This window comes from Cupressus sempervirens, chromosome 4 (assembly GCF_028749045.1).
Source record: "Cupressus sempervirens isolate cs-2001-9-10 chromosome 4, ASM2874904v1, whole genome shotgun sequence".
Taxonomy (NCBI): domain Eukaryota; kingdom Viridiplantae; phylum Streptophyta; class Pinopsida; order Cupressales; family Cupressaceae; genus Cupressus; species Cupressus sempervirens.
The window spans coordinates 623,415,241-623,487,329 of record NC_143121.1 but is presented as its reverse complement, the minus strand read 5'-3'; the positions used below and the strand labels follow the sequence as shown (position 1 = coordinate 623,487,329).

The 72,089-nt window shown below is 37.4% G+C and overlaps 2 protein-coding genes across 2 annotated transcripts; one reads left to right on the top strand and one right to left on the bottom strand.

Annotated features, from left to right (window-relative positions):
* Positions 1–30,857: 30,857 nt before the first annotated feature.
* Positions 30,858–32,890, bottom strand: LOC149562767 (uncharacterized). Its single transcript, XM_089826184.1, has 4 exons — positions 32,406–32,890; positions 31,898–32,088; positions 31,734–31,774; positions 30,858–31,525 (listed from the first exon to the last, which is right to left on the bottom strand). Exons 2-4 carry the CDS (start codon positions 32,078–32,080, stop codon positions 31,399–31,401), a joined length of 351 nt encoding a protein of 116 aa, XP_089682310.1. The 5' UTR covers positions 32,081–32,088; positions 32,406–32,890; the 3' UTR covers positions 30,858–31,398.
* Positions 32,891–35,950: 3,060 nt separating this feature from the next.
* Positions 35,951–46,599, top strand: LOC149562766 (uncharacterized). Its single transcript, XM_089828024.1, has 3 exons — positions 35,951–36,331; positions 36,428–36,561; positions 46,527–46,599. The coding sequence occupies exons 1-3, from the start codon at positions 35,951–35,953 to the stop codon at positions 46,597–46,599; spliced, it is 588 nt and encodes a 195-aa protein (XP_089684150.1).
* The last annotated feature ends 25,490 nt before the right edge of the window (positions 46,600–72,089 follow it).

Genomic DNA, 72,089 nt, shown 5'->3' with positions numbered 1-72,089 from the left:
CCCTGTAGTATCTGCCAAACCACCAGCATTGCCAGCTGTAGAACTATCCACTCCTTTGAAACTTTAGTTATGGGGGCACTGACGCTGTAAATGACCATACTCATGACAAATCTGGCAACGAAAAGGGAGGGATTCATAATCTAACTGCTGCACCCAAGAAGAATCCCCCATACAAATTTCCAAAGAATCTAGTAATGGGTTATTCAAATTAATTTCAACATAAATTCTAGCATAAGAAATAACCTTTTTATCGAGGGATTGATGTGCGATCGCAGCCGGCTTCCCCAACAAAGCAGCAATTTGTCGAAGAATGTCTTCACGCCAAAATTCCAAGGGAAGATGAGGCAAGCGAACCCAAACTGGCACTATTGAAGGGAGATCCTCAGCAGAATTAAAACCTAAATGCCAAGGTTTGACAAATAACCCCACATGGTTGTAGAAATAAGGGCCTCCTTCAAAAACATGATCCTGATCAGACATGCAAGAGAATACAACAAAAAAATAACTATTCCCTGCCAACATAATCTCCATATCGCCTTCCACTTGCCATGAGCGGCGGATCAATGCCTCAAGAGCGGATAGGGAAATCCAGATTCCAAGAAATTTGCATATCAAAGCATGCTTGATCCAATAATCAATGTCCTCCATTACATCCGTTGGAGGAATAACCAGAATAGGGCGATCATGGCTACACGAAAAACAACCATTAACTTTTTTCAGCTTGGAGCTCTCCCCTGAATAAAATGATTCAGATCGCATTGCATGCATTATTGGAGAAGAACCATTTGTTCTCACCAACAGAGAAGAAATCCCAGGCCCTGCCATGCAAACAATAAAACCCCAATCCAAAATTGACTACAGAAGATTTCCAAAAACACCGACGCAAATAATGTCCAGTAGCTAGCAATCCAAACAAAACAGAAAAATAGTCATAAGTTTTTTTCTATTTGAAATTTGAGTTTTGATCATCTTAATTTGACAAAGACCAAGCCTACTTTAAATTATGGTGATATCTTTATTTAATTACTTCCTATATAATCATTTCCCTTGCTCCACCTTACCGAGCATACTTTCAACATTTGTATCTACATGGATAATATAAATATTTCATTATAGATGTGATAATATTTACAACTTAGTCATGGTTCACTTATAGTTCTATTTATACTTCAATGGTTTTATTTGGTTTCTTATTTTCTAAAGTTCCTAGTATCTTATTTATCATTATCAACCTTAATAATTGTCACAAGTTTGTTTCTATTTGAAATTTGAGTTTTGATCATCTTAATTTGACAAAGACCAAGCCTACTTTAAATTATAGTGATATCTTTATTTAATTACTTCCTATATAATCATTTCCCTTGCTCCACCTTACCGAGCATACTATTTTTACATAAGGCGAGACTCTAGCTGTAACACAACTCTTGTTAAATTAATCTACACTTGGTCCAAGATTTTATAAACACGTGCCTATCTACACGAGTTAAATAACATATAAAAAGAATTGTGGCTTCTCTTAGGGTCTGTTTGGTTCATGGAAGATGACAAGAATTGGCTTTTTTATAATCTGGATTTGAAATTTTTTGTGTTTGTTTCAAAATTGGCAAAAATCAATTAAAATACTAGACTTCTAATTTTGTCTCAAAACCAAGTTATTAGACTTCCCACTAGCACCTAGGAATTGAAAATCAAAACTTGGTTATGTTTTTTGAGGAATGTAAAAAAACTAGATTGGACTATATTTTGGAGTTTGCCTTCAAATCCAAGCTTATGCATAAAAATGTATCTTTCCACTCATCTTCTGAGTGAAACAAAATTCCAGAAATAGGAATGAAGATTTACAAAACCTTGACTTGGCTGAGTTGAGATTTGTAGAAATCTCGATTTCTACAATTCCACAAACCAAACAGACCCTTAGATATCTAAATAAAGTGATGAGAACAAAAACTAGTAACAAGAGTATTCAATATAAATATCTCATCTAGTTAAATTGAGTGAAAATAAGTACAATTTAAGAGAAATGATGGTATTGATTTTCTTTACAATAATGTCACTTGTCAAAAAAAGTAAATATTGAATAAATTTAATATGAAATAAATCCATCTTTGCAATGCTTGGAAAAGAATTTTCCAACTAGAAGTCAATCAGTTACCCTCTCACAATGCTCCCATTCATTTGTGGTGGGATATAAAAGGAGAAAGCTCTCTCTTATTAGGGGCATCTAAAGGGTAAATGATATCTACTTATTACATATTCTATGATTGGGTGGTGATATGGATGTGAAAGTTTCGAATTTAACAGATGGGCTATCACTTAATGAAGATGGAGACGATGATAATGCAAAGCTAGAATGATTAGTATTATTCTTTGAAAGTTGCTTAATTAATGTTGATAGGTGTATGTTTGTATATTCTTGAACCTAGTCTAGACTAATTTAATTAATTAGATAGGTGTTTGTAATAAATTGGACATCCTCTGGTCTACTAAGTCATAAATGAAACCTTCATAGTGATTTATGGAAGATCTTAAATGTATTGGAAATAATCATGTTGTTATAATTACGATGTTAGGCACTTTAATGGCTTATATCTTACGCACAAATCGTCCATGACACTATATTGTTCCTTTTCTCTAGAGATTTGGTGATGCAGATAAAGTTGTTTATTAATTGTTTCATCTGAAATAGTATGCATCTATTATCTCCTCAAAAGTTCCATCTAAAACTTCTTGTCACCCCTCTAACATATATGTGTGTATGCCTTACACACATGCACATACATATTATAGTATCACAAATTGCACCCCATGTAGTTCCTCATTCCATGATGCCTCTACCTTATCCAAATAATAAAAATTATGCATAAGCCTACATGTCCCTCCATCCACTTTTTCATTTTTTTGTCTAAAATTTTGACCATACAACTTGTTTAGCTAGGGAAACCAGTTGTTTAGCTAATTTTTTGAATTGTTGGACTACTGATTGCACCATAATAAGATTGGTATTAGACTCATCTTCAAAATTATCAAGGTACGTGGCGTTATAGTACATCTCTGCTACCAAAAATTTCTCTTGAGCTTTGTCTTTAATTAGCTGGATTTCCTCATGCAATCCCTCCATTACTTTATTTCCCATTGATATCTTTTCAATCCAATCATTGAGCTTATCAAGCTCCTTTGCAACGTATACCTCCATAAGCATTCAATACCTCTAACCCTTTATTGATCTTAATGATTGTAAGTCCCTAGCCCAGGTATGTACTTCATCCATTAACCCAAAATCTTGGTTCACTATAGAAACCAACTTGTCGACACTTGACTGGATGTGGTGCAAAAGGTTCAAATTGCCCTGTATTATTTGCACTCCCCTCTCCTCAAAACTATCAAGCCATTGCTAACATGCTTTCAAAAATAAGTCCATCTGCGGGAATGCCTTTTTTCTTCCCAATGCAGCTCCAAGAGCGACCTTTGAATTTTCCAGGTCAATAGGGCCCACTAATTAATTCAAGCAGCCTCTGAGTAGCTTGTTCTGCTTGTGCAGTGTTATCAATTTTGATTCATCCTAATCCATGTGTCACCTGTGGTAATCATTACTTTGGATGTGTCCACCGTGGGGTTTCCCAACATAACCTCCTTGATTTGGTAATATTTTGGAGTTAGTTCTTTAGTGTTGGTGTGAGGAGGAGGAATGGTGATATGTGCGAGAGGATCCTGGTCTTGGTTCTTCATTATGAAGGTTAGTATTCTAGCATCACCCTTAGGTGGCTCAAGCCTCTTTACCACTTTAATTAATTCCTTCATTCCCTCCTCTACTACCAGCTCTAGATGTCTCTTTTGTCGAAACATAACCTCCCTCTTCCACCATGTTGGTGTGGTGCCCATGGGTGGCATATACTTAACTAAAGAGGTTGGTTGTGTAGTAGGTTCCTTTCCCTTATCAGTTCTTTCTGGAGTCTTCTCATGTTGAGGAAGATCTTCAGAAGGAGTCTCTGTACTTTGTTGGGAAAAGGACCAGCCATTGTATTTGGAGGATTTTGTTGAGTTTCTTCTAGTATTTGTCCCTCCTCATATACTTCATTGGTAGGACGCTATTGAAATTCTCTTTACTTGATTTGTTGTTCTTCTACTTCTATTTGAATGACTTGAGGAGGTGGAGTTATTGACCCTCTATCTAGAATAGCTGCATCCTGTGATGGTGGTGGTGGAATGCCTAGAGGTCCTTGAGGTAGAGGAAGTAATTGATTCCAATCCTCTCCTAAAATTTTGCTCGTGGAAGTATCTTTGATCTTCTCTCCCACCATTGCAGTACCCATTTGCATAAAATCAAAGTTTGAGAGGTCTAAGACATTAGTTCCTTCACTCTCCATCTGTGTTATCCACTTATGTTGTTCATCTTTTGAAGTTGATACTTGGATAGGCTCTCTTGGAGCAGATGGAGGTGTCTATGTAGAGCTTCCTCTCCTCTCTTCCTCAGTGACTTTGGTCGAGCGGGTTCTCTAGCTTAAGGGGATGGACTCTATTTGTTCCCCTTCTTCATCCTCAGCTTCTAGGATGGTTTATGGAACCTGTGGGGACAAAGTATATTTCTTCTTCAATCTCCTCCATGTACCCACCACAATCATTTCGGTCCTCACTTTCTTTGAAGATGAGGGGGAGGCTTCTTCCTGTGTAGTTGTTAGCAGCAGAACCCTTTGTTCCTCTATTTTTTCCTCCTCCTATTCTAGTTGTGCTTGCATTGAAGGTTGATCTATCGGCTCTTCTTGAGGCTCAACTTGCCCCTGCTCGGGTTGTTCCTATTATGGAGGTGCTTGGACCTCAACTGCTTGTTTCTTTGCCTTATAGGGTACCCTTTTCCTTTTCTTTCCTTTATCAACCTTGAAGTACTCAACCTCCCACTTGTGTTGATGTACCATTTTTGGCCTTACTAGGGATTGAGTCGGGTAGGTTGGTAAAGTGACCTTTGCATCTTTACCTTTAATAGGCTTGGTTGTGGATTGTAGGCATGCCATAGACTGGTGATATATAGAATCAGAACGGTTCTCTCCATCCCCCTATTCGAACTAGAACTATGAGGCAAGGCACTCTCCCTATGGACCACCCCAATGGTATGGCCTATGGAACTAGATCCATCCAAAATGGCTTTCGGATCCATTCCCTTGTCAGTTTAATGATATGTCTGGCCTGATGATCCATGTCATCATTTTCCTCTCGCCCTCTCTCGGCATTCATGATAGGCTTGTCGTAGATTTTGTCTCTATTGTACAAAGGATCCATGACTTTAGGTACATAATTTTCCACAACTTTGAGAAGAATCTTCATCTTCAACACATTTTTTGCTAGGTATAAACTCATCCTACAATAGTCCCTTATACAAACATCATAGTCCTCTATTGTGTTCATCCAGTGATCTTCTAGGGTATCAACATGTACAAAATGCTTCCTTGCCAGATGTTGAACTATTCTAATGTTGTTAAATAATGGGAAAATGGAGTTATATTCTTCCAAGGGATACTTATCCCATTCAGAGTCAAAGGTGGCAATATCTTGTTTTTTCTTCACCTTGAATGTGCCAATTGTAATTTGCTAGACCCATGTCTTCTTATGATGTTTTCTCACTCCCTCATAAGTAGAAGTGAGTTGCTAGGCTATCTCTAGGAGTATGAACTTGTCTGAAGGGTATCTCGGAAGCTTCTTGGGGCATAAGAGAGTACCAACTACCCAAAGATACATGAAGGTCTTGAATTGAATGTAATAGACACCTATCTTTATGATTTTTCCTGTCACCTCTACTGACATTCTCTTCATGTAATATCCTTCAATGAATCTTATGATGGCGAAGATGAATCTATAATTAACCACTATGTATTCCACACTCTGCAATGGGAATTTCTTTTTCACCAATTGTGGGTATATCACATGGGGCCAAGCATTTACATCTTGCATGCTTCCCTTTTTTTACAACCCTAGATAGTCAGTGGTTCTGGCCACTAGCAAGTTCACCATGTATGATGTCATGTAGAAACGAGGATCAGTTTTAATGACCACTAGCTGCTAATCCAAGTTATCACTTAGGATGGTGGCTCAATCAATGGGCATCTCCATGGTCCTTATGGTTTCAATGAAATGAACCATCCATGTTTGAAGGTAACCTGCTACAGGAAGACCCATAACTTTGCTAAGGAGGACAATCGAGGATCTGATGTCGTCTTTCATGTAACCTATGGTCATATCCACCTTGCCTACTGTTTGGCCTAGAGGTGCCTTGTTGATCAAGAATGAGGACTGCACTAGTTCCTTCACCTCTTTCTCATTATCCTTGTACCATCTCTTTGATCCATTGTATGATATCTAGAGGTACCGGTTCGCCCTTGGAATGTGAAACACTTTCTCTATGTTTTGGGGTTGGAGGTCCAAGACTATCTCTCCAGTTATGCTCTTTACAACCTTTTCCTCCATCACATAATGTTATGCTAATGTCATTATCAGTTGAAAAGATTGAACTAAATTGAGATGTAATGCTGCATTCACTAACCTAGACATGATCAACACGGATATCATTGCTGACCTCTCCCTTGGTTTATTGCATATTGTTAAGAAGGCATTCCAATCAATGTAACCTAGCTCAGTGCCTTGGATCTTTGTATGCCCATCTTGGAATCTTGATTTCTTTGGCGCTCCTTGATATTTGAAAGCAACAAATTTTGATGTCATTTTCTCTGCCATGGAAGATGATGATGATGTCAATGATTTGCATGAAAGAGGCAAACATTAGTCTTATGGATATCAGAAGGTAAAAATGAACTCTATAAGACTCTGACTGCCATCAAAATAGGTCAAAAAATAACCCAAAATAGATCAAAATGCATTCACCCCCATTAGAATAGCTTATTATGCCCTTTAGCACACCTAGCGCATGTTTGTAGGTGCGCTAGTGCACTTTTGGCCTTTGATATGACATTGTGCGCAATTGCAGATGCACACCTTGGAAAGGTGCACACGTGCGCAAGTGGTATGCAAGTGGGGGGGGGGGGGGGGGGGGGGAGGGGGAGGGGAGGTTTTCCTTGATCTCTTTAGTGAGCATGGAGATGTGGGTGCACATGTGCAGACCTTCATAAATTACCTTAGTTTATGTTGTTAAATTTTAAGTGAAGCTGCATACATACACACCTCTTAGGGGTGTGCATGTGCGCATCTCTTTAGGATGACAATTATTTTTTAGGGTTTTTTTAGTTTTGAATGTTATGTGAAGGTGCACACCTGTGCACCTCTTAAGGTTCTAACCTTAACTATTTTTCTATGTAGGGGACCGAACAAGCGAAGTTGCACACTAGGAGCAGGTGCAAAGGTGTTGTGTTGGGAGGAAGGCAAAAATAGAGTGATTGAGAGAGAGGGGGTTGGGGCCTTATATAGGCCCCTAGGAGATGTAGAGTGTGCATCCCCATAAGTGTGCACTTGCAAAGGTGCATATTGTGCTTGTGCACATCCTCCAAGCAGGGGTAAAGTATGCATGTGCACACTAATAAGCCCCAAAACTTGATTTCTTCTCTATCTTCGATTGCCCAAACTTTCTTGGTCATAGACATGGGTTTGACCTAGACCCCAGGGAGGGTCCAAAATGACCAGGGCTCTAAACTAGGAGCTTGGTGGTGGAATCTCACACTAGGGGGTCCTCATTTTCAGTAAGAATGGGGCATGCATTGTGAAACCACAACAAATAGCCCCAATAAAAGGGAATAAATGACAAACGTATTTCTTCATCAACAAGCATTCTTCTGACATGTATCAAGTGACAACTGGATTTCAAATATTTCAAGCAGCTTTCAAGTCCCTTGGGAGTTGAAATTTTAGAATCTTGAATCTTCAAGCTTAATGTGTGCTCAATGTGTCATTTTCCTTTGATGTTTCAAGGCATAGTCAATCATGAGTATCTAGCAACTTGGAAAATGTCTTTTTCTCCATCAGTCCATTCATCGGGGATCTTCATAAAACATGTTTGTCAATCTCTAGCTAACCAAATGAGAGTCAGTTCTGAGGACTCTTGGTGAGTTATCAATTCTTTTCTTTTAAATTTTTGGTAATCCCTTTTGATTTACTTTGCAGAGCTCGTGTGTTTCCATTTGATTCTTCCTCGAAGAGTTTTGTATGGAATAGGATAACCATTTTGGAGAGCATATCCCTTTATCTAATTACCTTTTAGAATCATTTGGAATCTTTGGTTTCAACACCTCTTTGAAATTCCTTTTCTTTCTTTTCTACCCTAACCACGCTTAAATTGTGTGGCCAAGGCATTGCTTTTGTTTTCCAAATTTTTTTTCTTTAGTTTGATAACTCTTGCATTCCTCTTTTAATGAACTTTTTGGGAAACTCCGACGCCAAATAGTGATCTTAGTAGTTCTTTGAAGAGACCCTTTGTCTGAACCAAGAAGTTTTGAATCACCCCTTGCTGTTATCAACCTAGATTCAAAAATCACCAAGATAATCAATTCTTAAATTCGTAAAGTGTTGAGAGCTATCAACTTGTGATTTTGATCTTAAGACTGAAAGTCCTCTACAACTGCAAGTAGCACATGTTTTTAGTTGGTATAAGAAACAAAATCATCTAAATTCTTTGACAAAGAAATACCTCTTCCCTAAAGTCGAAACCAAATGGAGTGATCTATTGAATGCGTCAAGAAAGAGTCTTGATTGCACCTAACCTCCAGACTGACAAGAAAAGAAAAACCCAACTTCTAAAGCAAAGAAACAACTGAAAGTAAACACACTTTCAAAAAATAAATACCTTGCATAAAGTAAACACACATGCAAAAATCATTTTTTTAGAGATGTTTTCCGCTTTTAGGCCTCAAAATAATGTTTCAGCCATTGATTGGAAATGGGAGAAATTCCCCTTGTAAAGAACTTAGCCTAACAGTATTTTCTCCCAAAATCTTTGCAATCTGATAAGGGCCAATCCAAATGTGTTGAAAGTTGGTGTGATTGCCTAGTTTTTCTTTTGCCTTGTCCTACAAGAGAACAAGGTCTAAGATTTTGAAAGATTTGATTGTGGCTTTCTTGTCGAATCAACATTTTATGACAACCTGATGTTTTGCCATATGTTATAAAGAGGTTGTCTTTTTCTCATCCAATTCCAAGAGATTCATCGATTTGATCTAAACTCTGTCAAATCCTCAGCATAGCCTCTCATGAATTTTAACACTGGAATCTTGAGATGAAGTGGGAATACTAGTTCTTGTCCGTAGATGAGTAGATATGGGGATGTTCCCAAAGTGTTCTTAATCCTAACTCTGTTTTTCCATAATATGTATTTCAATTGAGTGTGCCAATCTTTTGGGTTCTCTTTGAGCAAGAATTTTATCATAGTGATCAAGTTCTTATTGGTGGACATGACCACACCATTCCCTTGGGGATAGTAATTAGATGAGAACTTGATTATAAGATGATTGTCTAATTCCCATTGAGTAAGGAAGATTGAGGCAAATGATGAGCCATTATTACATACAAGGAAGAACGACATTCCAAACTTAGTGACAATCTACTCTTCCAAGAAATCAATAACCACTTTTGTTGTGCAGTTTTGAAAAGTTTCAACTTTGGTCTGACATGTACAATAGTTTGTATCTATGAGGAAAAACATATGGCATGTTGATGATGGTAGCTTTACTGGTCCAACAAAATCTAGCCCCCACTTGGCGGAAGGGCATACTCCAAACACTGGTTACAGTGGCATAGTTGGATGTCTTTCTCGGTTGGCACTTGTTTGACAAGCGTGGCAAGAGTGTACATGTTCAAATTGTAGGCCAAAAGTAACTTGATCTCAAAATCATATGGGTTATAGCCTCTATTGATCCATGTCCCGTGCCATACTTATCATTATACTATTCTAACAACTCTTTCGCTTCCTGATGTCCCAAACACTTCAAATAAATTCCCTCATAGTTTCTTTTATAAAGTTTTCTATCTTGAAACATATATGATTCACATTTCATCTTGAGTCCTTTGAGTTGGGAACTATTCATCCAATTAGGGTATTGATTATGTAAGAGGTAGTACTCAATATCTTGATACCAAACATATGTGATTATTCCTTGGTCAATGTGCACTTCAGATACTATGATATTTTGTTCATTACAAGTCCTGATTTCATCATCAAATTTGATCTCATTATCAGCATCAATCTCACTATCAACTATCATCTTAGTCAACCCTTGTCCTCTTACTAGCCTCATTGGTTGAATTTCCAAATTGAACTCTTGTAAAATGGCCATCCATTTTCCTCTTCTTTCGCCTAATTCATTTTGCATCAGTAATGATTTGACTGTAGGTTTTGACACAATAGCATATACCTTACTCCTTAGTATGTAATGACGAAATTTCTTGATTGCCTTTATTAGGGCAAAAGATTGTTTGTCAAGATTGGAATAGTTCAGTTCAACATTCTTTAGTGGACAACTCATAAATGTGATAGGTCTCTCATCTTCTTTGTCTTTCTTTTGAGTGAGAATCCTAACACATGAGTGTTCCAAAGCAAAAGAATAGATTTTGAAAGGTGACTCATAATCAGGACTTACGTACAAGTACTAGAGCCATGGAGATAGCTATTTTGATGTCTTCGAAAATTTCTTTATCTTAGGAACCCATTTTGTCTTTGCTCCTTTATTCAGAAAGTCATTGAGGGGAATAACTATTTCAAGAAACCCATTGATGAACTTTCTCATAAAGTTAATCTTCCCAAAGAAAAATTTAAGCTCTTTGCGACTATAGGGAGGTGACAACTTCATAATAGCTTCTACCCTTTCAAGATCAATGGATATCCCAACTTTAGAAATAATGTGACCCAAAATATTTCCTTTGGTAACCTTGAATGAACACCACTTATGATTAAGAGATGTGCCATGAACACCACTTATGATTAGAGATGTGCCATATCTCTAGCACCTGTTGAAAACTTCTCTGAAATTAGCAATATGAGTACTCTGATCTTTTGAAAATATGGTTAGGTCATCCATGTAGATAACTATACATTTATTAATCAAACCTTGAATGCTTCATTCATTTCTCTCTGAAACATAGCTCCTGCATTGATTAATCCAAAAGGCATTCTTTTGTATGCAAAAGTTCCCCATCTTGTTGTAAATGTTGTCTTTAACTTGTCTTCCTCATCTACCATCACCTGTTTGTATCCTAAATATCCATCTAGAAAATACATTATTTTAGACCCATTTACAATCTAGAGTACCTCATCTAATGAGGGAAAAGGGTAGTTATCCTTCTGGGATGCTAAGTTCAAATTGCGAAAATCCACGCAAAGGCGAATTTCTTCAGTCTTTTTTCGTAGTGGATCTAATTTAGCAACCCATGTAGACTGTTGTATTGAAGAGATAATCTTAGCTTCAAGAAACTTCTGGACCTCTTTCATTATTAATGGTTCAATAATGGGATTCACTAGTCTTTGCCTTTGACAAAAAGGTCTGGCATCAGGCTTTAGTGGAATTTAGTGAGTAGTGATGTTAGGATCATATGTCTTGAGTTCTTCATAACTCCATGAAATGAAATCTTTGTATTTTGTAACTAAATCATACTTTCTCGTTCTTAAGGATTGCATGCCTTCCCAATTCTCACCAACTCAGGGTCTTCCTTCATGCCTAGATTATATGAATCACATTCTTTGATCCATTTTTCTTCAACGGTTCTTTTACTACGCATTGATTCATCTCAGTTAAAGATATGTTCCAACTCTACCATCCCCTTAGGAATAATATTGGTTTTCAAATTTATAATTCTAGCTACATCTTCTAGTTCATCGTCCTCATGTTTATCATCGGGAGTGTCATTGAACTCTTGTCCTCTAAAAAGACTGTTGCACATAATGAAATTGAGAATATGTTGGTCATCTTGGAAGACTTGGAAGTTAGTAATGTTATTCAAAATAAATGGGGCAGCTACTAATTCAACCAAAAACCTTTTGTGTTTTGTTCTTTCAATGGGTTATAATACACTGGCTGAAATTGCAAGGGCGTCGGCTACCATGTTTCTCCTTCTCAAGATGGACTTTATGTTTAGGGACTTGAAATCTTCCATCAAGTCCCAAACTCTTTTTCGGTAAGTGAGTAGTATTTTATTAATTAGTTCTATACCTGCACCATCTCCTAATTTGCATTTAGAGCCGTCAGACCTAAGTGTCCATATTGGTTCTTCTTTGAGATTTCTTGACTTGTGTTTATTTGTTTGAAGCTTTTCTTTCACTTGAAGTTTGAAGGACTATTTTTTGAGGATCCATTGCAATCTTTCACGTGGTGTGAATTACCATTGTTTACCTTTGATATGGGGATTGTCCCTTTTTATTGTTGATCTTAAATCTCCCCAATCAATTATGCGATTTTACCAATTTGTGGCTTGGTATAAACAACTACCGAGGTCCAACCTTGGCCTTTTACGAAGTGTCTTCTCCTTAAGACTTTAATCATCCTTGGTGGAGGACAAGACAATATCCTACCATTTGAAGAGGTGTCACTATATGGCACATTAAGATCTTTCTTTTCCTCTTCATCATTCTCCATGACTTCAGATATGCAGGTGGAACTTGAATTTTTGTCTTGTATCTCACTTGGAGTTTGACCATTTTTTTAGTGTATTATCTAAGTCAATACCTGAGCAATCACTTGTTGTCAATGTGAGCACTCAAATTTTGAATGACTTACTTTGTGTAACCTGTAAAATCCTAGAAGAAGAAAAACACTTGGGTCTGCTTCTTCACCTAAGCATTGCAAATTTGCAACCATGTTTTCTATGAACTGGGTCACAACCTCTTTTCTTGGGATAGGGTTTGAAGGATTTGATCAATACAAATCCACAAAGCTCGAAGAATATGTGCATGTAAAAATGTATCACGGAGAAGAAAAATACAAGAGGCAAGGGTTTGCTTAGAAAAATATGCAAATTGTATTCTTAGAAGTGAAAAAGATAAGAGATAATTACAAAAGATCTATCCTTATAGAAGGAGATCGAAACCCGAAAAAGGGTAACCTAAAAGGAATAATTACTAATTAATTATTAAATGTGAATGCAAAAGTGCATAAAGGTGAAACCTTAGGAAGGGAGAAAAGGTAATTTAATAAATTTAATTAAATTAACCTTTTTCTCTAACACCCGCCCCCCCTTAAGATAAGCAAAAATGCAATTACAATGATGAAAGAAAACTTGGGTCCCAGCAACAAGGCCTGACGAGGTACCCAATCACAATAAAAAATCTATGAAATAGAGAAATAGAGAAAACCCAATGGAAAAAACTCTACTCCAAAAACAAATAGAAAAAGCATGCACAAATGAAACATCTGAAGAGAATCTCTTAAGACCATAAGTACAATGAAAGCCTCCATGATAGAAGTTGGAGACTCCATAGCTCCCCTAGAATAGTAGAACTCCTGTGTCGATGAGCATACCAATGTGGCTCCAATCTGAAGGAAACAAAGGCAATGGAAAAGGATGGTAAAACCCATGTATGTAAGGTGCAGTTGGAAGTCCTAGCTGATGCTCAAAGGAGAAAGCATGTGAATCTTGAAATAGAATCTTTAATGGAGGTGGAATAACAGGTGTATTGAATCTGTCATCTAAGAGGAGATGTGGTAGCTCGATGGCTACAACTACAATAGTAGGCAATGCTGAAGAGTAATCCTGTGCAAGAGATGGAATCTAAACAGGAGGTGGAGGTGTAGAAGTCACAACATAGGTCTTTGGAACAATACATAAGTTCAAGCGACCTGACTTTACCTTAGTAGACTCTCGTGGAAAAAAAGAGTGAGCCTCTGATAGTGGAGATGGTGGACCAAAATGTGAGAAGGAATATAGGTGGGAAGCATGATCAACCGTCCATATACAAATAATATTGCCTGTCTCACTATCTCTGATGTGCACTGAATCTTGTGCAAACTGAATTGTCTTCCCCATCCCACTGTGTGTAATGTGATAAATAGAGAGAAGGTTAGAGGACAAAGATGGAACAAAAAGTATATCATGACACGCCCCATCATCAATGTTAATACAGTCATAACAGTGTTGTTCCCCATCAAAATGTGTGGAGAAGGAGAAGCCTCAAAAGAAGATAACGAATCCTGAGAAGATGCCATATGGTGTGAAGTACCTGAATCCAATAACCATATAGAAGAAAGAGGAATAGTAGTTGCACATAGTGCATGGCCTTTTTCTATATCTCTACCACCTGACTAAAATAATGATGATGAAGAATATTTGTGAGAAGTAGAAGGAATATCAATGTTGCTCTTTTGAAAGAGAGCTATCAAATCTAAAACCTGTTTGGCATAGTCATCTAACTTCTCATAGCAATGTGACTCATCATGATTAGAATTATTACAATAAATACACTTCTGTCTTTCTAGCTTTGATTTACCCCCCTAAGAGGAGTTGACCCTGATGAACTGAGTCCTAGAACTAATCTGAGACTTTGTAGAATGAGATTTTTGTGTCTTCTCCTTCATCCCTAAAGATGACCGAGCTACCAATGCATAAGTCTGTGAGCCTATAACAAAATCCAACTAAGAGAGCTTAGTTTTCTCTCGAGTCAAACGATCACAAAAAATATCAAAGATTACATGGTAAGTCTATTACCCAAAGCATCTTTGGTGGTATAGAAGGTAGAAACAAAAATCTGAAAGTTTCCACGAAGCTTAGAAAGAATAAGGGATGCACTTAGTATCAGTCTTGGTCTTCCCACAACCCTACAATAAAGATCTTTGTTGATTGAACTTCATCAAGAAGTCCTCAATGGAAGGAAAAGAATTTGGTACAAGATAGGTAAGCTCTATCTCAATTTGAAGTGCCATGAACTCATTGAATGTACCAAACAAGCCTTCAAGCTTAGTTCACATAGCTAGAGGTGTATTACACCCATCAAGATGAAACTATAGACTGTCAGATACTTGTAAAGCAATCAACTCCATTGCCTCATCTATCTTTTTCATGTGATGCATTACCTCAAAAAGTCTATGTATAATTGGTTGCACGACATCTAAACAAGACCACAACCCTTTTGACCTGAGAAGCTATGTCATCTAGGTCTTCCATGTGTGATAGTTATGAGGGGTCAGAAGTTCTAGACAAGAAGAGGTCTCAGTCATTTTTCGAAGGTGTTGGATTGATTTTCGCAAGCAAAAAAATGACCAAATTCTTAAAGTAATATGTTCACTCCATAATACTCCAAACTGATACCAGATTTGGAAAGTAGACAAAAAATTATGCACTTAAAAAAAATAGCAACTGAATATGTGTCCATATGAGCCCTAACGAAGTTTTTGTAATTAATTTTTATAAATCGTCACCGTTGCACCTCCAAAAATGCCCAAAAAACGTTAAATTTGCTCTGTCAAACCCTTGTTCTCTTTTTTCTCCAAATATCGAACAAGCTATAACAAATATGACTCTAATACCATGAAGGATTTGAGCAATACAAATCCACAAAGCTCAAAGAATACCTGCATGTAAAAACCTATCATAGATAAGAAAAAGACAAGAAGAGGCAAGGGTTTGCTCTAAAAAATATGCAAATTGTATTCTCAGAAATGAAAAAAATAAGAGATCATTACAAAAGATCTATCCTTATAGAAGGAGATTGAAACCCAAAAAGGGTAACCTAAAAGGAGAAAATCATTTACTAATTATTAATGATGATCTCTTATCTTAATAAATTAAATTAAATTAACCTTTTTCTCTAATAGGGTTCATGGATTCTCTATTGAAATTGTCTTTTCTTTTAACTTGAGCTATGTTAAGAACCATCACCTTGTAAGAACCTAGGTTTGATTGAAGGAATGATACTTTGTTTGGGGCATTATATTCTATGATCATTGTCTTTAGCTTTGGCTTAGCATCTATCTTGATATGATTATTCAACCCTTTCCAAGGTAACCATAGTTGGGTAAAATCAGTTGAGAACCATCCTCTTAGGCACTTTTTCCATTCTCTACTCAGCAACAATCCCTATGTTTCCAAAATTTCTACTACCTGTATGTCTATGATGTCTTGGATTTTGGGGTCTATAGTCAATTATATTCGAACATCTTTCAAAACCCCAATAACTTTTACTTCTGTTTTATCAAGTTGAATTACTATCTAATTCGTATATTGAGCGGTGACTCCCAACCTTTGAGCTATCGAGGGTGGCATGACATTAGAGGAAGCTCCTAAATTTATATAAGATAATTGTGGAGGGTTTTCCTAAAAATTCTAATACTAAGCAAGAAAGGAGGCACTTCGACCTTGTCTTTATACATGGTGGTCATTGCCTTAGAAGTGTTAACTTGTTGTGATACTATCTTCTGATGGCTTGTATTAGGGGTTGCCTTTGTATGATCCAGAGTCTTTAGCAATGCTTCCCTATGATTAGGACAACTTTGTAGCATATCAAACAATGATTTATTAGCCTTCGTCCTTTTTGAGATCTTCAATTGCACTATACTTTTCAGTTGACAAAGAAAGATTTTGTGGTATCGTGGGTGTATTTCCTTGGTTCTAATTTTGTTGTCCAACATAGGGTGATCGTATAGGCATTGGATTGTTATTAGCCCTTGGATCTAGAGGTATTGCTTGCAATGCAAGAGCAATTCCATCAGTCATGAGTTCCCTTTGATTCCACAAATTGTAAGTATTTCTATTGTCATTCTAATAAACAAACATCTCTTTTGGTTGAGGATCTGATTCTTGACTAAATGGAAATGCAAATTCTTCATTGAATTGTTCTTCCATTTCAGGATTATGTGGAGAATCATAAGATTCTAATAGCATAGTGTTGAATTGCATAGAGGGCTCATTGTTATTACCTTGTGAATTCTGGTTCACTTCTTCATTTCCATTAAAATATGAGCCTCCATCATTAGGTATGTTTGACTAGGGTCAAATTGATTGATGTCCAAAAATTGAACATTTTTGTTATCTACAGGGACACTTCCATTGTTTGGATGGGTATTCCATTGTCGACTATGTCTTTGGAAACCGTTGTTGCGATCTGGAGGATTGAAATTATTCCTTGCATTGTTGTTTCCATGAAATTATTGTTGTAATTCTGACCATAACATTTTTTGTAAGGGCTTGTATTCATTCTTTGAAAGTTATTGTTTTGCCCTTGCAACAACCTCAAACGGGTTAGCTCATTGGTAATCTGAGACATGGTCTTCTACATTTGGTCGATCTCAATTGTAACATTATTTTCTGTTTTTGCAAATGTTGTTGCCTTTTGCTCAAAGAAAGAAGCTTTTGGAGGTTCATATCCTCAGTAGGTTATGGCTGGAATTGATACAATCTGATGCTTGATGTAGTGGTATTAGAGTCAGTGGAATGAATTGGCTAGGCATCACTTGTGTTGTAGTAGGATATGTCAGTAACTAGCTTGAGTTGGAACCATCAATCCTTTATTAGGATTGGCTTGTTTAGTAAATGTAATTACTTCTTTGAAGACTTTGTCCAATGTGTCAATGTCTGCAATAGGCAATCTTCTTATGAAGCTAACAGTAAGGTGGTCCATAATAGTAAGATAGATTTGGATTGTAGCTTCAATTGGTATGGTGTAGGGTGTTTCCAACTTGCAGTATGTCATGTGAAAGTGATGGTTGAAACATGAAATGGTCTTTGCTGGATCCCTCTTGATTGATATGAAGTGATGGTGTATCACAGTCGGGCTGATGAATGTTTTGAATTGATCCAAGAACATTTTTTCAAAGCTCGTCTAGTTCTAGATACATCCTGGTGACAAATTTGTGTACCAGTTAAAGGCAACTTCTCCTAATGTGTATGCGAATAAAAAAAGGACCACATTCTCTTGTTGAATTTTTTTGTGATTGCATATTTCTTTCAATACCTTGATATGATCCTCAGTTGTTCGAGTTTTTCCATAGATGAACCATGGAAAGAATTTTTCAGGATTCTTGGGAAGGTCATTGAGTTCACCTTGCAAGTTGATTTGTGAATCTATTGCGTTTGCAAAAAAGGCCATTGGTAGAGGATTAGGTGAAATGATAGGTGGAGGTTGGTTCTAAGGTAGAACTGAGATGACGAGATTTGGAATAGAAGTGGAAGAATTTTGGGTTTCCTCTTATCACTATGAGGCTTACAAACATGATTGAGTTCTAGGAATGCATGTCCACTAGGTGAAGACCTTAAAGCTTGTTGAAATGGAGATGGTGGATCAAGATCTTCTAGTTTACATTGACTCTGGAAAAGTGCACATACACAACTTCTGATAATGTCAAACGAAAAGAATTTTGAACTTTCAAAAAATTTTGAATTTTAAAACAGCAACTTGTTTTCCTTATCTAAATGGTTTCAGGCCCTCCTTCTAGTGCCACTTCTGTTGAGCTATTGCTTTGCATGATGTTAAATGACAGGGATCCTTTCGAACCCCATTCTTGAAAAATTGATCGAGGACCAACTCCAAGGTTCTGGGTGGGTTTTTCAACTGACTAGGTAACTCAATTTGAAGATAAATGTGTATGTTCATGAGGAGGCCTTTGCTGGTTCGAACCAATCTTGGACAATCTCCTATTGTTCAAAATATAACCACAAAAAGAGATATATTTTTGTATTGTTTTTTAATGATGAATGCAATATATCGATGCAACTATCTAAATTCCTATTTTAACCAAGCATTTTAAAAGAAAATAACAAAGATAGAGTAACAAGAGATTAAGCAAATAACTTGAACAGGAAATACATAAACCAAGGTAACAACATGTTTGCGAATTAAATTATCAAAAGGAGTAGGAAACCAATGAAATTAGGAGCAACGCTTCTTTGACTCCATTGATGCAATCATCAATGGGAACTCAATATAAACAAAAAGATATTTCACATCTCATTAAATCGTGAGGCCATAGAGAGTGCGCTCACACAAGATTAGCTTTTCAAGAGAGGTGTTCAAAAGGATCCATGTCGTTCAGCATTGTGCAAAGTGACAGCTCAACAAAAGTGGCACTAGAAGGAGAGCTTGTGGAGCTGGATCCATCAGAATGGTTTTTGAATCCATTTCCTTATCTATTCAATTATATGTCTAGCCTAATGATCTATGTCATCATTTTCCTCTCACCCTATCTTAGCAATCATAGGCCTATCATAGATTTTTTCTATATTATACAAATGATCCATGACTTTAAGTACATCCTTTTACACAGCTTTGAGAGGAATCTTCATCTTCAAATTTTTTTTTGATAAGTATAGATTCATTGTACAATAGTCCCTTATGCGGACATCATAATCATCTATTGCTTTCATCCAATGTTCTTCTAGGGCATTGAAATGTACAAATTGTTTCCCTACCAGATGCTCAACCATCCTAATGTCTTCAAAGAATAGGTGAGGGGGTCTTCTAAGGGATACCGATCCCATTTAGAGTCAAAGGTGGAAATATCTTGTTTCTGCCTCACCTTGAATACGCCAATTGTAATTGGCTAGGCCCATGTCTTCTTATGTTGCTTTCGCACTCCGTCATAAGAAAAAGTGAGTTTGCAAGCTATCTCTAGGAGAATGAGCCTTTCTAAAGGGTATCTCGAAAGCTTCTTGGGGTACAAGAGAAAAAAAACTACTTGAAGGTATGTGAAGGTCTTGAATTGAATGTAGTAGGCACCTATCTATGTGATTCTAGTTGTCGCCTCTACTAACATTCTCTTGGTGTAATCTCCTTCAATGAATCTGATGATGGCGAAGATGAATCCATCATTAACCACTATTTATTCCACTCTGCAGTAGGAGTTTCTTTTTCACCAATTGTGGGTGTACCACATAGGGCCGCATTTGCATCTTACATGCTTCCCTTTCTATATAGCCCTGGACAGTCAATGGTTATGGCCGCTAGCAAGTACACCATGTATGATGTCATGTAGAAACGAGGATTATTTTTAATAGTGACTAGTTGCTCATCCAAGTTATCGCTTAGGATGGTGGCCTAATCGATGGGTATCTTTGCGGTCCTTATAGTTTTAATGAAATGAACCATCCATGTTTGAAGGTCACAGTTGTAGGAAGACCCATAATTCTTTTGAGGACAATCGAGTATTTGATGTCGTCTTTCAAATAACCACTGGTCGTATCCACCTTGCCTACTCTTCGGCCTAGAGGTGTCTTGTCAATCGAGAATGAGGATTGTACTTGTTCCTTTTCCTCTTTCTCATTATCCTTGTACCATCTCTCTGATCTATCATATGATATCTGGAGGTGCTGGTCTGCCCTTGGAACATGAAACACTTTCTCTATGTTTCGGGGTCGAAGGTCCAAGAATATCTCTCCAATTACGCTCTTTACAACCTTTTTGTCTATCACATAGTTTTCTACTAATGTCATTATCAATTCAGAAGATTGAACTAAAGTGGGATGTGATGTTGGGTTCACTAGCCCAGACCTGATCACTGCGGATATCATTGCCGACCTCTACCTTGGTTTATTGCAGATTATCAAGAAGGCATTCCAATTGATGTGGCCTAGCTCAGTGTCTCAAATCTCTGCATGCCCATCCTAGAATCTTGATTTCTTTAGCGCTCCTTGATATTTGAAAGCAACAAGTTTCAGTGTCATTTTCCCTGCCATGGAAGATGATGATGCCATTGATCTATATGAGAAAGGAAAACATTAGTCTTATGGATATCATAAGGTAAAAATGAACTCTACGAGACTTAAAATACCATCAAAATAGCTCAAAGCATATCAAAATGCAATTCCCCCCCCCTCAGAATAGCTTGTTATGCCCTTCAGTGCACCTAATGCAACTTTGTAGGTGCGCTCATGCGCTTTTGGCCTTTGATATAGCATTGTGCACAGTTGTGCACCAACACACATGTGCACCTTGGAAAGATGCACACATGTGCAAGTGGCATGCAAGCGAGGGGGTTTGTCTTGATCTCTCTAGTGCATGCAGATAGAGGGGGTGTGCATGTCCAGACCTTCATAAAGTGCCTTAGCTTATGTTGTGAGATTTTAAGCAGAGGTGCGTACATGCACACCTCTTAGCATGTGTGCACCTCTCTAGGGTGACAGTTGTTTTCTAAGGGTTTTGAGCTTTGAATGTTATGCAAAGGTGCACATGTGTGCACCTCTTGAGGTTCTAACCTTCAATGTTTTGTTGTGTAGGGGATCGAGTAAGTAGAGTTGTGCACTAGGAGCAAGTGCAAAGGCGTGGCATCAAGAGGAAGGCGAGAGCAAAGTGATTGGAATAGAGGGGATCAGGGCCTTATATTGGCCCTGGGGAGATGCAAAGTGCACACCTGTGAAGGTGCGCATCCTCATAGTAGGGATAAAGTGTGCATATGAGCACTTAAAGCACTACTAAGCCCCAAAACTTGATTTCTTTTGTCTCCGACTGCCAAAACCCTTTCGGTCAAAGACCAAGATTTGTCCTAGACCTAGGGGAGGGTCCAAAATGACCAGGGCTTTGAACTAGGAGCCTGGTAGGGGAATTTAAAACTAGGGGGGTCCCCATTTTTAGTGAAGATGGGGCGTGTGTTGTGAAACCACAACAATAACCAAGGGGTTGGAGAACTTGCCCTATATCCTAATGAAAACTTAGCCCAATTGTTGGTCATATTCTTGGCATTTACTTTATTATCATTCATCGTCTATTGGTTATCTATCATATGTTTCTTCCATTTGTATATCTATCCTATGGAGGTGAAAACACTAAAATTAGGCTTGGATTAAAACATGTATGTAAACAACCCTGTCATTTTTCCTTCTTGCTTGCGTGTAAGTTTTAGATGGAGAAAAAGTTCTTGATATTCTTCTACCTCCTTTGTATGCTTCCTTTTTCTCTTATTTTACCATGTTATAATTGATTTTGTGGCCTTGTTGTACTCTTCATTTTCTACTCTTAGACTAGTGTTTTCTATTTAGTTAGTTATTTCTCTACAAGCGCCTGATTACTAGTTTCATAATCAAAATTTAGCTTTCACTTAAGATATTTTAAATGAATTTTTGATATTTAATTAACTTTTGTCAAACTACTATTTAATTAATTGGAGTCCTATTACTTAAATAGGTAACACTTGGCTATTTAATTAACTAATCCCTCTTCCTCTATTAATTAAAATAAAAACTTATCTATTTCGATTAATTCACTGTATCCCAATTAGCCTCGTTATGATTAAATAAATCTTATTTAAGCTATTTGAACACATTGCTCTAAACTTCAACCCTCATCTAACTAAATCCCAAACCACCTAACCTAGGGTTGGAACTCAAACCAACCCCTTCACACAAACTAACCATGTTTAATTAGTTCAACATCACCATCTAGCTAATTAACTATCTACTCATTTTCTCTCACCCCATCGCATCCTCCTAATCCTCCCACTTGCCCACTAATCCAAGCTTAATCACACAATAAATATTTACAAAACCCTAATCCTTTGATTAAGAAATCCAAATCCAAACCATTGTCAAACCTTGTCACATCCTCGCCAATCCCAACCCATTTGTATTTAAGTCTTCATTAAATGTTCTTACATATCCCTTACACCTTTGTCTCATGTTTCTATTTCCCAAAATGCTCACATTCCTCCAAATTTGACCTTTTGAGGTTTGAGACAAGATATGCCTTTATGACATATCTTCCCAACCCCCAATGTCCTCTCAACCCCTCTCTTTATAACATTTGTCACAAGACTATGAATTTGAGAAAGCACAATCCATGTACTCCCCTCATGCATCAAAGCCTTTCCTCCACTTTCAATCTTGATCGTCTATCACCCCTCCTCTTGCCTATAAATTGAAGGTCATTTTCCTTCATTTTCACCCACCATTGAACCAAATTTATCATTTCCACTTGAGAAACAAAAATCATCTACCATGTCCTTAGAATGCAAAAATCACTCTACAATTTTGAAGCTTGAGCACATATGAGCACACATCCAAACCATCTTGGACAAATCTACTTCAACATGGGAGTCTTACTTTGACTTTAAGATAAGATAAGATAAGGTTCGTATATACTAAGGCTTTGATAAGATAAGATAATATAAATTTATTAATGTCCAACAAGAGACCAACGAGGGTCTAAAGGACTGGAAATAGTGCAAAAGGGCAAACACAAGTAGAGGGAGCATCAAACGGTGTCCGTAGAAAGAACATGAAAGCAAAACAACAAAATAACCAAACAATAGCTAAGAACTCCTCACAGGTAAGAAGTAGTCTAGAATGGAAAGCTGGACATTAGGGTCTTTTTATTTGTTTTCATTATCTAATTTATATTTGATAGAGTAATTGTTGAATGTTCTAGTTCCCTATTGTACTCATCTTTACTATTACTTTTATTGCATACAATCTCACACTAATTTGCCTCATTTTTTGTACCTATTTCCATATGAAATTTGTGTCATGTTGTTACCTTATATTTTGCACTATAGTTCTAAGCTCATACTAGCATCCAAGATAGTGAGCCCACGTAGCCAAGTAGTTAGTCTTGATAGTTTGCCTTTTTTTTTTGTAGTAACTAAAACAATGTTATCTATTAGTATCATCAAGATAATTCAATTTCTTTAATTCACAATATAGTTCCTTAAGTCTTGCATTCTATTTTTTCAATTAGTCTTCTTGATTGCCTTGGCTCACTATAGTGCTAGTGTTGACATTAGGTCAATTTGTCCCTTAAGATTTCATCTATCTCAATGCTGGAAAATTCCCTTCGTGGCAGACTGGAAACTTTAAGAAAGAAAAAATTTGAAGACAATGGATAGTACATTTGAGACGTGCACGTGTCTTCGCCTTACATTTGAAATGTGAATTATCTGCACACCTTGTAGCCTCACATTTGAAATCTATTTGCAATTCTCGAGTTCCATGATCACATTAACCCGCAAATTTGAATCTAAATAAGCTTAATGCTTGCACAAATTATTAAAATTTGAAGGCCCCTAAAGAGGGGAAACAAAAATTAGTTTTGTGAGAACATTTTGAAAACATTTTGCACAAGTTAGAAATTGGTATGACAATTTGGCTCCACACCTAGGATCTCCTCACAGATCTCATCACTTAGTGTGTTTTGCAATCAAATCAAGGGCACACAAGTGATACACAAACAATATTGTAGGTTCAAGAGTGGAAAATTTGAACTTGATCATAAAATGAAATGGGGAAACTAGCTTGAAAATCATATACATAATTAAAATCTACAATCTTAAGGCAAAAAACATGAAAATTTCAAGACAAGGGATAACATGTTTGAAGTTTGCACACACGTCTTGGCCTCATGTTCAAAATTTGTACTCAACCTCAAGTTCAAAATTTGAACACACTATAAGAATTTTCCTTAGGGAAAAATCACCCAAGACTAAGAAGCTCAACAACTAGCACAAAATAGACCAGTAGAGTATGATTAGAATAACAATATGAGATTCAATTGATGTATTGATATACAAGTACATTAGAAGTGCTTGTATATAAAGTCCTCTAGAATGACTAGGAGTTAGCAATATGATAAGCTTCACAACTAAGCACATTCCACCAAGAGTGGATTATCCTCCATTGAGCACAAGAGTTAGTGCGATGATGAGAGGATAAGCCTACAAAGGTGTGCCACATAAAATTATGTTATAGACACCATGTGCTTAATTAAGAGTGTGAACAACTGTGTTGTCTACATGAAAAATTAGTTAATTATGCAAACTCCAGTGTTGTAGACACCATGTGCTATAATAGAGTTGCTAACTCTTGTGTTGTCAACATGACAACTCATATGAGTACGCATACTCCTAGGTGTCTAACCTAATAAATAATAAAATAATGCATTTATCCTAAGTAAACTTAAGTGTAAATAATAATTATTTACACTAGCACCCCCCCTTAAGTCCAACTTAAGGGAATGCACTTAAGCTCACAAAAGTTATGATGAAATGCATAATGGGTCCTGGCTACTAGGCCATGTTAGGTACCCAAGTACAAATGCAATGTTGAAATGCAATGCAATGCTATCTCTCTGAAAACAGAGAAAGAGATAAAACCTCATGGGAAAAACCCTTCTCCGAAAAGAGAGATATGTACAATATAGAAGATGCATGAATGAATGGAGTAATAAAGACCCCCCCCATTGACATACATCATGCATATACAATAGAGAATCCCTCGATGAAATCCCCCCCTTAGTGAAGGATCTTCGAATGATGAGTGCTTGAAGACAAAAGAAAATCCAATGCTTACAAACAACATTTCTCCCTTTAGGAAGAACATACACCAAGTATAGGTGCAAATATGCTTCCCACTGTGGATAGGAAGATGGAAGAGGGATCCAGATGTAGTGTGGATGTTGCCTTTGAAATCTACTCATATGTTGAAAAGTCTTTGATGAATGTAGATGCCATGAACCAATCTAGTGAATGCCCAAAACAAGGTAACATGTCTTTGTATGAAAGTGAATTAACTTCCAAAGATGATGAAGCATCCTGATAGGAAGATTTAGGAAGAGAAGCAATGTTGCCTCCCCTCAATAATGTAGGTACACACATGATAGAAGCTCTTGATGATTGAAGAAACTACACCATGAAAGCTGAATGAAATTCCTCCTTGTAGGAAGGAGTGATGCCATATGTGTAGTAGAGAATGCTCCCCAACTGGTAGGTAGAATCCTAAGAAGATATGATGTCTGAGGAAACTGGAATACAATCTCCAAAGACTGAGATGTCTCCTTTGAAGTGAAAGAGTCCTAAATCAATCTTGAAAGAAAGCTCAAGTGGTTGAGGGTTAGACTGTGCCCTTGCAACAAGTGAAGAAGTCTCCTCAACAAAGAGAAGATTGATGTCATCGATGATGTCTCCCACATCTTCAATGTAAGACTCCACAAACAACCCTACAATGTCTGGAAGGAAGTCATTCCATGAAGTTGAAGTAGGAAGACATGGTATTTCTTGTTGCACTGAATCAGGAGCATCTGTGGTTGGAATTGGGTCAGTAGAAGCAATAGGAGCATCAGGAGGTAGGATCTCATATGGAGGTGAAGGTACCATAACTGAAGCGACTGAAGATAAAATGTCTTCTGGAAATAGAGGAATTGTGGGATCTCCATATGCTTTCCAAAGACGCATCCAAATGTCATAAGGTTTAATTGCCTTTCCAATGACAGCTAAACCATTAGCACTGAGACTAAAAACAATGACATCTAAAATCATTTTAACAAGTAGCAGATCAATGGAAGAGGGCAATTCTTTGGAACATAGATAAGGAAATACATTTTTATGCTCTCTTCTTAGATGATCAATGATTAAAGCACTCCATTTGTGATAGTTACTTTTTGTCAACCTCGGTCTAACACCAAATTGACATGTGAAACAAAACTCCATGAGATCAATATATGTATGCACCCCCCAAAATGCAAAAATAATCAATCAACCCCCCTAATGCATGATTTGGCACTTTATATGTAGCGTGATTACAATGGGCCACTTTATCAAAATGGATTTAGTGGAAATCTGATTTTTGCTCTTTACAACCTCTTCTGATAGTTCAAATTTGGTACAAAGCACTGTAGCTCAGATGAATAGCAATTTTGAAGTTTTATCAAAGCATTACAATGCAAAAAAGGACCTAATTCTGAAAGTGGTATTTTTATCCATACAAGCTTATAATCTGATTGTAGATCTAGAAAGTAGACGAAAAATTATTCACTTAAAAAAAAAAGGAAACCTAATTTGAAATCCAGATGAGCCCATATGGAGCATTTGAAGTTGAAAAATGTAGGATTGGATAGGTATAGTCACCAAAAACTACAATTTCTAACAAATCTAGGCACCAAAACCAGAAAATAATAGCACCACTAAAAAGTTTAGAAAATACTAGCCAAAATTAAAAAAATGCACCTGATTTGGAGTCCGGATGACTGAGATATGGCCTCTTGAAGTTGGATTGTAAGATCAAAATTGAATCTAGAGAGGGGTCTGATTAGCAAATTGCAAGGTTAAATTTAACGTCCAAACAGTCATCGCAATAGTGTAATCTGACCTATTAGTGATGGTCAAATGACCATCAAATTTAATTTCATGCCTGGATGATGTCAATGAAAAAAATGGGGCCCTAGGTGATGTGGTAGAGCCGTATTGTACGACTGATGATGAGGCGTACGAATCTGACACGGGGATGATGTCACTGTCATTGTGGCATGATGAGTTGTCTACTGACTTGTGGCCTGATACCATGTCGCAACTTTAGAGTGGTGACATGTGTTTTGCAGTCTGCGTGGAGGGACGTGCACTGGGCATCAGGGGTCCTACACTGGTCTATTGTGTTGGCGGCATCAGTGTGGAGGGGGATGTGGCACTGGTGGGCTTACTTGTTTACTGCGTGGCATTGCATGTCCAATGACTGAGTTTATTCGTCGGCAATGAGGAGTTATTCCTGGTAGGTGTAGAACCGTCAACAAGGAGCCGGTGGATGTTCGACAATGGTCAGTGGGGCAATCAGTCGACGGATGTAAAAGTCGTTGAGGGTATTGGAGCCACCGATGAAGGAGACTGTCGAGGATTGAAGAACATGTCACTGAAGATTCTCTGTGATGGTTGACGATACAACAAGTGGGAGCGGTGTGAGATGTTTAGTCCCACATACGCTATGTTTAAACTGAGTTGGTGTTTTAAAAACAAACAACCCACATATGCAACTTGGTTATGAAGTTGTAGTTGAGTTGGTGCCCAGTTATCTATGGTCGGGCCGGTTGTAGATGTCATAAAAAATATAAAGAATATTCCTAAATTTTAGAGAATATTCCCTACAGGGGCCGGGGTTTGACCACCTGGTTCTTGTAACAAAAAATTTCTCTATTTTTTTCGAAAATACAAATCCAAAAATTGCAGAATAATGGCGAGAAAATAAATTCAAATCTGAAACAAAATAAATGTGTAAATCTAATAAATCATAATGAATTTGCAAATCGAGTCTTCAGGAGCCGGTTTGCAAAAAAAATTTGCCTCAAAATTGACTATTGCCCAACATAGGCAATTTATAGTCAAATTTCACCGAATCGATGCTCTGGACGCAATGGTGAGGTTCACTTTGGCTCTAGACGCTTATAATAGCTGCAGATATTCCAAATCTGAATCGAGGTCCTCAAAGAGGTGAAGCAAGAATGGTCTCCAATGGCTATGAAATGACGCCTCTATGGCTCTGATACCATGTAAGAATTTGCCTTAGGGAAAAATCACCCAAGACCAAGAAGATCAACAACAAGCACAAAATAGACCAATAGAGTGTGATTAGAATAATAATATGAAATTCAATTGATGTACTGATGTACAAGTACACTAAAAGTGCCTTTATATAAAGGCCTCTAGAATGACTAGGAGTTAGCAATATGGTAAGCCTCACAACTAAGCATGTCCACCAAGAGTGGATTATCCTCCATTGAGCATAGGAGTTAGTGCGATGATGAGAGGATAAGCCTACAAAGGTGAGTGACATAAAATTATGTTGTAGACACCATGTGCTTAATTAAGAGTGCGAACAACTGTGTTGTCTACATGACAGTTAATTATGCAAACTCCAGTGTTGTAGACACCATGTGCTATAATAGAGTTGCTAACTCTTGTGTTGTCAACATGACAACTCATATGAGTACACATACTCCTAGGTGTCTAACCTAATAAATAATAAAATAATGCATTTATCCTAAGTAAACTTAAGTAAAGTGTAAATAATAATTATTTACACTAACACACATCTTGGCCCCAAGTCTAAAATCAACACAAACATCTTGGCATCAAGTTTGAAACATATGCATGTCTCGAGCTTCAGGCTAGTAATGTTCAATCTGAGTCCAACCTTTGTCAGCATACCCAACCTCCTATGAGAAAGTAGGGCAATTTAAAGTAGAAATGTTTTGTGACAATTAAATCCAATTAATGAAAAGGCATGAAAAGGTGTGCATGAAAATGCATGATGAATGACAGTTTTATGAACTTAACTTCTACTATTGCTTGCACATTGATATGCATCGATGGGTGGTGTTAATGTAATTTACATTTACCTTAGGAGACCAAGCTAGGTTGATGTCAATGCCTAAAGTAAGTCTAGTAGAGTCAGAAAGACATCCATCTAGTAGAGTTAGAAAGACATCCATAGTTTCTTATATTCTAGGAGTAGAATATCACTATAAACTATTTTCTTTGCAAGTAATTTGATTAGAAGAAGGTAAAGTCAAGTTAATATCCATTGATTAAATAGTGAAAGTCCCTTTGTGATAACCAACATATCACATAAGAATGACTGAGTGAAAGTCCACAATAAGAAGGAACCTTGGGGTTGTCTCATTTAATCACACAATTCATCTACATTGTTCAACTTAACATCCTTATTCAAGAGAGAATTGAAGATTTAGTGTTTCATCTATAGGATACTAAGTTTTTTTTCTTAATGGAGGATTCAGACTTGCGAGGCAACCCAACGAAGGCACAAGCCTTGAGAGCTACCAACCAACAAAAGCCACTACATAGATGATTTAGGAACCCAATACAAGCCCACTTGTGCCTAGAACCTCTTCGACTTAGAGCCAAGGACTGAGGGCATCCACGCTGTCAAAATGACCCAAGGCACAATCCCAACCTCATTCCTTATGATGTCAAAGCCTTGCACTCAGCAAGACTTGATCCCTAGTGGGCTCTTTGTGATCCATTCAACTTCACGAGTAGACCAAGGGCCCATTGACTTATGTATGTTGTAATGGAACAAAATTCACATCAATAAGTTGTTAGCGCTTGGGGTTGTCTCATTTAATCACACAATTCATCTACATTGTTCAACATAACATTATTATTCAAGAGAGAATTGAGGATTTTTTTTTTTGTCTTATGGTGGGTTTAGACTTGCGAGGCAACCCAGCGAAGGCACAAGGCCTAAGAGCCACCAATCAACGAAGGCCGCCACAAATGATTTAGGAACTCGATACAAGCCCACTTGTGCCTGAAACCTCTTCGACTTAGAGCCAAGGACTAAGGGGCATCCAAACCGTCAAAATGACCCGAGGCATGATCCTGACCTCATCCCTTATGATGTCAGAGCCTTGCACTCAACAAGACTTGAACCCTAGTGGGCTCTTTGTGATCCATTCAACTTCACCAGTAGACCAAGAGCCCATTGACTTATGTATGTTGTAGTGGAATAAAACTCACATCAATAGGTTTTTAGCATTGTTGACAATCAAGTTCATTGTCAACAAAAAAAATCATAGTCACTAACATAAGATCAATCACTTGCTTACCTAGCAATGACATCACTGTTCATTGTTTAGTTTGGTTAGAATAATAATTGAAATAATGAACAAAAATATAATGCATACTCGATTGAACAATAGAATTTATATCCAATGGATTTCTTTACATGGAAAAAGAACCAAGGATGACCAATAAAGGACGACACATTTAAGTTTTTAACCCATCTACAATACTTGAATTTGATGTGGTGCGAACATTTTTAGGTTAAGACCAATCCATTAGAAACCACTAAACTAATTAAGACAACTTATCAAAGTCTGAAAAATAATAAAAAATATGGTCACTACCAACTCACAAGTTATATTTTGTCTAATTGCTAACGTACCCTATGTAGTGAAAAAAAACTTGAGTCAAAGGACCTTCCCCTAAACAAGGTGCAAAATAATGAGCTTGTATCAGCCTGCAGAAATTTGTTTTTCTTGGTTCTTTCCTTATGCATCTCCTTACTTCTTCCCGGGTAATGCTGTTGGTATGAACTTCCTCTTGTTTTTCATTAACATCACCCAAGAAAAGAGCACAAGCATAAACTAAGACTACATGGCACATACAGGCCACAGAGAGAACCATTAGTTCTCTACATTTCAGTTTGCAATCCATCTTGCGCCAATTAAAGCACAACATCCAAACGCAGAGTAATGATATTTTAAATCTCTTCAAAACTGGTGTATGAGATAAAGGGAAATGAAAACCGCACTTACATGTAAGAAACTTATAATAATCTCTGCAAAAGAAGCTAAAATCTCAGGACAATGAAAAGGTTACAAAACTTTCAGGTGACCCATTTAGAGCAGCAGTTGAATCACTTCATTGGTAAGGCTGTCACCAAGGTCCAAAGTTTCAAACCCCTGCTAGTCCTCTGTGTTCACAGATCTTGTGCCCACACTGGGTCGTTGTGCTGGTGAGATTCAACTTGTGGAGTGTTTGGTAGCTTCAAGGCTTCCGTTTTGAGCAAACATAGTTGTAAATACTTTATAACTATTCAGAAAAGCAAAGCTTTACAGTGTAATTGATATCAGGGGAGTAATCATCGGAAGAGAATGTCTTCTCAGATCTTTAAACAGCAAATAGAATGTTTTACTATTGTTTAGATAACTAAAAGGAAATGAAGATACCAAGGCGTATGGCACCTCATGCTTCAAGATTGTCATATCAATTGGAAAAGCAAACTTTAACCTGCTTTTTTAAAACTCTGCAGATTTTTTATCAACGAGCAGGGAAATGGGTCAAAAACTTCCATTGTGTCCACTTGGAAGGATCCTGCCCGAAAGAGCACTGGCTGGGAGCCATGAACGTTGCTAACATTTCCAAGAATAGAAACATGCAAAGGTCAAAATAACCTGTAAACAGCCTGAATAAGAAAGACACATTGCTCCTGCTCATGTGAAAGGATAAAAGTTTGAGAAAAGTGAACAACCAAGAAACAAATAGCTCAAAAAAACCGTCCATACAACATATCCCAACTTGAAACCAATTGGGAAGGATTCCATAAAGTATGATGCAAACCAATATATTGGAGGACTCACAGACAAGAATCGTGTTGCAACCTGTCAAAGAATAAATAAGCAATCAACACAAAAAGTTTACACATCTACAACTTTAAAAGCATGACATCCTTTTTTAAAGATATAATGTGTCAAGCTGAACACACAGATCATTTTTCTTCGTACCTGTACATGCATGACAAAGCATGCTGTAAAAATCATGAAAGCTAGCTGTAGTATAAATGGAACTGTTAAACATGAGAATAACCCTTCTTTCATCTGAGAGCTACTAGAATTGTCATTAAAATGCTCAATGCCAGCGACAGCCTGTCTGTTTGTATGTTTATCCATTTTTGCTCCCTTTCGCATTCTCACATCTGCCAAAATAGTAAATTCCAGAATTAGTCATTAGAGATAGATGTTGATTTTAAAAAGCAAGTAACGCATGTAGAAATTTAATTTAGACTACTAAATTTATTTTAGGCTTATGTAGATCAAGGTCCTTTAAAAAAACTTAAAATTCACATACATGTGTTAGATTGCAAACAATAAAATGAAGCTAGAACAAAAGAACAGTTAACATACTCGGATGATGAACAGGATTAGAAAAGTCAATTCAATATACAGCAGACCTAAAGACAGAGTGACTATAATTAAATTATTAAACTAAGCAAAAAGAGACAATCCACTGTACCAAACGCGATGTAATCACCAATGGTACGACTGCTGCAAGAGAACCTCCCCTGCAGACCCACCAACGAAAGCCCTAATAATGGTGGACTTTTAGTAAGGCATGGCCGATTTCTAGGGTTTTTTGAACTGCGTAACAACTGAGCATGGCAGAGATAATGCAGCAACCCAGCAAGCAAGTTCAGTTCCCTATTGGCAGTGCCGTGCTTGGCAGAAGGGATTTTTAATGCACTTATCTTAGTGCTCTCTGCGAAATCTGTTTATATAAGTCCTTCCCCTTTCTTCTCCCACACCACCGCAGTTAAATAAGAATTTTCCAAAAAATGCCCTTCTCGTTACGATCCCGTCGGTAGTGGCGGAGAATTAATAATTAAAATCTTCCCACATTTATTATTCTTGTTGTTCTTGTTAAGAAGTCCGGCCTGGAGAAACCAAGCGTTCCAGGAAAAAAAAATTAAAAAAAAAGTCCGGCCTGGAGAAACCAAGCGTTCCGGCCAAGCCCGCCAGCAGGAAGGGTATATACTCAATGTGTATATACAGATCTTATTTGTTTTAGATTGTTTTAGGGTCCGTTCGGTGCTGGAAGATGACAGGAATTGGTTTTTTCAAAATCTGGATTTGAAAGTTTGTGTGTTTGTTTCAAAATTTGCATAATGGAATTGGCATATGGGACTTCCAATTTTGTTCCTAAAAAAAGTAGAAATTGAAAATCAAAATTGGTTTTGTTTTTTAATGAGTGTAAAAATAATAGATTGGACTACTTTTTGAAATTTGCCTTCAACTCCAAGCCTACGCATTAAAATGTGTCTTCACAGGCATCTTCCGAGTAAAACAAACGGTTTCAATAAGGCCCCGTTTGGTTACGGGAATACCGGGCGTGGAATAGGGTTTTTAGCGCCAAATTCGGGTTATGGAAGAAAATGGTGGCGTTTGGTTCATCAAACGCATAACCCGGTTTCGGGTTTCGTTTGTCAATTTCGCTCAAAAATTGGAAAAAATTTCTTCCAAGAAATAGGTGGAAGTTGAAATGAAAACCAGGTTTTGGGTTTTTATGAATGCGTTTGAATAAATCGTCGGGTACGCCGAATCCGCCTTAGGTTTTTGGAAGAACAAATTGAGTTTTTTGGAAGACGACGGTTGTATTGTTTTCGTGCTCTGTTGTGCGAAGGCGAGGGTTTTTGGTTTGCTGCGTTTGTTGGGCTTGTGGGTTTTCTGTGGCCGTGGTTTGCGAGGGTTTCTGGTTTGTGGGTTTTCTGTGGCCGTGGTTTCCTGTGGCCGTGGCATTTTCTGCGATTTCTCTTCTCCACTTTGAACAGCGGCGGCGGTAAACGGTTCTCCTCTCACACCCACCTTTGCATACTAGATTTTTTTAAGTTTTTTTGGTTCATTCAAACGTAACTGTTTGTTTCAAATCTGTTTTTAAAATAGTCAATATATGTGGTAACTGTTTGTTTCAAATCTGTTTTTAAAATAGTCAATATGTGCTCACTAATAAATTCGAGTATAGTGCTGTGAGAGATCAGTACCAGTGAAATGAAAAATTAAACTTTGTAACAGTTTCTGGGTGTTTGTTTTAAATCTGTTTAGCAAAATAGTCAATATGTGCTCACTAATAAATTCCACTATAGTGCTGTGAGAGATCAATACCAGTGAAATGAACAACCAAACTGTGTAACAATTTCTTGCCAGTAATGAGTTCTAGTATGTTGTTGTGAGAGATGAATGAAATACCATTAAATAGAGCCAAGTCATAAACTTGTGCTCACTAATAAATTCCAGTATAGTGCTGTGAGAGATCAATACCAATGAAATGAATAACTAAACTTTCTAACTGTTTCTTGCCAGTAATGAGTTCTAGTATACTGTTGTGAGAGATGAATGCAATACCATTAAATAGAGTCAAGTCATAAACTATGTATGAATCAACTATGTATAGATCAATGTCAATCATGGCTTTTATCTATACATAATCAATATGTGCTCAATATGTGCTTAATAATGAATTCTAGTGTGTGCTCATGTGATTACCTGTATATATCATAGTGCCAATCAAACAAAACATGGCAATCATGGCTTTTATCTATACATAGTTGACCTATACGTAGTTTATCATGGTTCAAATATGTTTAGCAAAACAGTCCAATATATGCTGTAACAGTTTGTTTAGAATCTGTTTGACAAAATAGTCAATATATGCTCACTAATGACTTTCAGTATAGTGTTGTGAGAGATCAATACCTTTGTAACAGTTTCTTGCCAGTAATGAGTTCTAGTGTACTGCTGTGAGAGATGAATGCAATACCATTAAATAGAGCCAAATCATAAACTATGTATAGATCAATGGCAATCATGGCTTTTATCTATACATAATCAATATGTGCTCAATAATGAATTCCAGTATGTGATCATGTGATTACCTGTATATATTATAGTGCCAATCATAATAGCAAAACATGGCAATCATGCTTTTATCTATATATAGTTGACCTATACATAGTTTATCATGGTTCAAATCTATTTAGCAAAATAGTCCAATGAGTTCCAGTATAGTGATGTGAGAGATCAATGCAATACCATTAATCAAAGTGAATCATGCCAATGAAATGAACAACTAAACTATGGATATATCAAGTATGTATTGATCCATGCAAAATCATTCAACATACTTATGAGGTCATAAACTATGTATAGATAAAAGCCATGATTTCAAACTATGTATAGATCAATGCAGAAAGAAACTCTATTCCTATTGCCAACTATGCTACTTTTCATCTTCTAAAAGACGAGCCTCAGTTTCAGCGGACCCGACGATTTATTAAAACACATTCATAAAAGCCCAAATTCAAGTTATAGTTTGTACATGTGTATGTGTACATACATACATGTGTGTGTATGTACGTACACACATACATACTTGTGTGTGTACGTACATGCATGCATACATACATGTGTGTGTCTACGTACATGCATGCATACATGTGTGTGTGTGTGTACGTACATACATGCATACATACATACATACATTCATGTGTGTGTATGTACATACACACATACATACATGTGTGTGTACGTACGTACATGCATACATACATGTGTGTGTGTGTGTGTGTACGTACATACATGCATACATACATGTGTGTGCACATACATATATACATACATGTGTGTATACATATAGACAAATGGAATCAATATTATGCTTTCATTGGTATAGATAGATTACATGGAGTATAATGACACATTGTAATTTGTTCTTTATGGGCTTATGATCCTCGGTAGTTGGTACTCCTTGTTGTATTTGAATAAATAATTGACTTCTTAATGCAATGAGGCTAGTAAATAATCATGTTGTATCTCAATAGGTGATAGTTGATATTTCATAACTGATAGTGTTTAAATTGTCCACATTTCAGGTCACTAATGGATCCTATGGAGAGTATAGAGGTCCAAGGAAGCATAGTTAGGAAGACCACATACACCCGCATTCACACAATTCTTTTTGCTTTTGTTGGCATAGCCAAAGTACTGGCAGCCCGAGAAGGTAGTCAAATGGGTAAACGAATAAGAAAAGGAAATTTCTTTTGTAGAGACATTATTCATTCGAATGAGGTGGATTGTCATGATCAGATTCGGATGAGTAGGGCAGCCTTCTTTTCTCTAGCTCGTATTCTGAGGCTGAAAGGAAGCTTGAGAGATACGATCCACTTGAAGTTAGAGGAACAACTAGTGATGTTCCTCCACACCCTTGGGCACAATCTAAGGAACCGCAAGATTGCCCATAACTTTGGGCACTCAGGAGAGACAGTCAGTCGGTACTTCCACAAGGTTTTGATGGCTATCTTAGCCCTTCACAGAGATTACTTCATACCACCTAGTCCAGGCACTCCTCCTGAAATTAGTGGGAAGGATCGTTTTGAACCATTCTTCAAGGTAAATCACACATTATTACAAGTTTATTGTCTAGAATGTTGTCCTTATCTTATTATTACTTGAGCATACATTTGATCAGTGTATCATATCCCACAGGATTGCATTGGAGCCATCGACGGTACCCATATTCCAGTGCGAGTTGATGTCGACATACAGGGTAAATATCGTGATAGAAAAGGGAACCTATCACAAAATGTTATGGGTGTCTGCTCCTTTGATTGTAAGCTTCAGTATTGCCTTTGCTGGTTGGGAAGGCTCTGCCGTAGATAGCCGTGTTCTAGCCTCAGCTCTATCCAGATCAGATCCACTTGTAGTTCCCCCTGGTAAGCCAAATCACATTTTAATATACTCAAGGTTATGCTAAATGGTTCAAGTATTGACAATATACTTTCTTTATATAGGAAAATATTATCTCGTGGATGCTGGATATCCAAATGCACCTGGATTTCTCGCTCCTTATCGGTGTACACGCTACCACTTGAAAGAGTGGTCAAGAGAAAACCCAATAAACTCTGCACATGAGTTGTTCAACCATCGACACTCCTCTCTTAGAAATGCAGTAGAACGTACATTTGGTATTCTGAAGTAGCATTTTTCAATCTTAAGACATGCAACGTCTTACGATATCATGACACAATCCTATATTGTTTTAGCATGTTGCATACTTCACAATTTCATTACGATAGAGGATGGCCTTCCATCGGAAGAATCTATTGAAGAGGAAGATGATCGTGATGGGATAGAGGTGCCACTACTTGAGACATATGGGTTGTCTCAGGAGGATAGAAATGAGTGGGCCCAATTTCGAGAAGATATAGCAAATAGGATGTGGGAAGATTATAGATCTCGAGAATAAATGATTTATTAGAAGGCAATGTGCTTTATATGATTAAATTGATGTATGCATATACAATGATGGTGTTTGATTTCGTTATTCTGATATCAGTCTTTGCTACATTCTAATTAAATAAAAAGAACATTAACTTTCAATTTCACACCTACATTATGTACAAAAATTGTTGATCATATCTGCAATACACAATTCAACTTGAAATATAGATTACATTGATTTAAATGCAAGAAAGCACAATTATTATACATCTTTGGATTGAGAAAGTACAATAACATGCTTCATAATGGGGCTCATGACTATTTACTTGCCATTGATATCACCATTTTGTCTTACTGGTAGTTTTTTTGATGTTGATGTGTTATCATCAATTATTGCTTAAAATGTGTATCATCTTCAGTTAAATTCTTTCAAGTTTATTAAATGTTAGCCTCATTGCATTAGGATGTATTAAAAAATGATATTTAAAGTTTATCATCTTCAATTTTAAATGAAATACAGCAAGGAGTACCAAATGATGAAGATCATAAGCCCACTAGTAAGAAGAGAACAACGAATTCGTTGAAAATCCTATTTTTCTGATGTTACTGCTTGCTGCATTCCATTTAAATTTAAAGAGCAATAACTTTCAATTTTAGTCGTATGATTACTTTAAATCGTAATACGTTTACCTATTCAATATGTTAGCCTTGTTCCATTATGACGTATTACAAATTGATAGTTAAAGATTTTCTATTTCAAATTTAAATGAAATACAGGAAGGAGTACACAATGGCATATACCGAGCTCATGATGAGCATGGACGGATTTGATCATGTGAAACAGATGTGTTCTCCCATTACTTTGAGTGATATAGATGGATCCCTCGCTGTGAGCAACAAATCTTCTTCTTAAAAGAAGAAAATGTGGACAAAATCGATGGAACGCAAGTTTTTAGACTTGCTCCTTGAACAAGTCCATCTCGGACAGAAAGGTGAAGGTGGGTTTAAAAAAGAGGCATGGACTGCGATAGAGAGGACATTCAATGCAGCGATGAACTTGAATCTGTCACGAGATCATTTTAAGAATAAGCTAAAAACATGAAAAGTAGGATATAAAGTAATGAAGGACTTGAAAAATACAAGTGGGTTAGCTTGGAATGAAGAAACTCAAACTGTGGATGTTGAGGATTCAGTGTGGGATGACCTTTTGAAGGTAGGATCATCTTTGTACTCTTTTCATTGAAGAAATTTTTCCTTCTTATTTTAATAATGAAAAACTTAAAACCTAATCCATCTATTAATGCTTATATGTAGAGGAGAGAATTCAAAAATGCAAAAATGTATAAGAGGTCACCTTTCCAATATTTCAATGAGTTGGCTGTAATTGTTGGTAATGACATTGCTGAAGGGTTCGCATCTACAACACCCCTTGATGCTGAAGAAGGGCACCCTATGAACGATGCATTTAATGTGCTTGATGAGGATGATACCAATTGTGGTACACCTCTTGACAGCCAACCAGATATTGATGAAGAGTTATATCATTCCAATCAATCGAGTGCAAGTGCTAGAGGGACTCCTCCACCATCATCATCAAGGAGGGGAAAGAGGAAGAAGACATCTTTGGCTGCATCATTGGATGTGATATGCGAAACTATGAAGGAACTGAAAGATGGCCTCATTAAGCCTCAGATTGTAAAAGTGGATAAATCTGAAGATGATAATATTTTGACTGCTGCATATACTGCTCTCAAAGCTGTCCCTGAACTGAGTCGAGCAATTTTTGTGAAAGCACATGATACCTTCGTGCTTCAACGTGAAAGAGCCAAAGGGTTCTTGATGATGGATGAGGTGGAGAGAGTGGAGTGGATTGCAATGACATTTGGTACCATTTAGCTATTTCAGCTACTGACTGGATTGCAATGACTTATGCTGCATGATTACTCTATTCAATGGTTTTGCATTAATCTCTAATAGCACTAAACTAAAACTATATTAATCTCACATCACTATATTGGAACTCATTATTGAGCACATTTTGACTATTTAATTAGTGATCTCTCACAGCACTATACTGGAAGTCATTAGTGAGCATATATTTACTATTTTGTTAAACAGATTCTAAACAAATTGTTACAGCATGTATTGGACTGTTTTGCTAAACAGATTTGAACCATGATAAATTATGTATAGATAAAACCCATGATTGTCATTGATCTTCCATGTATCCATACATAGTTTATGTGTTGGCTGTGTTTAATGGTATTGCATTGATTTGTACATAGTTTATGACGTCATAAGTATGTTGAATGATTTTGCATGGATCTATACATACTTGATGTATCCATAGTTTAGTTGTTCATTTCATTGGCATGATTCACTTTGATTAATGGTATTGCATTGATCTCTCACAGCACTATACTGGAAGTCATTAGTGAGCATATATTTACTATTTTGTTAAACAAATTCTAAACAAACTGTTACAACATGTATTGGACTGTTTTGCTAAACAGATTTGAACCATGATAAATTATGTATATGTCAACTATGTATAGATAAAAGCCATGATTGTCATTGATCTTCCATGTATCCATACATAGTTTATGAGTTGGCTGCGTTTAATGGTATTACATTGATTTGTACATAGTTTATGACGTCATAAGTATGTTGAGTGATTTTGCATGGATCTATACATACTTGATATATCCATAGTTTAGTTGTTCATTTCATTGGCATGATTCACTTTGATTAATGGTATTGCATTGATCTCTCACAGCACTATACTGGAAGTCATTAGTGAGCATATATTTACTATTTTGTTAAACAAATTCTAAACAAACTGTTACAACATGTATTGGACTGTTTTGCTAAACAGATTTGAACCATGATAAATTATGTATATGTCAACTATGTATAGATAAAAGCCATGATTGTCATTGATCTTCCATGTATCCATACATAGTTTATGAGTTGGCTGCGTTTAATGGTATTGCATTGATTTGTACATAGTTTATGACGTCATAAGTATGTTGAGTGATTTTGCATGGATCTATACATACTTGATATATCCATAGTTTAGTTGTTCATTTCATTGGCATGATTCACTTTGATTAATGGTATTGCATTGATCTCTCACAATACTATACTGGGAGTCATTAGTGAGCATATATTTACTATTTTGTTAAATAGATTCTAAACAAACTGTTACAACATGTATTGGATTGTTTTGCTAAACAGATTTGAACCATGATAAACTATGTATATGTTAACTATGTATAGATAAAAGCCATGATTGCCATTGACCTTCCATGTATCCATACATAGTTTATGAGTTGATTGCGTTTAATGGTATTGCATTGATCTGTACATAGTTTATGACATCATAAGTATGTTGAATGATTTTACATGGATCTATACATACTTGATATATCCATAGTTTAGTTGTTCATTTCATTGGCATGATTCACTTTGATTAATGGTATTGCATTGATCTCTCACAACACTATACTGGAAGTCATTAGTGAGCATATATTTACTATTTTGTTAAACAGATTCTAAACAAACTGTTACAACATATATTGGACTGTTTTGCTAAACAGATTTGAACCATGATAAACTATGTATAGGTCAACTATGTATAGATAAAAGCATAATTGCCATGTTTTGCTATTATGATTGGCATTATGATATATACAAGTAATCACGTGAGCACATACTGGAATTCATTATTGAGTACATATTGACTATTTTGCTAAACATATTTGACACAAACAGCCAGACACTGTTACAAAGTTTAATTGTTCATTTCACTGGTATTGATCTCTCATAGCACCATACTAGAATTTATTAGTGAGCACATATTGACTATTTTGCTAAATAGATTTGAAACAAATAGTTACCACATCTATTGACTATGCTAAGAAAATAGCAGATAGAAATAGAACCATGATAAACTATGTATAGGTCAGCTATGTATAGATAAAAGCTAGTGATATACTTGTAAATTTTATTATTGAGCACATATTGAGCACATATTGATTATGTCTAGATAAAAGCCATGATTGCCATTGATCTATACATAGCTTATGAATTGGCTCTATTTATATGGTATTGCATTCATCTCTCACAGCACTATACTAGAACTCATTACTGGCAAGAAACTGTTACAAAGTTTAGTTGTCCATTTCAGTGGTATTGATCTGTCACAACACTATATTGGAATTCATTAGTGAGCACATATTGACTATTTTGCTAAACAGATTTGAAACAAACAATATGTATGTACACACATGTATGTATGTACGTACGTATGTATGTATTATGTGCATATGTATGTACACAAATGTATGTACGCATGTATACATACTTGATCTATGCATTGCATTGATCTCTCACAACACTATACTGGAACTCATTACTGAGCACATTTTTACTATTTTGCTAAGCATGTATGTATGTATATGCGTATGTATGTATGTACACACATGTATGTACATATGCATGTATGTATGTGCATATGTATGTACACACATGTATGTACGTATGTATACAAACTTGATCTATGCATAGTTTAGTCATCCATTTTATTGACATGATTGGCATTTGTCAATACGCAGGATAGTTGTTCATTTCATTGGCATTCACACGATTGGCATGTGAAGTCATTCCAGATGGTTAATTGGCTTTGTGTAATGGTATTGCATTGATCTGTCACAACACTATATTGGAAATCATTACTGAGCACTTTTTTTCTATTTTGCTAAGCATGTATGTATGTATGTGTGTATGTATGTGCGTATGTATGTATGTAGGTGCGTATGTATGTACACATGTATGTACATGTGTATGTATGTATGTATGTATGTGTGTATATATGTATGTCTGTGCATATGTATGTTCACGCATGTATGTACATATGTATACATACTTGATATATGCATAGTTTAGTCATTCATTTCATTGACATGATTGGCATTGGTCAGTACATAGTTTAGTTGTTCATTTCATTGGCATTCACACGATTGGCATGTGAAATAATTTCAGAGGGTTAGTTGGCTTTGTTTAATGGTATTGCATTGATCTCTCACAACACGTAGTTTATGATCTCGTAAACGTTTGGTATAGTTGTTCATTGCATTGTTAATTAGAGTTATATTTGAACCATACATACGTGGAATACACAAGGAGTGGCAAATGATGAATGCTCAATTGTAGAACTTGAAAGCATATAGAAATGTGATTTGCTAGATGATTGTATAGTTCATGATTCTGTCCTATGTTATATCTATAGTCCTAATTTTCTTGCATATGTTTTTATTTTTTTGTCTTTTTATCCCTATTTGATTTCCTATGTATGTTTTCGTTGACAAGATTATCAAAAGTATTGAGGATTTTTGGTAGATGATTGTACAGTCATGATTATGTCCCATGTTATATGTATATTCCTAATTTGCTTGGATATTTTTTAAATTTCTTATTTTTTTTTCCACAGTTTAGTTTCCTATGTACGTGCTTCTTGACAAGATTGTCAACGGTATTGATAAAGTGTCTTTCTCTTGTATTTTTTTATTGCTCTTGATTTGCTAATATTTCAAGACCACACATGCTGATAAAAAATGAGCTATCGGATGATTGTTTACTGTGTTTGTAAACGATCAATATTTCTGATGCCACTCCTTGGTGTATTCCATTAAAAAAAAAATCAGGTTTTAATTTTTCAAGCATGTTTAGTTCATATATGCAGGATTGACCATCTAACAACACAAACAGTAATGGGAAGATTGAGCAGCATGAGAGGGTTGCCGTCGAATGTGGGGCATAAGGGCATACATCGTGGATTTCTCAGTGTTTTCGTATGTAACGGTGTGTCGTCGAATGTGAGGCATAAAGGCATACATCGTGGATTTCTCAGTGTTTTCGTGTTTAACGGTGTGTTTTCACACCACCATCAAATCATGGATATTGTTCTATCAAGTTAGCATTTTTTCATATTGTAGTAATTATGTGAAATTCATTATTAGAATTTCATGATGTTAAAATATGATTTATATGATTAATGATTTTCATGATCTTTTTTTTTAAATTGCATGTAAAATCTATGTTGCCAAAATTCCACATTTTTTAAGAGCAATTATTAACAAAGCATCATTTTTCTTGTTAAAGTTATCATCAAATGTTTAATGTATGTGAATGTAAAATGGTATATTTTTTCCTATATAATATTTCACGTAAAATTTAGTTGCATATTTTGTTGAATAATTAACTAACTTAATAAATTTATTAAAAGGGAGAGATACATAGAGGGGCAGAGAGTGCGGGATAAGAAGGGGGGACGGAGGGACAGAGGGAGAGAGTGAGAGAGAGAGAGAGGAGCTTGTGTGTTCCTGCATCTGTAGAAAGGTGTCTGTTGATGTGTGTTTTATGACTCACCAAACAGTAGAACGAAATACTAAAATATTTTATCCTCTCTTGAATATATATCTGTCTATGACCTCATCAAGATCTTCAAATGTCTCCTCCCCAATTGAAAGTATTTTCCAAGTCGAAGATAGCTAGCAAAATCCTTTTGGTCTTTTCCTCCCTCCACAATATCCTTGTGTGCATAAACTCCATTGAAAATGTTCAGTGTTAGAATCAAGTGAGTAGGCCCTTTCAAGCATGGACGGATAATACTCTACCCTGGCTCTTTATTTGTTAGGAACTTAATGGTTTCATTCTCTTGTTCACTTTGTGAAATGGAATCCTCTTCCGCAAAATATGGATCCTTAACCTCCTTATCCTTATCCTATGCACCCTGATAGTTATCATTCTTTAGTGAACTCTCTTTGGAAGTTAACTCAACTATGTACTTCACTTTTGTCATAGTTTTCACCCAACAGGTAAGGATGCTGCCTTCTGCAATTTTTTCTAAAGGATCTATATCTAGATCATCAGAAAGCTCCTCTTTCAATATTATTCATGTCAAGCTTGATTCCAGATCACAAATTATACGATGATTTTGGACTCTGCGGGGACAATTTTTTCCATTAACAGGGTCTCTTCATTTTCTCCAGTCAGCAGATAAAATTTCTCATCCTGGGATGGCTCTTTATATGGTGATCTCAAATCCTGAAATCCATGTAACAATTCACTCTTTATGTCAGCAAGGGTTTCCTGCTTTTTATTGGATGTCCATTGCTCCACACTTCTAGCATATTCATCAATATCAAGGGCATTTAACAGATCAGGATATTTTTGACATGCTCAACAACCATTTCTTGTGTTTCCTCATCCATATCATCTATATCATGTCCAGCTTCTTCACAATATATGTCCTTAGCCATTTTCTTGGCAAATTCATATGACTTTGGATGAATTCTAGTATCATCCAATGGATCCATAACATGGTTTTTGGATGCTGCTTGTCCATTCCCTCTAACCCTTAAAAAAACCAATAGCATTTATAAAGACAAGTGGCTTCATAGCCTCTACAGTTGGTTGTTGTAACTATTACCTGCTCAACAGCTTCATACTTTTCATCTGGAGTAAGGAAATGTTCCAGTGAATGAAGCTTCAATGATAATATTTCTTTGCCAAGACTATATAATGTTGCAACCATGGCCAATGGATTCTGAAGATACCGACCAAGAGCCACAACATGCCTCACAATCCCTCTCTGTGTCGGCAACTAGTCTTAAGAGATGCGAGAATTCTCATATAGTGTAGGCAATAATTCATCTGCATAAACAAAATTTATTGTGTCCAATCCTTCTGCCAAATCACGTGGATGAACACAAACACAGGGAGGGATGTTAGAATCTGAAAAGATTAATAACCCAGAAAACTAGTGCAAAGAGTAAATATCTAAACTATGAATGCAAATGATACAAAATCAAAATAGCATCATAGAGTTAGTCTCCAAGAGAGTAATGCAAATGCTGGAAGCAAAATAGCATTAAGAGGATGCAAAAACAAGAGATACAAATACAAGCCAAGTAGCATGCTTATATAGGCAAGGAAGAGGGAGGAGGTGGCAACACCAACCAATGAGGAGCAACCATCTATCGAACTAAAGATAGCAAAGTATCTTCCCAAGATAGCTAATGGATGCTCACATGTAGGAAGGTGACACCTCACAACCATTCACCTAATAAGACATGCTTTATTAACCTAAGCGAGATTATTAAAAGTGTAGGAAAAACCTAGCAAAATGCAAAAAATAAAAAACTACACTAACACCCCCCCATAAGCGAAGCTTAGGTGGATGTAGAAATGGGTCCCGGCAACGAGGCCATGTTAGGTACCCAAGTACAATGCAAGAAGATGCAACCTCTGAAAGCGGGGAAAGAGAGAAAACCACATGGGAAAAACCCTCCCCCAAAAGAGGTAAGAACCTAGTGAAGAACTGAAGAAGTCTCCCGCTAGGGAAATTGTCCCCTCAAATAGGAACAAGGAGTGATCATGAAGAAGCAGCATCACTGAAGCATGAAGAACCGCAAAACTCTGTCAAAATGCTGATCTGTAGAACCTCCATGGAAATAGAAGGCACGAACCATCAACCAAAGAAACTTCCATGGAAATAGAAGGCACGAACCATCAACCAAAGAAGCATAGAACAACAATATAACCTCCCCTTAAGGTAGGTGAGGTGACAGGCAACTGAAAAGATGGGCCAAAAATCTCCTACAACACAGGAGCCAAACTCATCGAGAGTGAGGTACAAACACAAATAAAGGCAGGTGTTGTCGACACTGCATGAGGAATTAGAGAAAGAGGGCCTATAAGCGGCAAACAACTATCCCCCCCATGGCACTTTATATAATAGTGCAAGTACAACGGATCACAATGATGAAAAGGATCCCAAAATGCAAGAGTGGCACTTTATCTCAGTGCATTGCATAAAGATGCTTACAGTGAATATCAACAATGATCAGAAAAAACATAAGGCTGAAACAACAGAAGGTAAAGCCCAATACGAAGCAACTGAAGCAACAAAATCGATCTCCAGAGCTGAAACAAACAGAATATCCACCAGAATGCTAAAATGTAAAAGACTGAATAGGATGTATCTGGAAAAGAAGCTGGAACAACAACCATCATCACTGGAAAGAGCACAGAAAGATCTTTCCAACGATATATAGAAGTTTGAAATTGGAGATCGGAAGCTCAAGATACGCCTCTCGAAGTGCAAAATAGAACATCTGGCTTCGACTGCCATAACAGGCAACCAAACTGCACTAAAACTCAAAAATACCTATACCAACATCTCCGTCTCAGAACCAGCTTTCTGGCGCTTCTTTCGGATCGAAAAAATACCTCCGTATGCAAAAGTTATAGCCAAAAAACCGACTGCTGCTCCAAAAATGCACTTGCTGGAAAATTTCAGACAGTGGCCTAAATTTGACGGCCATATGCCCGTCACAAGACTGTCGCCGGAAAAAGACGTCAGCAAGTCGTAAAGTGACATCCTTGTCGGAAAAAGACATCAGCGCCGGGAAAGTGACGTCATGCCGAAAAAAGACGTTAGCACCGAGAAAGTGACGTCGTTGCCGGAAAAAGCCGCAGAGCGGCGTCGGAGGAATATCTGCCGGCAGCGGTGGCGCCCGGGAGGAAAACTCGGCGGTGCGATTGTCGTCGGCGCGCGGCGGCGGAGGGGCTAACGTTTTCGCGGCGGTGGCGGAGGCTCCGCTGCGGCTGCGGAGAGCAGAGGCCGGAGAAGCTGGGCGGATGACTGGATAACGGCGGCGGCGGAGGCCGGAGAAGCTGGGCGGGGGCGGCCGGATAACGGCGGCGGCGGATGCCGGAGAAGCTGGGCAGGGGCGGCCCCGCGGTGGCCACTGGGCGGTGCCGCGGTGGAGCGGCCCTACGCCCCTTTTTTTTAAAATTTTTTTTTTTAAAATCGACATGTGTCCGTACGATCCGTACGGAAGGCCCCGCGGGTAAATTTTTTTTGCCTCCCAAAGCTTTGTCTCCAAAAACGAAAAGCTTTATATGAATCCTGACTGCAAACGGCCTTCCGGATCCAATGGTGATGTCCGTTTGGGCTAAAAGTGCTCCAAAAATTCGTTGATCCCCTGATTTGAAGGAAAATTGCATTCAAATCTGCGACTGCCTACGGAGAGGGGTATGGCTGTAGCTTTGCATGCTCGATTTTGAAAAATATATAGCTTGTATGCAAAATCTAAAAGATACCCAGATGGTTTTTCGGGGCTGCGAACAAAACCCAGAAAGCGTTTTTCTTGCTGATGAACAGAAGATGTTGCTATAGTGTAAATCAGACGCATTTAACAGTAAAAAACGGCTCCAAAAATCAGAAAACGACCCCAGCAACCAAAATTTGACATGTAAATGCTGGATCAGCTTCTTAAGTCCATCAATGGCATGCTGGAACCTGCAAAACTGATTGAAAACTCCAAATATGCAAGTTGGTTGTCAGATTTGAGATTGAAACCCCAGAGAAAAACTGTTTTTGTCAAAACTTTTCTGATTCTCAGGATCATCCAAAGATGCAAGAGAAGAGCATACTTCGTTTTTCAAAAAAATACAATAAAGTTTATTTGCCCCCCCCGAATCTCTCAAATAAGGAAACTAAAATCTACTCTTGCACATAGAAGAGCTCTGATACCATGTTAGAATCTGAAAAGATTAATAACCCAGAAAACTAGTGCAAAGAGTAAATATCTAAACTATGAATGCAAATGATACAAAATCAAAATAGCATCATAGAGTTAGTCTCCAAGAGAGTAATGCAAATGCTAGAAGCAAAATAGCATTAAGAGGATGCAAAAATAAGAGATACAAATACAAGCCAGGTAGCATGCTTATATAGGCAAGGAAGAGGGAGGAGGTGGCAACACCAACCAATAAGGAGCAACCATCTATCGGACTAAAGATAGCAAAGTATCTTCCCAAGATAGCTAATGGATGCTCACATGTAGGAAGGTGACACCTCACAACCATTCACCTAATAAGACATGCTTTATTAACCTAAGCGAGATTATTAAAAGTGTAGGAAAAACCTAGCAAAATGGAAAATTTAGATAACCTGGTTATGAGGAAAATTCATCTTCCCCAACCAAACGGGGCCTAAAATTCCAAAAATCAGAATGAAGATATACAAAACCTTGATTTGACTAAACCAAAATTTGTAGAAATCCAAATTTTTTAAATTCCACGAACCAAACAGACTCTTACTGAACAGAGGGAATCCAAAGAGACAGAGATCATATTCCCATTAAGTACAATTAGCCCATTTACCTCAGAAGGAGAAGAAGAGTCTGAGGATTCTGATCTGAAAATGCTCTCTTAAATTGCTGGTGATGTCAGCTGGCCGGAAAGCTCGTCATACAGCTGTTTCTCGATTAGTACCGTTGTTTTTTGCTACGTGGCGATGAATTATTGGAAACAGCAATCTAGTTTTTTGGTTCCATCATTTTTGCCGGCTGGCGATATAAACGCGTTGTGACCTGTACACCGAGGAGGAAGCGAGGGAAATGCAGGAGAGTTGATGTTGTGGTCACATGGATGCGGTTTGCTGAATTTTATCACCAACTTGTTCAAGGAACATTTTTCGTGAGTGGGGATGGGAATGGTTTATACTTTATAGGTAGTTATGATTGTGTGAGCGTTTTTGTTGTTTCTATGTTTTGGATCATATTTTATTATCTATATTCAAAAAGAAAAAATAGTAGAAGAAAAGTGATCTATAGATGAATGAGTGAAACAATGATCTATCATCACAATAAAAGAATGTTAGAAGAGTGATACAATGATCTATTGTGAGAATAAATGGGTCTTGGAAGAGAAATAATCATCTATCATCAGGGTAATATAGTGCTAGAAGAGTGAAACAATTATCCATCACAATAAAAGAGCGCTACAAGAGTGAAACAATGATCTATTAGATAAAAGAGTGTTAGAAGAGTGAAACAACGATCCATCATCGAGATAAGAGTGCTAGAAGAGTGAAATAATTATCCATCACAATGAAAGAGAACTAGATGAGTGAAATTCATTATGTTCAAAGAGTGAAACAATTTCACCCTTCTAGTAGTCTTTTATCTTAATGATGGACCATAGAGTGTGATATCAAACATTGATGCAAAAATGAACTCACAATCGAAGTCAAAAACACTCTCAATAAATTCATGAATGTGAATCAATGCATTTGAGGGGGAATTGTGTTTAAATTATTTATGTAGACCTCATTTAGGTTAAATTCATGAATGTGAAACAATGCATTTGAGAAAGAATTGTGTTTAAATAGTTTTTGTAGACCTTATTTAGGTTGCAGTTTAGTCTTATGAGCATAATCAATGAGGATGATGACTTGCATCATCTATCAAATGTTCAAGTTCTTGAAAGTAATAAGGGGAATATTTTTATTACACCTAAAATAACTTCAATAGGATGATACATCTTGATCTTTTGCTCTCAATGAAGATTGTTAGCTTAGACTATTATTTTTATATCAGACTAAAGTATCTATTTTTTTAAACAACTAGATGTTTATCACTTTTTATTTTTCATATTAACATATGAGGACCTACCAACAACAACAACTAGAAGTTGAAGATATCAGTTTTTCTTTTCATATTAGCTTTAAGAGATTTATCATGGGCCCTACCTTAGAAAGGATAACCATAAACGTATACTAAAGCGTATAAATAAAAGTGTGTGGGAAGCAAACTAGAAGCAAGGAGAAGAAATAGCTAAATCCACAAATCCAATTTAGAAAAAAATCAAGAATAAATGTGATATTGTTATCACAATTCAATTGTATATCCTTTGAGTCAAACTCACATGAGAATGAATGCAACAATTAGTACACATTGCATCTAGGGGATTCTTGCAAAGGTAAAGCTTTAGTTCTTATGAATTGCTACTTGTGAACATATTGGTTAATATGTTTGACCCAAAAACTACACAATGAATTCTGGTAGCAATATCACAATTTGACTTACATTATGGAAAATATTTCCTACTTATCAAATCAAGACCAACACAAAGGTAATGGAAGATTGAGATCTCGAAAAGTCATTATGCATCTCTCCAACAATCTTGTGTGTGATTCTCTACTATTTGACATAACAACAACCTTGGCTTTTATCCTACTAATACTTGTAGTACCTTGGAACCCATCAAATCTCACACCCTTGATTACCTTAACCCTTTTTGACATGCACAAGATTTCAACCTACTAGGAAAAGAAAAGTGAATCCACTTGACACTTCCAACAATCCTTTGTGATATCAATGTTACGATACTCCATAACTACATAAAAATCCTAATAGGAATCATTAAGGGCATCCAAATCCAAAATAACATCTTAATAAAGATGTCAAGGGAATTTGGTGGTATCATATTGTTTCATAGAAAAACTAATTCGAAGGGGTATTAGGAAAGTTATAGTTATAGAGCGATAAGTCTCATAATATGATGAAAAATAAATACAAATAATCCATACCCCTTTTTTAGCCCTAGGTTTGTTGTAGGTATTTTTGGAACTTGGGACTAAATATTCCAACTACATATTGAGATAGAATTATGAAACATGGGATTACCAACTTCCTAAAGCTTTTCAACTACATTTTTAACCATAGTTATTCCCATGTTCTAACAAAGTTGTGTACAACATAAATAATAATAGAAAAAGACAACTAACATCACAAGCTCATTTTATGGACTATATATATATCATGTCTTTGCCTACCCAAGCTACAATTTTGAATTTTTTTATTATTTATTAATTTAAAAAATGCCTACTTAAAATATTTTATTATAGTTGCTCACCTCTTAACTTTATAAAGCTAGATAAACCCAAATTAACAAGGAAAGGAAATCATATGCTTAGAGAGTGTATCTCAATTTATCATGTTAATATTAGAATTTGCAAGTAGATGTACAAATGGTTACACTTTTGGTAACAACCTCAAAAAGTACTTTATTTCAATCTTAGGAGTGCAAATTCTATCAATACATATGATTCATTTGATCTTCTAGTTTAATGTTTTCTCTTCATCCACGACACTTAAATGGCCATTGAGTTATCTTCCATTATATTTCTTGCACACCTCTCCACTTCTATAAATGCTTCTTGACCCAAAGTTAGTTTTGGTCTAGTAATGTGTTCCCTTTGAAACATAGAAAGGTGTCTTCATGACAATAACATTAAGGTAACTTAACAAGCATTTAGTATCACTAAAGTACATGCACAATTTTATCTTAACCATTTTTCCTATACTGGAAAGCATTTAACATTTACAAATTCAAGATTCATTATTCTCCAAATGAGCAATAATAAGTACATGTAGATATTTAGGTCGAGATAGAGGCAACTACTTATCCATAAATAAGCACTAAAATGAATAAAGAGGATCATGGTGGTCACCTTTGGGTTTTATAGAGAAGGGTTATCTAATAGATATATTCTTTAATTCACCAATATTTCCAACAATTAAAACTGTATCAAACAGATAATATGGAAGTTGATAAATTTCCTAAAAGATTCCCAAGTCATTTGCATGCTTATGAAAATAATATCCACATCTATAAACTTGACCTCTAGTATCCAAGTTCAATCATTTCTTATAAATTTGAAGACTAAAATCCTCAAAAAAAAAATTACATAGGGTATATGAACATAATGTTAATAAATGCTTGTAGAGTTTGTTATGCACTATAGGTGACTTGCACCCTTCCTTTTCCCTTTAATTGAACCTTTAAATCAATTCAAGATTTTAACAAAATTATAGACATTTCAAGTAGTCATACAAATACATAATCTTTTAATTGATATTGGGGTAAGTGCACAAAGTTGTGGTGCCAAAAGGGGGGTATAAGTGGACACCTTTTTCCTGAAATCAGCAAATTCTGGACTTCAACAAGAATTTGAAGATAGTTATGCTCAAAATTTTAAGATATGACAAAAACAAAAGTCGTAGTCCTTTGAATCTAGTTTCTAAACTACTAATTTTTTTTCAAAATGGTTTAGTTTTAGGTCCTCAAAAAAGGGGGCCACATAAAGTGGTACTGTTTATTCCAAAAAAACATAACATAGTACAAAGTGTGGCCCCCCTAAAATTTTAACTTTTTTTTTGAAATTCTTTAATCTCTCTGGTCAAAAGTTACCTAACACTATTTAGTTTATCCTAGATTTTTCGGATAATTTTATGATGTGTATTTTTTTTTTAATGAATTTTTTAATTAGACCAATCCCAAAAACATGAAATATCTGTGTGCTCCCCCTAGAAATGATTGAAAACTAATCTAAAATCAAAACTTCTTTTTTTCAAAGTGTTTAGAATGGAGTCTAGTTTCTAAAAAACTAAGTTGTTACAAAATTCGATGAATGGGCTAAAATCTACAGCCCAATTAGTACATGGTGGTTTTTGACAAAAAATGAACATACATTCAAAAGAAATTATAAATGAAAGACTTAAAATAGTTAAAATTAAAAATAAATTATATGGTTAGATAGCTAACACAGAGACCTATAATGTTATGTAACCTGATCTTATCGATACCCAACCACGAGGAATCTTGAAGGGGAGCACACAAGAAAAATCAATTATTTTTTGTATGTTTGCTAGAAAACACGTCTCAAACCTGTTTATAAACTCCAAGCCTTTGGGTTGGATCTCCAAGGCAAAACCAAGCCATAGGCTTGGTTTTAATGCAAAGCTTTGAATAGCGCGTGCACCCTATAACGCACACACACTATTAAAATGCTATTGAATTCGAGGTAGTGCGCACGCACTATTAAGACCTAAATTGCAAACCAAAATCAAGAGAGAGCTAGGGGGTGGGGCAACGGAATGGCTATTTGTGTGTGTGAGAGAGATAGAGAGAAAGTAGAGGATGGGAGAGGGGAGAGAGGAAGTGAGAAAGAGTAGGGGTGGCAGAGAGAGTATAGGATGGGAGATAGAGGAAATGTGAGAGAGTAGGGGTGGCAAAGAGAGTACAAGATGCAAGAGAGGGGAAGTGTGAGAGAGAGTACAAGTTAGGAGAGAGAGATTGAGAGTAGGGGATGGGGGAGAGAGAGAGTAGGTGGTGGGAGACGGAGTGGGAGAGGAAGAGCGAGAGAGAGGAGGATGGGAGTGCATGTGTGTGAAAGAGAGAGAGTAGGGAATGGGAGAGGGGGAAGATAGAGTAGCTTGAGAGAGAGTAGGGGATGGAAGAGAGAGTAGGGGATGGAAGAGAGAGTAGGTGATGGGAGAGGGAGTGGGAGAGGGAGAGAGAGAGGGGGGATGGAAATGTGTGTAAGAGAGAAAGAGAGAGAGTGTGAAAATGTGAGAGAGGGTAGGGGGTAGCCGAGAGAGAGTAGAGAGGGAGAGAGTGAGAGTGAGTGAGAGAGAGAGAGAGAGAGTGAGAGTAGGCAGTGGGAGAGGGAGAGCGAGTGAGAGAAAAAGTAGAGGATGGGAGAGGAGAGAGGGGGGATGGGTGTGTGTGAAAGAGAGAGAGTAGGGAATGAGAGAGGGGAGAGAGAGATAGAGAGAGTAGGGGATGGGATAGAAAGAGAGTAGGCAATGGCAGAGGGAGTGGGAGAGGGAGAGAGAGGGCAGATGGAAGAGAAAGAGATTAGGCAATGGCAGAGGGAGTGGGAGAGGGAGAGAGAGGGGGGATGGAAGTGTGTGTAAGAGAGAAAGTAGGGGATGGGAGAGAGTGTGAGAGTGTGAGAGAGAGTAGGGGTGGCAAAGAGAGAGAGTGAGAGTAGGGGATGGGAGAGAGAGGGAGAGAGTAAGAGAGAGAGAGATAGTAGGCGATGGGAGAGGGAGTGGGAGGGAGAGAGAGAGGGGGAATGGAAGTGTGTAAGAGAGATAGAGTTGGGGATGGGAGAGAGTAGGAAATGGGAGAGGGAGTGTGTGAGAGAGAGAGGGGGGGAATGGGAATGTGTATAAGAGAGATAGAGTAGGGGATGGGAGAGAGTGTGAGAGTTTGAGAGAGAGTAGGGGGTGGTAGAGAGAGCTTGTACAGGATGGGGGTGAGAGAGAGAGAGAGAGAGAGAGAGAGAGAGAGAGAGAGTAGGGGATGGGAGAGAGTAGGGGATGGAAGAGAGAGAGTGAGAGTAGGGGATGGGAGAGAGAAAGTAAAGAGGGAAAGAGAGTACTTGAGAGAGAGAGAGATAGTAGGTGGTGCAAGAGGGAGTGGGAGAGGGAGAGAGAGGGGGGATGGGAGTGTGTGTGACAAATCTAGAGAGTAGGGGATGGGAGAGGAGAGAGAGAGGGGGGGGGGGATGGGAGTGTGTGTCTATGAAAGAGAGAGTAGGGGATGGGAGAGGGGAGAGAGAGAGTAGGGGATGGGGGAGAGAAAGTAGGCAGTGGGAGAGGGAGAGAGAGGGGGAGAGAGAGAGAAGGGGAACGGGAATGTGTGTAAGAGAGATAGAGTAGGGGATGGGAGAGAGTGTGAGAGTGAGAGAGAGAGAGAGAGTAGGTGGTGGCAGAGAGAGCTCGTACAGGATGGGAGAGAGAGAGTGAGATTAGGGGATGGGAGTGTGAGAGAGAGTAGGGGATGGGAGATATAGAGAGTGAGAGTAAGGGATGGGATGGGAGAGAGAGAGAGAGAGAGAGAGTAGAGAGAGTAGAGAGGGAGAGAGATAACTTGAGAGAGAGATCTAGTAGGTGGTAGGAGAGGGAGAGGGAGAGAGATAGGGGGGATGGGAGTGTGCGTGACAGATGTAGAGAGTAGGGGATGGGAGAGAAGAGAGTGGGGGGATAAGAGTGTGTGTGTCTATGAAAGAGAGAGAGTAGGGGATGGGAGAGAGTGTGAGAGTGTGAGAGAGAGTAAGGGGTGGCAAAGAGAGAGTACGAGATGGGAGAGACATAGTGAAAGGATGGGAGAGATAGAGTGAAAGGATGGGAGAGAGTGAGAGAGAGAGTAGGGGGCGGTAGAGAGAGAGAGAGAGAGTACGGGATGGGAGAGACAGAGTGAAAGGATGGGAGAGAGTGTGAGGGAGAGTTGGGAATGGGAGAGAGCGAGAGTAAGAGTAGGGGATGGGAGAGAGAGAGTAGAGAGGGAGAGAGAGAACTTGAGAGAGAGATAGTAGGTGACCTGGGAGAGGGAGTGGGAGAGGAGGAGAGAGAGGGATGGGAGTGCATGTGACAAATCTAGAGAGTAGGGGATGGGAGAGAAGAGAGAGGGGGGATGGGAGTGTGATTGTGTGTGTGTCTGTGAAAGAGAGAGAGAGTAGGGGGTGGCAAAGAGAGAGTACGAGATGGGAGAGACAGAGTGAAAGGATGGGAAAGAGTGTGAGAGAGAGTAGGAGGTGGCAGAGAGAGAGAGAGTACGAGATGAGAGAGACAGAGTGAAAGGATGAGAGAGAGTGTCAAAGAGAGTAGGGGATGGGAGAGAGTGTGAGAGAGAGTTGGGGATTGGAGAGAGAGAGAGTAGAGAGGGAGAGAGAGAACTTGAGAGAGAGAGAGATAGTAGGTGGTGGGAGAGGGAGTGGGAGAGGAGGAGAGAGAGGGATGGGAGTGCGTGTGAGCGATCTAGAGAGTAAGGGATGGGAGAGGGGAGAGAGAGAGGGGGATGGGAGTGTGTATCTGCAAAAGAGAGAGTTTAGGGGATGGGAGAGGGGAGAGAGAGAGTAGCCCAAGAGAGAGAGAGAGAGTAGTGGATGGGAGAGAGGGGCGGATGGGAGTGTGTGTAAGAGAGAGTAGGGGATGGGAGAGAGTGTGAGAGAGAGTAGGAGGTGGCAGAGAGAGATAATGGGATGGGGGAGAGAGAGAGTGAGAGTAGGGGATGGGAGAGAGTGTGAGAGAGAGAGTAGGGGATGGAAGAGAGTGTGAGAGAGTAGGGAGAGGGAGATAGAGAGAGGGGGATAGGAGTGCATGTGAGAAATCTAGAGAGTAGGGGATGGGAGAGAAGATAGAGGGGGGATGGGAGTTTGTGTGTGTGTGTGTGTGTCTATAAAAGAGAGAGAGTAGGGGATGGGAGAGAGTGTGAGAGTGTGAGAGAGAGTAGGGGGTGGCAAAGAGAGAGTACGAGATGGGAGAGACAGAGTGAAAGGATGGGAAAGAGTGTGAGAGAGAGTAGGAGGTGGCAAAGAGAGAGAGAGAGAGTACGAGATGAGAGAGACAGAGTGAAAGGATGCGAGAGAGTGTGAGAGTTAGTTGGGGATGGGAGAGAGTGTGAGAGAGTCGGGGATTGGAGAGAGAGAGAGAGTAAGAGTAGGGGATGGGAGAGAGAGAGAGTAGAGGGGGAGAGAGAGAGAGATAGTAGGTGGTGGGAGAGGGGAGAGAGAGAGAGAGTAGCCCAAGAGAGAGAGAGAGAGTAGCGGATGGGAGAGAGGGGCGGATGGGAGTGTGTGTAAGAGATAAGGGGATGGGAGAGAGTGTGAAAGAGAGTAGGAGGTGGCAAAGAGAGAGAATGGGATGGGAGAGAGAGAGAGAGTGAGAGTAGGGGATGGGAGAGAGTGTGTGACAGAGAGTAGGGGATGGGAGAGAGAGAGTAGAGAGTAGGGGATGGGAGAGGAGAGAGAGAGGGGGATGGGAGTGTGTATCTGTAAAAGAGAGAGTTTAGGGGATGGGAGAGAGAGAGTAGTAGATGTGAGAGTGTGAGAGAGAGTAGGGATATGGGGGAGAGAGAGAGAGAGAGAGTAAGAAGTGGGAGAGGGAGGATGGGAGTGTGTGTGAGAGATCTAACGAGTAGGGGATGGGAGAGGAGAGAGGGTGAGAGAGATAGAGAGAGTAGGCGGTGGGAGAGGGAGAGCAAGAGAGAGTAAAGGATGGGAGAGGGGAGAGAGAGAGAGTGTAGGGGATGGGAGAGGGGAGAGAGAGTAGGAAGAGAGAGAGAGTAGGGAGGGTGGAGAGTGATGTGTTCTCACATAGTGCGTACGCGCTATAGCGCATACGCACTATGTGAAATCACCTAAAAACGATCAAAAAGCAACTTTGGGGCTTGTTTCATTCATTCTCTGCTTTTGTTCTATTTTGCACTCTATTATCCCGACAGAAATCGTGGGTTTCAACATAGCAAACACTCTTTCAAGGTGGCAAACACTATTTCAAGCTAACAAACACTATTTCAAGGTGGCAAACACTTTTGGAAGCTAGCAAACACCAAATTCAATCATTGGATACACGATTTGAAGACTTTTTGAATATTCCTTGTATAGAAAAGGTTAGTGCAATCTATTTTAAATATTGTTTGTTGATATATAGATACAAATTTGATTATAATTTAACATGTTGTTTAATATATAGTGAATTCATTGAAATTTGTATGTTTCAATGAAATGTTATTTCGAAATGGTTAGAAATTTGACAAGTTGTTTTATATATATATTGTGTATTCATTCAAATAATTATAATTTTTATATGTATTTGAATAATTTGTAATTTACACATTTTAAGTAATTCAAATGTTTGAATAATTTGACATGTAGAAATCATCATCATGCCAAGGAAGAAACCAAAAAATCAAACAAATGAAGATAGGGAGAGAGATTTGGCAATTAAAATAGATAAAATGAAATTACTACGTGAGCAAAAAAAATTGCAAAGCAATAATGAAGAATTGATTTTCGAAGAGGATCAAGAACCACCAGTACCAAGAAAGAAAGAGGAAGAATTGGAAAGACAAAGAGAACGAATGAGACTGTTACGCTCAAGAAGACAATTGAATTGTGAAGCTACACCATCTTCTAATGTTGGAGTCATATCGTCCTCTACACCATCTTCCAATGTTGAAGTCATATTGTCCTCTCATGTTGAAGAGACACCGATTTGTAGATCCGATGATATACACACTCCATCATGTCATGTTGAAGGCACAACATCAACACATCAAGTAGGTGATATTCCATCTTTTGCATCTTATTGCCAAGGCACATCATCTTCGGTTCAAGGTACGCAATACAATCAACCTTATGTTGATGTTCAAAATGTTGAGAGAATTGAAGAGATTATAACACCTTCTAGAATTTGTTTTAGAAGACCAAAATATTTGATTGATATTGATAGTAACATTTTGAAATCAATGCCTGACAAGATTAGCAAGCGTACTTGTCAAAGAAAAGTTAATCGTATGTGGAGATTATTTTTTGATGAATTAAATATTACAGGTCAATGCCAATTATTTTTTAAAATGATGAGGAATTTAAAATTTAGGCCTATCATGAAGATTCTTGGGCTAAGAATGATGGATGATTCAAATGAAAAAAATATTGTAAAGAATCTAATGAATGCTTATGACAAAGTGGGTTCTAAATCACGCACCAAGGATAGTAATATCGCAAGACGAGTACTTAAATTGACAATAGTAAGTAGCCAAATGAAGAAAGTTCGACTCATGAGAAAGACAAGCAAAACATTAAAAATTGGTAGAGGTACTCTAAGGAGAGCCATGCTAAGGCGCGAGAGATTGGAAGATCCAACAAAAAATGAGTTATGGACATTTAGCGGTAGACTGCCACGAAAGGATAAAGAAATTAGTGAAGCTTTAAAATCATTGATCGAAGATTTTTGGAAAAATAACACACGTGTTTCCCCTAATCAAAGAGATGTTGTAAGAAGGAGGATTGGTAGCCAAAATCGCGAGCCACATGCGAAACATTTTTTGGACACAACTCAGACACAATTTTTTGCAAAATTTATTGGTATGTATCCTCAAATTTGAATAAGTCAAAGATTTTTTGAGATGGGTAAACCTTTTTATGTGAAGATAAATCACACACTCACAACTTGTTGTTGTAGGATACATATTGAATTTTCTAACCATTTTGATGTTTTAAAGCATATATGCGTAATTTTGCATTCTCAGTTTGTTTTGCAGGATTGTGACATAAATGAGCCACCAAGATCTTCAAGAGAATTCATATCCAACATTTTATGTGAAATAAGGGACGGCCAACAATTTTACAAGACATCATGCTTGGATGGTACGTGCTTATTTTGTGGTTCTTTGCAACTTTTATCAACTTGTCAACATATGGATAGTACACATGCAATTGGAAATGAAATAGTAGATTACGAAAAATTTAAGATAGTGACATATGCTCTAAAAGATGGGAAACATGGTAAAAGATGTGATTTAGTCATTTAAAAGATTCCAGTGTATGAATTGATGAAGATTTTTCGTGAAAATATTATTTACGAGTATGCAAGGCATACCCATAGAGCTCGATGGCTGGATTTGCAATTCAAGTTGTGCAAGGATACGTTTCCACTGGATACCATTGTTTCTGTTGTAGATTTCGCAGAGAACTACACACTACAACCAAAAAATGAGGTGCAAGCAAAGTATTATACTTCTCAACAAGTTTCCATATTTGTTCACATAACATTCATGCATTCACCTACAAGTACAGAGGATAACAGGAAGATTTTGAGGGAGTACCATTTTTACATTAGCAATGATCGATCACATTCTACGGAGTTCGTACATGGTTGTTTTCAACTATTTTATGGAGATTTGGCTAACAGGGGCATCACATATCGTCAGCACATTATTTGGTCAGACAATTGTGCATCTCAATTCAAGAATGCACAGATGTTCTATTGGTTGAGCAGGATGCACAAGTTGTGTAGAATTCAATACATGTGGAATTTCATAGAGGCTGGTCATGGAAAGGGAGAGCATGATGGTGCAGGCACATGCATCAAAAGAGCCTTAGCTCATGAAGAACTAAAGTACAAAGATGGAGCAATATTGACAGATGCAAAATCCATCATCCAGTGGTGTAACGCTACAATGGGTCCAGGTAAGGAAGGTGAGTCTACGGTTCGTAGATTTTTTTGGTTGATAGATAATACTAACATTGCACCATATCAGGATTGTTGCACACTAACAGGATCCAATGAGTTGCACTCTTTTAGAAGCTCTTATGCAGGTTCATGGAGCATCCACACACGAAAAATGGCATGCTATTGTCCATCATGTGCAGAGGAAAATTGGGATGGCTGTGAGTTGACTGAATGGTGGAAAAATGGAATATACGGGTTTTGGACCCAATTGACACCTATCGTCCCCCACAAGCACTGGAAATGGTATAGATGGAATCGTCTATTGACTTTGACCGCTTGTCTGATCTAGTGCAACCTAGTAATATATATATTTATATATCTTTGTAATTTCAATATGTAACTTTATAACTTTTACGCAAGTATTTTCTGAATTAATGACCGCATTTTGTACATTTGTCACTGCAGGCCATATTTTTTCTATTATTGTACCTAAATACAATGAAGAAGGGACAAATTATTATTTATATCATTGTGTTGAAGCCAAACAAAAATTGGATCACTCGGTTATAGATGGTGAAGGTTTAGAGTACCATGTCGGTGCGGTGGTTGTAACCGGCACATGGCTTAGACGATATTCTATGAAGAACCCTAACTTGTGGTTATTCGAGGATTGGCAAACAGAGAGGAAGATTCTTCATTATTCAAATCTTGTTGTCGCATCAAATGTCCACTTGATAAAATATGGTGGAAAACCACATAATAAGAATCTTTGGAAAGTTCGCGAGTCAGACCACGAGGCAATACTTGAGACATTAAAATGTAGAGCAGATCCAGTTGGCTCATTAGATTGAATACAGAGAGAGGGAGAGAGAGAAAGAGTGATCGATTGGATCCAAATACATTGTTGCAACCTCTTCCCCAAGACTGTCCACATGACTAAGGTGGACCGTATTGTTATGATGTGTAAGTGATGAGATTTAGTTTAAATCATAGATTTTATGTTTTGATTTGTTTAGAATCTAGATTTTATGTTTTGATGTCTCCAATTTTTTTAAAGCTAGAACAATATTTTTCATATTTTCTTATTGTGACGATATTTTTCTTTCATTGCATGTTCTCTTGGATGACAGGAGGGAGAGAAGAAAAATAAGTAGATTTCCAAATAGCTAGCCACCCTTCTTCATGTAATTTATTCATTTAAGGTAAAAGTCCCATTTCTTTTGTTTGGCTTTGGTATTTGGTTATTTAAAGTCATTATTCTAGTTGGACCTTCGTATGTTTGAATTTGGGATTGTTTAGTGTCTATTTGTTATGATTATACTGAATTATTAATTCTATGATGTTTCTATTATTTAATTATTTAAAATAAATTAAAACTTTTTGTATAAAATTATTATTTTTTATTTCTATCTATTTGTTATGATTATTTCTATTATTTAAAATAAATTAATTCTATAACATCTCTATGATGAACTATTTATATTTCTAAATTTTACATATTTTAAATTAGATATCTCTTGACTTAATTTACCAAAAAAATTAATTAAAATTTTAGGTATGCTAGTAGTACACCATGACCAACAATCAAACTATTATAACAATACAAATACATTTAAATAGTAATGTAAGAATGGTTTAGTTCACATAAAAAATAAGTCTATCTGAGATATTCTAAATACATCACAAAACTTTATCGCTTCAAAAAAATTGGAATTTCTCCCATCTACTTGAGTTCCCATCAATTGTCCATAAAACTGGGAAAGGGAATAGGTGCTATGCTCCCAATCCCAACATCCTCCTATCCACTACTAGGAGATGTGTGTAATGTAGGATTCAACTCCATCAACTCAGTCATTTTTTTCACTAGTTGATTGGGACTCTCACCATTTGTTGCCAACTATGGTGACAATGCTTGGGGTTACAGTTATTAAGTAAGAATATTTCCTAATCTTGGGATCAGAGCATTGAACATATCAGAATGTGATTTATGCTATGGGAGAAGAGGTATGTTGGGCATTAGCCTCAAATATTTCTTCATGTAAAGGTATATCAGAATATTTCCTTCATGTAAAGTGCATTAGCCTCAAATAACTTCTTAGTCTCTCTTGTTCCTTAGAATTTTGTATCCTTTTCTTTGGTAGCTATAGAAATCTATTGGGTAAACCACTATGTTGTTTTCTATCTAGTGGCATGTAACGTATAAAATCAACATCTCCATCATAGTCATTTTGGGCCTGGGTATCAAAAAATTGTTAACTATTTATTTCATCATGGTTGCCACCATTTGCAAAGCATTAGATGACCTCCTTGGGGTCAACATGTGGTGGGGATGGAATTAAAAGGGAAACATTTTCATCCCCACAAGTATTTGGTTACCCAAGGTTTGTGACAACCTCCTACAACCAATCTGGTTGTGAATCTTGCATTAGCAAGCTTAATCTAATATCAATGTTTGTTGTATGCTCAAGGTTTTATCTCCTATAATAGTCCACTGGCTGGTTCAGGTTTTCTGGTTGGGTATTTTTAGGTGCAATTGTACCTAGTCCCTTCATATTTTGTCCATAACTCCTCAACAAAGTGTTAATTGGTTCATCTAATAAGCCATTTATTTTTAGGAAGGATTCAATAGTGATTTCCTCCCCCTTGCTTTACAACTCATCAATATTTGTGTCATCTACAGTAGTTGTTTCTTCTGATCCACTACTTGTGGGTTGTGGTTTAGATCCCTATTTTCCATCCTCATCAACAATGAAGCACTTTCTTGGGCCTATATCATTCACTAAAACCTCCCTATTCAAAGACCATATCCCTATCCTATGGAAACCACTCATTATATTATCGGGTGTAAGTGCCAAATTGGAGGCTTTGCTGGATAACATTCCTAACTCCTCACGACCAATATTGATTTGAGGGTTCCTAGCCAACCACACATTCCAAATATGTTTTAAGTAAGATTTTAATGGTGAGAAAAAACTAACATCCAATGATTGACACCTATAGATGGTATACGCTACAAGTGACACACAATCTATGCCCAACTTCTTTGCTTTATCAATTATTTTCCATGTCATATGGATTCCATGATCATCAAATACTAGAAGACACCTTTTTGAGAGAAACACCCCACATGGAATTGTTCTTACAAAGTGGTCTAGCCAATTCAAGAATAATTATTTCATCATCCATCCATGTACTTGGACTGCCATGCAGGCCTTGAGGTCATAATTGAAAATGTAGTTTTTTATATGTCTCTTAGCCTTGAACAAATAAAAATTGGAATTCTCTAACCAACAGTAATGTAAGGAGACCCACCTTGCTAGTTTAGGCCACTATGCCCAAACTAACCAATGACTTCTTCTGATCCTATAGGGTTTCTTCCTAACCCTATTCCCAAGAGAATATCTCCCAACTATCCCCTTCCCTAGGATCTATGCACACCAATTGACTATGTCAACTTCAATCACCCCAATATTCAAATGAAGGCATATTCAAACTCACTAGGTGCTCTTGCACCATTCTCCCCATGTGACAAAGAACTCATGGTGATAAATCTGAAGGAATTTCGTAGGAATACCTTTCTTTCCAAAATCACTCTCATCTATCCATGTTACTTCAGATTCTGGTTGATCCTTCCATTTGATAAGATGCTCCATATAGGTGCCATGACAAGTCTTCTTCTTGATTCTTGAATCCATAACCTTTTCAGCTTTTGGCTGAGATTATAATGGGATAGTGACTTCTTCAACCTTTGATTTTGTTTGTCCTTCTCTGAATGTAGGCCCTTTATATTGAACTTAGTCCTTGACATTAAAGATAAGGTAAATTTCCAAGTTTGGTGGGAGTTCTATTTTGTCGGCATTAGAACCATAATTTGCAAGTACCTTACAAGGTCATATCCTATGCATTTGTAGCTTGGTTGGAACACCCTATGCAAGTACCAAAACTCGTCCTTGGCATCATATCATGGCCTCAACACCTTGGATCATCTCAAAACATCTCATCTAACATGTTCCAAATCCTTGCACACTCTCAGCAACTCATCTCTTACACTTTCTCAATTTTGCCTCTTCTAGGCTTGTTCCAACTAGCCCTTGCCAGTCACTAATTTGTTGTTTTCTCCAAAATTTTCCACAGAACTTCCTAAACTATTGGGTGATTAAAATACCCTTTTCCTCACTCTAAAATATACTCCAAAACCAACTACACTTGTTTTGTAAAATATCACTCAAAACTGGCTATTTCAGTCTGCCAACTAGGCCTAGTTTGAGGCCATTTACAAAGAAACTCACAATCCCTTGACTTTTGGAACTCCCATGACCCAAAAAAGTCTTAAGATACGACTCAAATGCAAGGATTCTTCTATTTTTTTGGTCTCATGATCAACTTTACAATGGTTTTTACAAAACCCTCCTTTCTAGCCCCTTTACCCTAGGGCTTTCTAGAACTCTTACTTTGCAACATCTCTAGAACCCCAAAATGGTTCAAACACCTTCACTTTGGTTATATTAGATGACTTAAAACATAAAATGCAACTCTTGTTTGGAGAAAACACTAAATCCACCTTGGGAGCAATCACATACCCCTTTTTATGCACTCAAATTTTAGGGAAAACTATGCAAATACTTCTTAAATGGTTTCAACACTTGACTTTTCAGATGGAAATGGTTATTATAGACTCAAACCAACAAGAAAAATCCCAAACTTGAGGTTTCTCAACACTCAACAATCAAATTTCAAAACTGTTACCAACACTTACTACTAGGACAATTTCTAGTTTTAACGGTCAAACTCCCAAACCATACAAAGGACCCCCCACTATTTTTGCATTTTTAAACACTCTTTTTGGAGACCTACAATAACCTCTCTCACTTTTTGGAGATCACACTCCGTTTTCATTTTATGACGCCATCTCGGGTGATGCTGAAACTTGCAATGTTGGCTAGTACAAAGTTGCCAACTGCCAAATCTCTCTCACCTTTCCTTGTGGGATCGAACTGTCTACTTTGTTACCTCCACGTGCCCGAGTAAACCCTATCCCCAACCTCTTCCTATCCCCTTCAGTGCTCGAACGTTCTCAGGCATGCCAATCCAGAATGTCCCCAAGGGTCACTGAATGCCATAGGGCTGGAATCTTTGGCAGGGCATATCTCGGAGCTCGTGCAAGGTATGGATGCGATTCTAGTTCCTACAAGACCGTGTTGTGGAGACCTACAATAACCTCTCTCACTTTTTGGAGATCACACTTCATTTTTGTTTTACAATGCCATCTCGGGTGATGCTGAAACTTGCAGTGTGGGCCAATACAAAGTTGCCAACTGCCAAATCTCTCTCACCTTTTGTCGTGGGATCGAACTGTCTACTCTGTTAGCTCCCAGTGGCTGGGTAAACCCTATCCCCAACCTCATCCTATCCCCTTCAGTGCTCGAACGTTCTCAAGCACGCCAATCCGGAATGTCCCCAAGGGTCACTAAATGCCATAGGGCTGCGATCTTTGACGGGGCATATCTCGGAGCTTGTGCGAGGTATGGATGCAATTATAGTTCCTACAAGACCATGTTGTAGAGACCTACAATAAACTCTCTCTCTTTTTGGAGATCACATTCTATTTTCATTTTACAACACCATCTCGGGTGATGCTGAAACTTGTAGTGTTGGCCAGTACAAAGTTGCCAACTGCAAAATCTCTCTCATCTTTCATCGTGGGATCAAACTGTCTACTCCATTAGCTCCAGGTGGCCGGGTAAAACCTATCCCCAACCTTGTCTTGTCCCCTTCAATGCTTGAACGTTCTCAGGCACGCCGAACCCAAATGTCCCTAAAGGTCACTAAATGCCACAGGGCTGCAATCTTTGACGGGGCATATCTCGGAGCTCATGCGAGATATGGATAAGATTCCAATTCCTATAGGACTGTGTTGCAGAGATCTACAATAACCTCTCTCACTTTTTGGAGATCACATTCTGTTTTCATTCTACAATGCCATCTCGGGTGATGCTGAAACTTGTAGTGTTGGCCAGTACAAAGTTGCTAACTGTCAAATCTCTCTCATCTTTCGTCGTGGGATCAAACTGTCTATTCCATTAGCTCTAAGTGGTCGGGTAAACCCTATCCCCAACCTCTTCCTGTCCCCTTCAGTGCTTGAACATTCTTAGGCACGCTGAACTAGAAAGTCCCTAAGGGTCACTAAATGCCACAGGGCTGCGATCTTTGACAGGGCATATCTCGGAGCTCGTGCGAGATATGGATGAGATTCCAATTCTTATAGGAGTGTGTTGCAGAGACCTACAATAACCTCTCTCTCTCTTTTTGGAGATCACATTCCATTTTCATTCTACAATGCCATCTCGGGTGATGCTGAAACTTGTAGTGTTGGTCAGTACAAAGTTGCCAACTACCAAATCTCTCTCATCTTTCGTCGTGGGATCAAACTGTCTACTCCATTAGCTCTGGGTGGCCGGGTAAACCCTATTCCGAACCTCTTCCTATCCCCTTCAGTGCTCAAACGTTCTCAAGCACACTGAACCAGAATGCCCCTAAGGGTCACTAAATGCCACAGGGCTGCGATCTTTGACGGGGCATATCTATGGGCTGTCAATACTTCAACTATACTTTAAGTCAACGATTATTAATATGTGAAAAAATGGAACTCGTTTTATTTTGAAGTACTGAGAAGATGGCCTTGCCCTTCCCCAGGAGTTTCAAAAATGGGAGACATTAGGTAAGAGAGTGAAAATGTTACTATCACTTGAACGCACATGACGCAATTGGAAATGCAAATTTTGATGGTAATCATTTTGTGATAAGGGAGAGACTAGGGATGATCATTGTTACTATCTCTTTAGTAGTGGAATTTTGTTTTCTCTTGAATTTGGTGGTGGGGGATCAGTGGTAAGTCTCCTTGGATATTCCTTCTTATGATGTTAGTGACAAGTGTTGCTCTTTGAAAAAACTTGTACAATCTTTTTTAAATTATTAGATAAAAACAGAGAATTGTAAGTATTAAACATGATTAGCCTTTAGTTCCTAGAAGATCTTTATTTCCCCATCAATGCATTTAGAAAGTTAAGTTTTAAGAAGATCATAAATAGAAAAAATTAGAGAAGCGATTTAAACATTTATATTGATTGGAAACACGTGAGTCTTGAGTTTCCTCTACCTTTTAAAGAACGTTCCTTAGCTAGCAGACCTAATTCCACATTCCATAAGACTGTCATTGCGCTAAAGATTTAGGAAACCAACTGTTCTAAGATAAAGCTTCCCGGTCAATAATAATCTAGCCTATTGAGGAACATAATACTTCTCAATTAAACTTGTGTTAATTCAGTATTAATTTTGTAATTAACTACACTTTTAGTATCTGTGTACAGGGGGTGACTGTGAAAAATTTTTGAGGTCCAATTTGAAAATATATTTGTAAGGATCTCGACCAAGGTTCACAACTTCGATGATTAATACATTCATTCAGGCCAGAACCTCACTACAAAAAAATAATATATAAAAAAGGTAGTGAATAACGTCATGTCTAGACCCAAATCAACCAATGAAAGTCAAATTAGCATAATGTGGAACAACAATATATGCATTGAGTGGGTTGTCATAAAAAAGCTTCATAATAAAATTCATGTCTAGAATTAAAAGACCTTAAAGAACATTTATGCTTGTGACACAAATGGCCATTCAAAATTGAATATGATTACAATATGTCAAATAGCATTACAAGAACTTGTAATGCTCTTGTGAACATCGTGTTAATTCTTGTAAGAATCCCTAAGATGCTTGTTATACTCAAAATTTTGTTGAAATTGAATTAATTTTTATCCTGTCGGTTAATTGGCTTAGGGTGATATATGCTTCTTGGATGGAATAATGAGTTCGTGATTAACTCTATATTAAGATTCATAGCATCTTCTAGTTATTTGCAAAGGAAATTTATAAATTACTTGCTAATGTCATATGGCTTGCTTGAGAAAGATGTCCATGTTCTTATTGATGGGTACTAATGACTATCCACATTTAGTTCTTCAATATCCTATTTGACAAGCTTTCCATAGACATTTATTTGCCATACTAAGTATTTTTGAAAACATATTTGAGTAGAAGGACTACAGTAGATACTACATGATGTTTTAACAAATAAAGTAATGGGTTAAAGACTATTATTTCCAAGGTATTATGTCATAGTATTTTAATTGTAATGATCTTAGACTGATGATATTCTTGAAGGTAACTTCGACATGCAACAAGAAAGACAACCTACAGCCAAGGCTATATTGTGCCTACAACCAAAGCCATAAATTCTCACAGCCAAAGCCACTAGTGCACATAGCCAAAGCCATGGATGCTTATAGCCAAAGTTACAAGTGTTCGCAGTCCAAGCCATGAGTACATGAAGTCGATGATCACAATTGTTTACAACTATTCACCAGAAACAACTTCTTTGCAGTTTTTGAGAAATACTAATAAAGAAAAAAACAACATCTACTAGTTGGTAGAAATAATGGCAACTCTCTAGCAATTGAATTTAATTTCATACATGTACATATCTAATTTAATGTCATACATGAACATATCTAATTTAACGTCATACATGAACAAACATATAATATAAAATGATAACCAATAATGTCATATACATTAACACACACATAATATATTATGATAACCAATAATGTCGTATATGAACAAACATATCATATATTAACCAATAATGTCATACATCAAATATAGAATGTCATATGTACATCAAATGTGTATCGAATATGTCTCTCAAATGCCTATATATATACATGGGGAAGGAAACAAGTCTCTATATATATGTATCAAATATCTCAACTACATCTTTTCCTTCCCACGAGGGGAAGGAAACAAGTCTCTCGACGTCCTCTACCGTCGTGTGGAGGGAGACATTGGAGATTACGGGGCCCTCCTAACACGCTCACTTGACCTCTTGTTGAGGCTCTTCTCTAGGTCCAACTGATACAAAGAAAGTAGATATGAATCAATATTTATTATACATTGAAATCAAATATATGTACTCACAAAATCAATTATTTTCTTACCGCCAACAAATAGTCACTCTGTAAGTCCACCTCAAATGCTCGTGGACGATTAGGCGTGACAAGACCCTACAATAATTCAATAAATATAATCACTTATAAATAACATTAGAAATTTTGAGATTAACTATTATAAACAACAACTAAAATGAAGAAAATTCTTTCATACCTCCGTCAGTGGCTGTGAGCTAGCCACAACTGTGGCCATTCCACTATCAACAGACTGTCGCAGATGAGGAGGTGTGTCCGACATCATGAGCTGCATGTCATACAACACACGTTATATCTAACATGAAACATGGAATAAATATAATCAAATGAATTAAATTAACATGAAACAACTGTACCTGTGTGAAGCTCGTATGATGTCTCTGCTCTGCGTCTGTGGTAAAGGTTGAGGGTCCTGTGGAGGACTGATGCAGATGCATTTTTTTTTGGTCAACCCTTAATATGATTACATAATAAATATATGTATTAATTAAAATGATTAAATTGATACATACCTCAGGACTCGTCGAAGGGACAAAAAGTGGGCCTGGAGGATCGCTGCTAGGCCCAGGAACACTTTGACCCTAAATTTTGAACAATGTCAATAAATCCTAATTAATTAATCATTCACTATACATATGAAATGTGATCAAATTAGTAATTTACCTGTGTGTCAATGCCAAATGTCTCATTTAGGAACTGATCGGTGACAAGCCCATCATCTGCACCATCTTCGACATGAGTGCCAAATGTGCATAGGGATCTGCATGAAGTGCACATGTGACCACGACGTATAGAAGGCTCCCCCTCAACTAATGGGCTTGTGGAATGGATGAGGGTCTGCGTCAAAGCATTAATGGTCCCTAGAGTGCTAGCCTCTACATGTTCCTTCACAACTGAAGGAATAATCACATGCTCGCGCTGTGGATGGACCACGGCTGCCCTAACTACATTAAGGTCACGACGTGCTCTTGGCCTCTCAAATGATGACCCCCCACCTCTACCTTGGGAGTATAACATATCAAAATAATTGGGGATCTCCCCAAGGACAAACTCACAATATAATTTCTTCAAAAAATACATGGGGACCTCGTGATTGTTGCAAGGATGGGCATCAAAAACCATCCACCATCTATCCCAAAAATTATTTCTAATAGCATCATGTATGCACCAATGGATGGGGAATCATTTAGTACCCTCTCTAACAGTATTTTGCTCACCGGGTTTTCTAAATAATGCACATAAACTACCTTTTGGTATTTCCTTTTTTCTAACATCTTCATATGACAATTTATTTGCATAAAATATTTTTTGTTCCTCCCTCTTAGCCTGCCAAATATCTAACTGACCACTAACTGAGGCTATCTGAGTGTTAATGGATTCGAGGGATGATGCCAATTGAGCCCTCATTGGATTGGTTTGTCCAGATTCTTTCAACCGAGCAATGATTCCTTCTAATTCAGTTTTGCCTCTCTCTATTTCATTTCTTATATTTTCTTGTGTTCCTGGTGGAGGTCTTGCAATTGGTTCGGGTTGTGGAATTTGTTCTTCTTCTTGAGGAGGGTTTTGGTTTTGGGGTTATTGTGGGTTTTGATGTTCTTGTGGATTTTTTGGTTGATTATGAACATTTCCTGATAAAAAATCAATTGAAATTCAAATAAATAAACAAATCTAGATGAAATTTTTAAAAACCCTACAAAATAATATAAAAAACTTACAAAACAATATGAAAAATATATCAAACAATGCAAAGTTAGGGTTATATCACTTACGGCGTCATCGTGGGTGTGCTTGTGGTCTTGGATTTCGTTGACGAGGAGGCATTTTTGGCAAATGGTGGTGCAAATGTTGAGTCTTCAACTCGCGTATGCGCTGCTCGCTGTAGGAGTAGAAGAAAATGCTGATGAAAATGATGGGCTATGGGTTTGCAGCCCATCATATATACTTTTTATTTTTTAAAAGCGCACTATAGCGTGCACACGCTATAGCGCGTACGCGCTTTTAAAAATAGGAAAAAAAAAATTCCTTGTCACCTTTTTGGTACCACAACTCGGTGCATATGCCCATTGATATGTATATTATGCTTTTGTAACAATGTAGTGAATAACCAAGTGTCCTACACCCCTATTTTATTCACTGGTTTTTGCTACCCCTTCCTATCTCTAACTCTCATGATCCTAAAAATGAGCTAAAATATTTTGTACACGACAATCTAGCACACAAAATTTAATATGTTATGCTCAAGATTAAATTAAAATTAAAAAAATTAAGGTCAAGTGTATAAATGCAAAGCCAAACTATGCTTAGATGAATCCATGTAGAGATCATCAAAGATAAACAAAAAGTGATAAGCAAAGTCTGAACTCTTAAGATGAATGGAAATATTGCTATTCAAAATTTATATCATTTAGCAAATTTTTCCAACCCCAATTCAACATTTTAAACAAAATCATAGATATTTCAAGTAGCCAGACAAATTACTAATATTTATTTGCTAATGTTGAGCCATACGTTATGCTTTTCTAATAATGATGCAATCACATCATGACTCATTTTTCTAGTCCTCATTCCAATAAAAAATTATCAATCTATAGTTAAACATCATGAATTACTTTACTAGTACTCATTCCAATTAGGAGCACTCATGGTCATATCTTCTCTATATATAATTCTCAAAAACTCTAGAACTTGCAATCTTGCAATGTGATTAAAACAGAACATAGAAACTACTTCTTCCAACTTCACCCTTTATATACATATGACAAGAAAATGATTTCATTTTGATGTAGGAACATTTATGCTTGGATAAATTTTTTTATCACCCATGTCATCTTATACCAACTTGATGCAAAAACTCATCGACAACCTATTTTCATGTATCCTAGCATGGATTCATTCTTCAATTTCTTGCTACAACAAGTATTTTCACAATGATTTGTTCATTCACATAAGGTACATAGATGTAAATCAGAATACTTTTCCTCTGTGTTCCCTTTCTTGTTACAATAAGAACATTGAATTTTTAGTGAATAAATTTATAACAACTTACAATGTTAATGACACCATTCCTTTGATTTGTGACACACCCTAGGCCCACGTGCATTGACCTCATTATTGGTTCAATTGGCTCTCTGATTTCCTTCTCATGGTTGCTAATCTATGACCTTTATATCTCATTCTTTTCATAAATTTTAAACCAACATTATCTTCAAAACAACTTTC

Excerpts from the sequence above, each read along its gene's own strand:
- LOC149562767 (XM_089826184.1), bottom strand. The coding sequence starts at position 32,080 with ATGCGAAAGGGAGCAAAAATGGATAAACATACAAACAGACAGGCTGTC. Across the intron at positions 31,775-31,897 it reads GCTTTGTCATGCATGTACAG|GTTGCAACACGATTCTTGTC; the intron begins GTACGAAGAAAA and ends ATTCTTTGACAG. Across the intron at positions 31,526-31,733 it reads GTGAGTCCTCCAATATATTG|CAACGTTCATGGCTCCCAGC; the intron begins GTTTGCATCATA and ends TGGAAATGTTAG.
- LOC149562766 (XM_089828024.1), top strand. The coding sequence starts at position 35,951 with ATGGGTAAACGAATAAGAAAAGGAAATTTCTTTTGTAGAGACATTATT. Across the intron at positions 36,332-36,427 it reads GTTTTGAACCATTCTTCAAG|GATTGCATTGGAGCCATCGA; the intron begins GTAAATCACACA and ends CATATCCCACAG. Across the intron at positions 36,562-46,526 it reads TCCTTTGATTGTAAGCTTCA|ACAGTGGCCTAAATTTGACG; the intron begins GTATTGCCTTTG and ends GGAAAATTTCAG.